This window comes from Amblyomma maculatum, chromosome 6 (assembly GCF_055883805.1).
Source record: "Amblyomma maculatum isolate TAMU_Amacu chromosome 6, ASM5588380v1, whole genome shotgun sequence".
Classification (NCBI taxonomy): Eukaryota; Metazoa; Arthropoda; class Arachnida; order Ixodida; family Ixodidae; genus Amblyomma; species Amblyomma maculatum.
In genome coordinates, this window is record NC_139349.1 from 32,854,436 (window position 1) to 32,911,046 (window position 56,611).

The 56,611-nt window shown below is 46.6% G+C and overlaps 1 protein-coding gene across 1 annotated transcript; it reads left to right on the top strand.

Annotated features, from left to right (window-relative positions):
• The first annotated feature begins 8,481 nt into the window (after positions 1–8,481).
• On the top strand, positions 8,482–42,807 carry LOC146185426 (uncharacterized). Its single transcript, XM_084607819.1, has 9 exons — positions 8,482–8,661; positions 19,182–19,394; positions 29,783–29,918; positions 31,952–32,085; positions 33,263–33,464; positions 33,790–33,923; positions 34,640–34,910; positions 37,356–37,573; positions 42,538–42,807. Exons 1-9 carry the CDS (start codon positions 8,482–8,484, stop codon positions 42,805–42,807), a joined length of 1,758 nt encoding a protein of 585 aa, XP_084463945.1.
• The last annotated feature ends 13,804 nt before the right edge of the window (positions 42,808–56,611 follow it).

Sequence of the window (56,611 nt, forward strand, 5' to 3'; positions counted from 1 at the left end):
GGTAATCTTTGGTATAAGGATGCACTTTCTGTGCAGTGTACAGATACGGGAATCGTAGTGCATGCTATACTCAAAGACAATCCTTTTTTTTTTTTTTTTTTTTTTTTTTTTAACTAGCTATTGACAAAAGGGAGCAGAAGCGAAAGGAAAAGCAAGGAGGGTTTTTAGGGAGAACAGAGTTGTTCGCTACCCTGTATTTGGGGGATAAAGGAGTATAAAAATGTAGGGAAAAAAGAGTAAGAGCACGACTGAGGATATTGAGTATTGAAAACCAAACACAAAGAACCCCCCCCCCCCCCCCCCCCCACCGCCCCCCACCTCCCCAAGAAAAAAAATTAAAGGCTATCTCTCTGGCACATTTCAGTATTGGTTATTTAGCTCCTAAATAATCAATCAATGCCCAGAAAGACGCCTCTCTCGTTCACAAGGTGCTGGAATAGTGTTGCGGTCAACCTGTCGTTACTGAAACCGAAGAAAAACCCTAGTGATTGCGAAAGAAAACCCTAATGATGTGAGATTCTTAAGTTACAGGCGCGCACGCCGATCTTCAGACGGGAAGGGCAAAGCAGCTAACTGTTTAATGCAGGCATGCCATCCGTTTTTGTTTCTCCTAAGGGAACTTTCGCTGACTACTGCAGTGCATGCTCCTATGTTTGCCATCCCGAATTTCCTGTGCTGCCTAGCGCAATAAAAATGACCAGATTGTTTATCCTCAATAACATCTTCAGACATCACGCAGGCCTCCTATTATTATTTTCTCATGTTTTTCGCGTATCCAATTCTTTCGCTGTTCTTGCATACACCGTTTACTTGTCACTAAAAACAATAATGTTAGCACACTTGGCTAAGTGATACTGCTAAATACAAATGTATGGCGTTTGCCAGAGAGGTGGGTCTATTACTGTTTCGAAGCATCGGACTTGCTATTATAAAATGCCGAGCAAAGTTCCCAGATGGAATCTCGTGTCTCTTGTGTTTGCATTTTCGAGGTTATCTTGGCCTTGACCCTTTCGACAACTTTTGAACTGTGTAACCTTGTCAGTAGTTTTCGTTGTTTTTCTTTTACGCTTTATAGTTACCACAGAAATCATAAAAAAAAACCCAAGATTTATAAACCAATCGGAACAAGAATGGCCAGCCTACAGACGCTGGTGCGGTTAGGTTTTCGTATCTTCGCCAAACTTAGAGTTGTTGTGGCACTTCATCTAGTAGCCTTCGCAGTTTTGTTTATAATGCTTTAGGAGTACACAGAAAATCGCTAAAAAGCATTCTAAGCTTCAAAAACAAAGAAACAAGAGTGGCAAATGGCCAGCCTTAGGCGCTGTTAGCAGTTACTCGTGGTGCGCCTAAGTTTTCGTTACTCATTTTAATCACGTTATCGCTAAACGCTTCTGTAGGTGAATATTTTCCACAAATGCTACTCTGTCTGCAGTATTTTTCACCGGATTATTTTGTCAGCAGAGCGCTAAATTCGCATGGTGCACGTCCAGCTTCAGTTCAACGAGGGAAGCGCCCTGAACTCTCCAGACAGTCGGTGCTTTTGCGCAAACCACTCCTGCACACGAAGAGCGCCGCGCCTTTTACTAACAACGTTTGAATATTCCACGCTTATTTTGTTTCGCTGCGCTTCGAGCTTCTACAGCTGGGCCAAGCTTTTGCAGTACGCATCTCCCCTTACCGACAGCCGTGCCTTCAGGCACTTTTTTCTTTATCCGATCTTTTTCTTCACCCCCACCGCCTTGTTACGGTGCTTCGCCAGCGCAGAGCGCCTGACCTGTGATGAAAGAGCACTGATTTCTGACAACAGCGCTTGCGCTGTCGCTTTCGTTTCGAGTCCGCCTTTTTTTTTTATTTTTTATGTTGATTTTACTGAGGTTAACGATAACCAGTTCACCTAGCTTTCTCTTATTCCAGCTGATATTGACTCTTTGGTGCCTTCTGCTTCGGCGAATTCCCTTGTGTACTTCGCCCTCTGGCAGGCGGCGCAAAACCACTGAACGAAAGGAATATTCAGCACAGCCGAAGCAATCCTCATGTCTCGAGGGCAACTGAGGAGAATTGATTGTATTCAAGAGAGCCGCATTGAGCAAACAACATGGATGTGTGCGGGAGGCCGCCTTGGTCTCGGCTCCACATCAGTCGGCAGGATACGGTGCTATCCACTTTTTAAGATGACTTGCTCGTACTGCCGTGCACGAAATTTTAGAAAGTACACTGGAGGACTCGGTGGCTTACACACTATGAGATTAAATCTTGTCGCACTGGTTGGTAGAACATTAACAGGAACTTCGCACCAAATGTTCCTCATCTTAAATACACTTGAAATCTGTTTTAGTGAGTATTATTGCGCGGAAAAAGTACAATCAACTTCACTTCAGAAATCACATGGACATTTAAGAAACGTGAAAGAAACAATAATATGGCTTTATAACGAATATTTTGCTATAATCTGGAGCACAATAAGAGAATGTGAAAGGCAGGGAAACAGCTGTCGCTTCTTATGATCTTGTCGTTAGACCAAGAGGATAAGAATACGAGGAACATATGTGCCCGAGCCGACGACTGAGCCGTGGCCTCCGGCAGGTACGTACCTTAATGGACTAACAGCGTACTCGCAAAGTCAAACACTAGCAGCGGCGCCGCCTAGAGAATAGCCTTTTACTTTACCGACGTAGTTGTCCAGCGCCGATTTTAGGAGGCCGTTTCTGTACTGCGTGTCGTCGGCGTCGCCGCCCTCATAGCCGGCCACTTCCAGCCATGGCATGTTGTATCAGAGCGAAACGCCACCTGCCAGATGTAGCAGGTTGCGAGCGGAGATGTGGAATATCCCCTACGCGCACTTAGAAGCGAGGGAAGACGGAGAAAGGCAAAGGTGTGGCATAGCGGCTGAAGGGGTGTAATAAAACCATCGCATTCACACTCTGGTGTAATGCACCGGCTCAAGGCTGCTTGTTTTCGAAAAAAATTTATGCGAAACTGGCGATTGTTTTGTGCCATTTATGACAATGCTAGCAAAAGTTTGCCCACTAATAAATTTTTCTCATTTGAACATTCGTTAACTTATGAGACGCCACATTAAAAAAATGCAAACAAATGAGAGCCATGCAGAGGCATCAAGAAAGCGTACGTGTTTGAATTTCTGGAAGCAATCACATAGTTGTGATGCACTTTATTTTACTGCGGAGACTGTAATGTATACGTTTCACTTTGCAGTGTCTGCTTCCGCGTATTCGCGCTCTTCTGCGTCCGCTGTTCCCTTGACCGCATATTTTTGCCTAAGCGTCCGTTAGCGGACATTCTACCTTTACATAAAATAAACTTTAGTGAGATTCACTTTTTCTTCGCTGCTTTTTGTTTCTTTTCGACCCGACATTCTCCATTTCGTGGGGTAGAATAGTAGAATGGTGGGGGGAGGGGGGACAACGACAGCAAGTCCGCGTCGTGCATCGCAATTTGTAAAAGTGGAGCACATTACAGGATGAAACAGCAGCGACGCTCGATCCGTGTTTCCCTCGAAAGGGAGGGATAAAAAAAAAAGGGGAACCTCTCTTTTACAAATACTCCCCTTCCTCGATCGCCCAGTTCGCACTCCCCGCCGCCACCGACCGCAGCGTTTCAGCTGCGTAGGGACGACGTGCTGCGAATGACATCGAGACTTTTTCGGGCGCCATCTGACTGCGGTCAGCTTCATTCTTGCTGACCCCCGCGACACTGCTCCCGCTGCCAATCCTTCACTTCCCTTTGTTTTCCGCCGGTGTTTTTTTTCCTTTGCTTTATTTCCCTCTCGGGCTCTAGCATTCCTGAATCGCCGTTGGAATGACTGAAATGCGATTTTAGTTTGGCGATTTTGTAACGTTTTGCGACATGGTGGAGATCGGCCTTAGTTACCATTCGACAAAAGACGCTGCGTGGAGCGCATGCTGATATTTTTCACTGCGAGGCTTAGAGACCTTCACGCATGCCAAACTCGCATATATCCTGCATCTTTTTTGCGAGCGGTAACAGCTGCGCGACGGCATAGTCCGGTGACAAATCGAAGAATGGGTCTGTATGCCGGCGGAACTCCCTTTTACTTTATCCCTCTTTTTTTTTCTTTTTTTTTTGCGAGAAATGCGCCATTTTTTTTTATTAGACATACGTAAGAATAGTATCTAATTCGAACCCCCCCCCCCCCCCCCCCCCCCCCCCCCTCATAGCTGTCCCATTTGCCCTTCTACATACGCAAATGCGGTGCCCGTGCTTTTCTCCTACCACTCATTTTAACTGTCTTCCACTTCAGGGACGGGTGGGGCTGGTGTTAGCAGACTTCGGGAATCAGCTGGCCATTGCACTCATGGTCGAAGAATATTTAAACATCTTGTCCCTGTCACGAACGCATCTAACCCTTCCAGATACGCATTATCTTTTAGTAAAGAGAGAGAGCGAGAGAGAGATGAAAATATGTGCCTATATTTGGAACACCCTCTTACCTAAATATACGATGATTGACACAAATTCCTTAGGCATGCACGCATTTCGCGCACTTATAAATGGAATTGCAGCACTATCTTGCAGCAATTTTCTTTATTGTCCGAAGCTATTTCCGCAACAAAGCTCAACTACAGTGTCTTAAATAACAGATTCCATTGAATGGTACAAGATTTACAGCCCCAGACACTACTTCACAGGCACGTCATAAAAATTCATGAGTTCTATCTTTATTTCATTTTTTAAGACTTAGCCTGCACTTCTAGCCAAGAAATGACTTTACTATTTTGTCCAACAGGAATTTTATTAGCAGCTGGTATATTTACATCGTGAAAACATCTCCAGCCGCTTTGATACAAAGGTTGATTAATCAATCGCAGACGCCGCGCACTTCGGGGGAGTGCGCTTTGACATGTGTCACTTGTAGCAAAATACGCGACCGACAACAAGCGAAATTTTTGAAAAAGGTAGGCAAGAAAGCTAAAATTTCCTGAAATTTCGTATTTGACACAACTGCAAGACTGAAATAAATTAGAATTATTTTAATAACAGTGATAGTGAAAAATAGAAGAAACGCCGTGACTAACCACGATGAGTTCCTAGCCACTGCCGAAATGTAAAAATAAACATGTAGATGTGTTTGAAGATTTTCATCTGGCATATAACAGAGAAATATTTCTGTAAAACAGTATCACAACAAGCAAAATAAACTTACGCGTTCGTTTTTTATTTTTTGCGCATTACATTTCGTGCATTTAAAGTCGCTGTTGGCGAGGCAGCACACACGGCCAACGAAGCTGTGCTCCGTGAACGCGTTCCAACCGGTTTACATTCTTCGGCGAGTGACTCCATGTACTTGTGAAGTTTCTCTTTAGTAAATTGCCCTTAAAGTAATCTTCCACTTAAGAGCACCTAACTTCACCGTCTGGGCCGTTTGAGGGGTATCAGCCTGACTGTAAAATACGTCTTGCTCTAAGCGAAGCATAATTTTAACAAAATTATTAAACAAACTGTGCTTGCCAACAAGAATTTTCTAATCTGCCGGGACGGGGAGCGCACGAGGCTCTATTTCAGGTGCAGGTTATTCAGAAGGCTCCGGAGCCTTCTGAATAACCTGCACCTGAAATACTGTTCTCAAGACCTTTCTATTCCGCCATTTTTGCTTACTAAAATGCATCTAGACATTGTTTCCAGTGCTCTAGATTTCTCAGTCGGTATGCAAGGTTTCGTCACGAGATTGTTTTAGCGGCTCTTTCGCTAATTCAGGTAGCTCTGTAAGCTTCAAGGTTGCTTCTTGTTAGTGAGAACTATCCTGCGTCATTTAGTTCCCGTAGTTGCACTTTGCTTCAGGTGAACTCATAGGTTTTCTCACTTAGTGATTTTTTAAATGAGGGTTGTTCAAGTGGAAAGGTTCAATATTAAATTATTCGACAAATAAACCACACATATAGGAACGGACTGTTCACGTGCACTGAAAAGGACAACACTGCCATATCACGTATTTAAGGAGGAAATAACACCAAAATTAGATTTTAGATAGTTAACGGGACTGTATGCTATTAAGAATGGGAGAAATTAGCTGAGAAAAACTACGTGGGCTGGAGCGCGGCTGTCGCCTCGGCTGAGAAAAACTATTTCAGGGGATAACATAGTCAGAACAGCTTAACACGAAAACCAATTAGTTCATCATCATCATCATCATCATCATCATCTTCTTCTTCTTCTTCTTCTTCTTCTTCTTCTTCTTCATCTCCTCCTCCTTCTTCTTCATCGTCATCATCATCATCTTCTTGACTAACTGACCTAACAAGTCCGGCATGTGGGATCTGACTGAACAGATGCACACCGAATAATCGCCAAGCTCACGTTCATACATGGAAGCGAAGTCAGTTCTTTGTAAGCAGCGCAGATTTAATTTGTACCACTATATTGAAAGCAGCAGCTTTAGTGGAAGAGCAGTGTCCTCATTAAGCCGGCAAATGGTTATTAACCGCATATATTACTACACCTTTTTTTTTTTGTTTCAAAAGCAGAGAGTAAGCAATAACAACGTCGATACACTTCAGTAGAACTTTCCATTTAAGCGCACGTTCCTAACGCACGCAGTATCCTCTACGCGGTGTATTAGATTCGAGGAAGGCAAACAAAACCGCCCTTACAGAACGCGTGGACGTGCAGACAGAGACCGATGCAGTGCTTGAGCTGAGGGTACACTAAAGCAGCTGAAATTGCACGGAGCTCGCCGCTCCAATCAACGGGAGGAAATAGAATATGCATGGAGAGCAGGCGCACGTGATCGGCAGGCACGTGACTTGCATTTTGTTCTTGCCCAAGATTGTCAGAAATAAAGAAAGCCGGGCAGAAACGTTAAGACGGCGAGCGAAGGGAGAAGGGATAACGCGGACAGGAAGAATTGCACGGTCCGATCAATAACGCCTGTCGAGTTAAGGCCAAAGATATAAATTAGTTTGAACAACTGTCACGGATTATTCCGGAAAAGCACGCCTTTCGCAGTTGCAGTCGTGCAAATGGCTACCTACAGTTTATCACACGGGTTCTTAGAATTGAACACGAACACGGAAGGATGAAAACAAAAAAAGAAAAAGAACACTCTAGCTCAAACACCTCCATATATGGTGAGCCTTGCTTAATTTTCTAATAATACTTCGCTACAAATCTGATAGTGGCATTCTACAGCGTGCGTTATAATTCATCCTTTTTATTTCAGTGCTTTATCTCCTTGTTTAGCTTTCCCTTCTCCGCCAATCATTTCATTTTTGACAAAACAAATTTACATCTTCAAGACGTTTTCTGCACCACAATTTTTGTGGTGGCTATAACTCTTATGTCACCTTATCAGATAAACAACGATAACATATCTGCGGGCTTGCAAGGATGTCGCGATCTTCGAGCGTTATCTCGAGGGGAATCCATGCCTGAAGGTTGCTGAACCGGGTTTCTTGTGAAGTAATGTTCGCCAGCCAGAAACCTCCTTCGGTTTAGTTTGGTTTGCAGGGTTTAACGTATCAAAGCAACTAAGGCTATGAGGGACGCCGTAGGGGAGGACTCCGGAAATTTCGGGCACCTGGGGTTCTTTAACGTGCACTGAAAATGCACAGCATACGGGTGCCTTGCTTTTCGCCTCCATGGAAAAATGGCCACCGTGGTCGGGATTCAATATTGCATCTTTGGGCACACCAGTCGAGGGCCTTAACCACTGCACCACCACGACGAGGTCCTCCTTCGGTTTGTAAAAACGATACTTATAATGTTGCCCCAGCCTTGAACACATGTGATAGATGGACAGCGTAGGCGTCGACGACGGGTGCATGGGACATCGGAGACCCGGAATCTTCATGGGGCGTTACTTTATGTTTCAGTGTTCACAGCAAACGATGAGATTTCCACGACAGCTGCACGGAAACTGCTTTTTTCGTGACGCTGTGAGCGTCTCTGACGAGTTTACTGATTTATCGCGCGTGCGCATCACTGACGCACCACGACACACTCTTGAAAAGGAAATGTCCTGGGGGAAGGAGGTGCGCTATGAAGTTAAGATTTCGAAGCTGAGACATTGCAATACCTTAAGTGAAAACAATATATGTATACGTATAGAGGTAACGCCAATTCCCTCGCAAAATTAGAATGTATGGCGATTGAAGGGTACTGTCACACTCAGTCAGAGCTACGCACTGCGAGCTCCTGGGTAGGCACTTGCGTGGTCTAGCTTATACCGAGAGTGATAGTACATGTATTTAATATGTTAAATAACACTCCGCATGCCCTACTGGAAATATTTCGTAATATGATTTAAATGTGTTCAGTTATAACGTAGTGTCACCCGTGCCACCTATACTTACTGCTGCCTTCACGAGGCAGATCAGCGACAAAGATCGCGAGAGTGCACGTGAACACGACCTCCTCGTCGAATAGATCGCTGCCGGGACTTGGAAGCGGACTCAGAGCAGCGGGCGTCGAGGAGTTGCGTCGCATGTACCTCGAACCTCCGCCATAATGTCGAGGGTTATTGGGGCAACCCTAGATGGCAGCTGGGAGGTGCAAGACCAGGGCGTTTTGAACCAGCAACTCTGCTGGAGGCAGACGCAAGAGCGGGAGCAGGCGAAGCGGCGGTGGCGTAATTCACGTGCACTCTCGCGACCTTCTTCGCCGCCGATCGGCCCCGTGCAGGTAGCAGTAAGTATAGTTGGCAAGGGTGACACCATGCTCCCCGCCGAAAAGCGCGTCGCCCCGATTCGTTTCAGGCTATTACAGTGATATTACAGCGTAAGCGGAGCGCACAGTCAGAATATGTGGTCCTATTGTTCTCAGTAAGTGTAAGGCGAAAAACGCACAGTTTCAGAATGAGGGAGCCAACAGGTTATGCTCGGTCAAGCGGGAGAACCTCGTAATTTTCATAGCCGGCGAACCACCTCATTTGGTCCAAAGTAACGTTGGAGGAGCTTCTTGCTAAGGCCGCGACGGCGAACTGGAAGCCACACCCACACTTCATCGTCAGGTTGGAAATGAACGTCACGATGTCGGGTGTTGTACAGGCGTGCATCGACGCGCTGGCGGTTTTTGATGAGCAGTCTGGCCAGCTGTCGGTCTTATTCCGCGTGCTGGATGAAGCGTTGAATGTCGTCGTAAGTGTAGGCCTCTAGTTCTCGGGGCAGCATATCGTCAAGCGTGGCAATCACTTCTCTGCCATACACCAGGTGAAACGGCGAAACTCCATTGCTTTCTTGCATTGCGGTGTTGTAAGCGAATATTACATATGAGGAATGTCGTCCATGTTCTGTGCACGACGTCCACATACATAGATATAGCATGTCATAATCTTCTTAAGGCGCTCAGTGAGTCTCTTCACTTGTGGATGATATGCAGTATTTCTGCGATGGTGAGTGTTACTTAAAAGCAAGATCTCTGCCGTGAGTAAGGACATTAATGCGGCACCGCGATTAGTGATCAGGACCTCGAGTCCTCTGGAGCACCCGGGATTTGCGCCAAAGTGAGACTGTATACCCTCAAATGTCCGGATGCTGGGTCACCATGACAGGCCTCTATAATTTCATCACGTAAGTCACCCACAACAACGAGCAACAAAGACCTCGTACTCGCTGCGAAGTTCTTGTATAGAACATTGGTGCGGAGGAATAAAGCGGCCGGAAAGCACGCGCAAGAAGGCGCGTGGGACGGTGCCTTCTTGGGCTTCCAGATTAGCGATTAATTTGCAAGGTTCTGTGTCGAGTATCTGTCGCGCTGCCATATCGACCGTGCTCATGCTCTTAAAAATGCGTCTGCATACTTGTCGTCTTGACCTGCCTGGTGCTAATTATAATCAGCGCCATGCAGATCAAGGGGCTCTCGAAAGACAGCCGGAATCGGTGTGCGTGTGACTGGACATAAACTATCGTGGCGTCGAATTCTTGTGACAAAGGGCTCATCGAGACAAAGGGCTCATCTCGGAGACCCTACGGGACGTAGGGTCTCCGAGAGTGTTGAGCCAACGTACAGAGGGGTGGTCGATAAGCACCCAGAATGGAAGCCCGTAAAAGTACGGTCTCAACTTAGTAAGAGCCAAACTACAGCGAGACACTCTTTTTCAGTTATTGAGTACTTAGTCTCGCCGTTTGATAATTCCCGACTCTCATACGCTATGACACGCCATTCTGTTTCTGAAGAAGCACAGCTCCAAGGCCTTTTTACTAGCGTTAGTGTGGACTTCAATATCGGCGTCCTAGTCAAAGTGCCTAAGTACTGGGGAAGATCTGCAGGCCACGTTTAAGACGGTCGAATGCACGCTGCTATTCACCAAACCACTGGAAGGCAACATTCTCCTTCCTGAGAAGAGTAATGTGAGTCATCAACGTGAGAGAAATGATGAACAAAGATTAAACTTCGATATTTGGCACGAAAGCTCAAGAATCTCCGCACGGCGCTTGTCCGATGGCGATGCACTAAAATGTCTGATATTTTCAAGCCTGGTTAGCTGTGCGTATTCAATGTCATGATTGATCAATATAGCTTTGAACGTACGCTACCCTGACCTAGAGAGAAGCACGGGCCACGTTATGAGTTATAGGTTGGAGGGCTCCGACCTTGCGGCATAAAGGAGCTTGCTTGCGATAGTTCGAGTATCGGCTTCAACCAACGCAGTGCCGGACTGAGGACCCGGCCAACCCCGTCTATAACCCATAACCCATTTTCCCAAATAAATGTTTTATACTAGCACTACTCCACGTATACAGCAGGCATTGTACAATCTTCTATAATGAAGCAACTGAGGAACATCGCTACAGATATAGCAGATACTTGCATTACGCCAACCTTAAACGCAACCAGCGTCTTCTCGAGACTATCTGCAACATATCATACTTTTACTCTTATTTTGAGCCAGCCAGAGTACTTGCAGTATATTTTCGAAACTGTACTGTACGCAGTGTATATGAACATGATGCTCATGGTATCTGATGATCGCCACGTCATTATCAACAGTTTGCGCGGCTTAGAGTATTCCTGAGGATCCAACTTCGTACTGTTAGATATTTCTTCATCATCTCCGGCGTTCATATGGCACTGATGAGATGAATATATGTCTATACAACGCACCCACAAGCACCGCTAGGCTGTGGACCTCAGCTTTCTGGCAAGGATCAAGACCTTAACCTTTAGGAGCCCGCTTACAGCGTTTGCATGGTCAAAAGAAGTGCTTGAGAACGAGAATATGATTCTTCACATCATTAAAATGCGTTTTTATTCAGTTTAAGTTATGCCCAAAATACAAAGCGAGAACAACTATATAAACTTGTAGCGACTGCTCCTGAAACGATTAAAAGACGTTGTTTCATTCAGTTTAAATTATGCACAAAATAAAAAGCGAGAATAACTATATAAACCTGTAGCGACTGCTCATGAAACGACCGCACAATTGCGCGACACAACTCGCTCTTCAGCAGTAAGGTCCTGCCTCGCACAGGCACAAGCTCCTGCGTTTTCTGGTCCTTTCAGAAAGGTGGGTTACATTCCCTCCAGTGGCCGCTGTCGTAAGATATTCGCCGTCCAAGTACTGAAAGGCAATGTCTCATCCATTCGTTCACTCACTCACGCGCCTGTTTATTTTGTCGCCTAGATTGTGTTTGTTCGCTCACTATATCTCGAACATAGTATCGCTCGCTCATGCAATGTCTCAATGGCTGTCTTTTCACGTGTGCACTCCCTCGGAACTAATGCGATCGCGAACAAAGGTCCCCTCAAGCGGTTGTTATTATTTATTAAATGTCGGTATACTGTCCGCAGTGTGAGTGATGTTGCTGGCACACTGGGGCTGCCCTTCCCAAGGAAAAATAGACTGAAGAAGAAAAGACAGATTAACCGGGATCAAAAGGGAACGGTGGGAGAACAGAGAAATAGAGGGAGGCAGAACAGATCTATTCAAGGCTTGCACAGAAGCATGTAGCCCGGACTTATTAAAGGCAATGTAAAGAGAAATAAAAAAAAACTTGCTTCCCTTTTATTCCTTTCTTAAAGGGGCGATGACAGGGTCGTTCGATGTATTGCCGTTTTATACTTCTGTGAATATATAAGAATAATAAACAAGTCTGTGGTTCTACTCGGAAAGTTTAGTAGCTAGCGCACTGCGCATAAAAAAAAAGCGCGATAGAAATCGGAATCGGGAAATTCCTCCCGCCAATAGCGACCGCAATGTTGAAAGTTTTTATGTGACGTCACAAGAGAATAGACGGAGGAGCGTCATCTGTAATGCAGGCTGCAATATCAAAGGAAATGACTCTTTTTTTTTTTTCGTGGACGATTGATACAGTGGTCTTCTCTCACGCAGAAGTGCATGATGAAGATATCATCGCGCGAAAGCGATGTAGAGTAAGGCTTGTTTTCTTCAGCATAAGGCACGGTCACACTCAGTGGGCTGGACGGTTAGGTTCCTTAGCTTATCGATGCACTGATCTGTCGCATTAGAGCGGGGAAGACGCCAGCACGATCAACGGTAGGCTATCGTCGTAGTGTGAGGTTTTCGACCCCGTGATGCCAACAGAACTGATCAGCGGGCGGTCGCCCAATCTGTTTTGGTCAGATCGGAGGCCGAACGAGAACTTGACGCCCGATGAGTTAACGGCCTGAACAGCTGCGCTTGTCCGTAGTTTAACCGTATTAGAAAAAGGAAAACAAGCAACTACAGTTTATACATTCTCCCTTCTCATCAGAAATGACCTTGGCCAGAAATGTCAGTCGGCGCCGAACTGACGGCCCATTCCGGAACGAGTAGGCCTAACGCGAGTACGCGTACTGCGGGTGTGCAATTTCGGCGATTACGGAACCTGAATTCAGAAGCTTTGGCGGTTGCATGTGGCCATCGAGTGTAGTTCTGGCAATATTAGCCCAAAATCGACGACTGCTTACATCACAAAGCGCGTGCATATTGAGCGAGAAGCGTCGGAGTGACGCTGTCTGGCGAGCAACACTGATTGACTGATTGACTGATTGACTGACTGACTGAAAACCTTTATTGAGCAGAGATAAGGGAGAGGGATGTGTAGGTGGGGTCCTTAGTCCGGGACTCCAGCGGCTGCCGCTGCTATCCGCGCGCTTCTCACGAGGTCCCATTGGGCCTCTAGTCCAGAGCTGGATCGGGCAGCCTCCCACCCCTCAATTGTTGGCACTGCATTTGGGTCATCCGGAGGATAGTGTGGGCATGGTCCACACCATGTGGTGCAGGCCTGCCTTCTCCCCGCAATATTTACATTTGGGGTCGCGGCATCCGTGGTGTATTGTGTTTAAGCGGGCTGGTGTGTTATGTACATACCTGTCTGTAGGCGTCGCCATCTGACTTCCTCCGCTTTGGAGAGCCCCTTTGCTGAGGGTGGATATTTTCTGCGAGACAGTCTGCACTGCTGTAACCTCTCCGCGTATGTCGCCGGAGGGCGGGGATAGGGGGGTCTGGGGGATGGAGGGGTCGAGTCCCGGGAGAGGAGAGCTCGGGCAGCGGCATGGGCGCACTCGTTCCCTTCCACGCCTTGATGTCCCAGTATCCAGACGAGGCATTTGTCTTATTCGGGGTGTCCACGATTTTTTAACATTCTTGAAGCCTTGGGACATATTCGTCCTTTGATGTAGCTGTGGTAGGCAGCCATAGAATCTGTGATTATATAGGCGCAGGTGGTATGCGTGGTGGCTAAAGCAATGATCACTTCCTCCGCCGTTTCTATGTCGTCATCGCAAACGGTGAGGGCATCAGGGCATCAACCAGTTGTTGTTGGTGAATCACAACTGCTACTGTGTACCCCTCTTCTGACTTTTCTGTGTCTACGTAGTAGGATTCAGTGTCTGTCACGTAATTTTCATGGATGTATTTGGCCGTGCCTTCCCGCGCCCTCGGTGGAACAGAGGATGCATATTGCGGGGTGAGGGATTGGCTATGAAAGAGTTCGACCACTCGGGTGGTATAGCCTGTTTTTGTACGATGTCTTGTGGGCTAGTCAGGTTAAGGTCCATAAGAACGGTCTGGCCCGTGCGTGTTCTGGGTGAAGAACGCACCACGCAGATTAATCGACTAGTAGCAACACTGATGGCAGCCGGCAGCTGTCGGCGCCGCTTGTGGGTACCCGGCGCAGGCAGGGGACGTAGCATCCTCGGCGCTTCTTGCAGCTCTATTGTAGTTTGTAAACAAATAAAGGTGCAACTGGTGTAAAAAGAAGAAAATTTTTTTTTTTTGCTAGCTCAGCTTGCATTTCATGCCGTGCGAACGAGCACAACACGTTCTGGGGGCGCAGTCGTAATCCGCGAATCGGCGTATTCCTGCGCGAATTTATAGGGATCACAGACTAAATACTAAATGGTGTATGCTTGCGTTGAAGCACTCACGACGCATTTGCTGGACAGACACCAGGAAAACGCAACGTTAGGATCTGGAGTCGGTCAGAGTCGCGCTCGCGCTGTTAAGAGGGAGGAGAGACGAACACGGCGGTGGCTGGGAGGCTCGTGTTCGGTGCGGGCAGTCAAGCCCATTTGAATCGCGTTGGGTTTCGCGATGACTGGACTGAAGCGGCGGCAGTGACGGCGCATGCTTTCATGCTCTGGCCGTGGCCAGACTAAACATAGTTTTGCAAAAATGCTACCAACCGAAAATAATTAAGTTTGACTAACACACGCATATAACAGCAAGTCAAGAGGTACCGCTTCATTCAAAAGTTTCCTCTGCTCCTCTAATGTCGCAAGGTGTGCTCTCGCGTCAACATATGCTTGTTTGGGTTTTCCTTTTAGTTTTTGGACCCTAAGAGCGGTGGGCGATAGCTCAACAATCAGCAACACAAACGCTAACCCGGCCCTGTCCCCTTTTGCGGCGCACACGGCGGAATGAAAAATGTTGCTTTTTATATGCGGGAGCGGTTGTTGCTAAAACAAGCTAACCCTATAACATACAAATAATATGCTTCTGATTGTATTTAAATAATGCAGATGAGAACATCTATTTAGAACTCCTCGACATTATTTAGTCGAAAGCCCAAAACAAGTTCTGTTCTCTGGGGATCACTAAGGTCGCATACTATAGTGAAGGCTTCTCAAAGAAAGAAGAATATTCAAATAAACTATTTTTGCTGAAGAAAAAAACTCTCAGCGGACACAGTCCACGGCGTGCAGGACTGAGTGCAGCCGACATCGCGAACAGCAGAACACATGGGGTGATATATGCCGTTGTGACGTCAGCGGTCAATGGTTGCCAGACCAGCAAGCTGCCTTCGAAATAATAAAAAAATCAATCTGAAGATATCTACTGCACCAAATCAGCTCAAATTTCGAGGACTAATAATTTCACGTGTGTGAAGTGAAATGCAATAATCAGTTTGTGCTCAAATGTTAGCTGTCATGACCCCTTTGTCAAGATAACTTTCTTCTTGCGATCTTTTTTCGTCACGTCATTCCGGGACTGGAATGATCTACCACAGGACGCCGTGCATCATATCAACGCCATCCATTTTAAGAATGCTATCAAGACCATTGTTGTTTAACTCTCATGCCCATCCCTCATGTAATGCCCCATACCAGGGGCCTTTGAAATATCAAAGTAATAAATAAATAAATAAATAAATAAATAAATAAATAAATAAATAAATAAATAAATAAATAAATAAATAAAAAAATAAATAAATAAATAAATAAATAAATAAATAAATAAATAAATAAATAAATATAAGAGCAGGGGCCATTGGGAATATTTGGGAATACGTGGAAATAGATGGGAATACAATCTCACAATTCTCACAATCAATTCTCACAAGCACTTCATGCTTAAATTGACCCGCATACCTTTATGTGTATTTTTGTTTGGAAATCAAAGTTGATTGATTGATTGATTGATTGATTGATTGATTGATTGATTGATTGATTAATTGATTGATCAGAGTCTTGTGGCGTCTTCTAACTGCTTTTTTTTTCAAGGATATCCTCGTACGTCGTCTTCTTCATACGATAACAAAGGTAATCAAAGTTCCACTTAATAAAGCCAAGGACTCATTATATGACCACGGCACCAACCTAACACCTCAGCTCAATTAACAGTTTCTGTTTGTGTTTTAGTCCCAGTTCTGGGCCGCTGGCAAGTCCAATCGGCTGCAAGCTAATGCGAAATGTAGGGCTGCCGGGTCTGTAACAATTGGACTGCACAATGGTTCGTACATAATACAAGCGCTGCCATTTTTTGATGTTGACGCTTAGGCAAATAAATGCTTGGTCGCTTCTTTGAATAAACTGATTTGGATTGTAAAGACTAAAACGCGTGCTGGTGAGGACTTAAGATAAATACGATCAATGACAGAGGTTCGGGACTTCCTGCCTCTCACCCTATCCCAGTGCATGCATCCCAGTGCAGGTGCCATGTTACCTTCCCTCACTATAGCACCGCTGCCCTCTCTGGCCGTCACCCTCAAATATTTCTCTGTGCCAATCCCTCCTAATCCACCCCCTACGGTGTACACTTCCATCCAGGTTTTCGTAGGCTAGATTCGCTGTCCTCCCACATGTACAATTTCACACCTTCTTTAATTTTTTTACACAAGTCTAACTTATGCTGCCGCAAAAGTATACCTAGAACCGCGTACGCTCCACGAAAGCTAGTATGGCGGCTCGACTGCAGTGAATCCCCAATGGGCACAACGAAATTCTTGGAAAACGGAGGAAGATGTGGACAGCAAATGATGTGTGCCTTTCATCCACAGAAAAAAAATACTTTGCCAGTAACCTATGCTCAAGGTTGCGTCACATGTGCTTGTTTTGACTAGCTTCCTTTGTGGAAGGCGCTACTAACACCATTCTCCTACTTCAGTCCCTTCATCGTGCTTTGAGATCACTTCATCGTTGTTCCACTTCTCCCCTTGCCTTTTCAATTAGATACGAATGCTTCTGGAGATCTTCATACATGACCAAGTCTCCCGGGCGGATGGAGACGAGGCGGTGTATGGCCTGGGATCGAAGTCGTCTTCTCCGCTTTCGCGGTGACACTACGGAGAAGCACCGCAGCCCTGTTAACGACCGCCGCGGTCTAACAACAAGCCCAGTTTTGCTCTGCAGGCAGCTTCTCTTTCTCTGCTGGTGTCTCTAGCCTGCTAAAACTTCCGAATATATTGATTCTTTACTTTCAGGGTACGCAATAAGGTAATTTAAAATATATCGAACCAGATCTCACTGTTAAGAGCGGAAGTACAGAATGTAAAGCTCTTTTCCACCCCTGCAATACTGTATTTTGCATCCCGGATGTGTGATAATTCAGTACCAGCCACTTCCATTCTCGGCGGGAGAAACCGCATGAACTGTTAAAGTATCAACGAAGTTCTCCTGTACTTGGTACACAGTGGAGGCTCTTTCTCGCTCTCACCCATCGTACGCACTAAATGCGTTAGTCGATTTGCCACTGGTCGTGGTAATCAAATTACCATCGACGTGGTTCCCGAGGAACGTGGAAAAACACTTCGACGCCTCTTACTAGGAGGAGTTCGCGTGCTGCTTGTCATCACAAGCAAGGCATCGAGCTCACAGGCGTAGAATACGGTTCTTGCAGCGCCTTCTACGACATACCGGTTGCACACGCCCTGTACGCAATTTTTGCAGATGCTCCTTATGTGTCCTTGTTGCTCCTTCAATTGTGTGACGCCATCGTCTTCACAAAAAAGAAAAGAATCACATATCCAGCTCCCGCACAGGCTCGGTCTTATCATCATCATAGTTTTCGTCCTCGTCGTTGTCCTCGTCGGAGTTTTGCTCTAACCAGATGGTCCATTTTGAGCGTCGTTTCTTTCCCATCTTCCTCGAACTCAGGGCCGTGCTTCCTCTGATGCGTTCTTGTATATACGTCCAGGAAGATAAGCTACCGCAGACCATCTGACAGGAATCCTGTATGCAGCACGCACGGATGAATAATCGCTGACCGTTGTGCGGGGTCCGCTGTTTCGCGAAGAAATGGATCAGTAGTATGGGTTGTGTGCCGTATAGCCCTTGATCTATAATTCTGGGCAGAGAATGATAGTAGCGGAAGAAAATGATGAGGGGGGGGGGGGGGGGGGGCAAAAGAATGGTCTTTTCTGGGGCAGTGCCGTACAGTAGTAATGAAAGCAGCTTTGCGTAACTAGACATATAAAATGTCCCAAGTGGAACAAATGTGGGGAGGCATTCGTCTCGACCTCGTTGTAGCCGCTACATTACGTAGCGTTACGTATTGTGTTCCTTAGTCTATACCAGGGCCTTTGAGGTATCAAATAAACAAATAAATATGGCGTTGCACAAGTACGCAAAAAATGGCCCAAGGGGGAGAGAAACCTTCTTGACCTTCGCAGGCCGAGATACCCAAGTAAAGGGTATTCTGTAGCCAGGATTGATTTCTCCTGTTGTTCGCTGCTTAGCGGTAGCAAATGAATGTTGTTCTATGAACGGTTATGCGCGTTGTCAGCGGAGACAGAAAGAATGACATGTGCGGGGCCACACACACCGTCCGTGATGAATTGGAAGCTAACACCGTTTCTATTTTTGTAGCAATATACGCGCTATCGCTCTGTTGGTTTATGCTACAATCCTGATTTGGCAGCACCTAGAAGCTTCGCGCATTCATGATAGCAAGGAAAAGACGAAAGAATCACAACAATGTTTTTGCGCTCTTTGTTCTTTCTTTTTTTTTTCTTTCAGTGCCAGAAAGAAGACCAGCCTATATTTCTCGCGAGATTTCACTGCCTCGCTTGGTAGGAAAGACAAAGGGCACAGTGTCGTGACCAATTATACTATTAGTAGCTGATACTGCGGGTTTCCAACAGTACTGTAACTCGGCCTTCTTGGAACGATACGATCTGGCAAGACAGTAATGTATTCAAATATCATTTTAAGTGGAAAATTATTTGCAGTGTATATTTTATATACGGCACTGTTTATTTACCATTTATTTAGATAACTTGTGATAAATCAATGGCGAGTTATCGGCGTGAGTAATAACACGGCTAGAGTATTAAATTGAAACGAGCAAAAGCTTTATCGTTGGATACTGCGATAAGGCTAATGTCGCTGAGCTTCCTGGTCATGAAGTATACTGTTTCATGACCTGACCTGTACTCTTCACTGAAACAATATTCTTTACTACGAACGTTCTTAATTTATATTTACCTTCCGTTGTTATAATATGGCTGCTGCGTATAAACTCGCCTGTTCTGCCTTTTTTATTTTTCGCAGCTGTAAGTGAGGGCCTGCGGCTGGTGCGGCTCGACATGCCTGGCGCGGTCATCAGGGGCGACCCGGTCTGGCTCAATTGTTCTTTCGACCTCGAGTCGGATGATCTGTACTCCGTCAAGTGGTACAAGAACAACCGGGAATTTTTCCGTTACCTGCCCAATGAGGAGCCGCCAGGGCAGGCATATAAGCTATCGGGCGTCTACGTAGACGTGAGTTGCTCACCCCTTCTTCTTTTTCTTTTCCTCTCTCTTGAACAGCCCCAAGAAAGCCTGGCACACTGTAACTATCCTGTTTTTTTTTCTTTTTTTTTTTTTACCTATTACTTCCTAGATATATGCTGGGGAAACCGTCGCGCGCGTATTGAAATTAATATGACGGAGCTGCGACTACCCTAATAAAAAAGAACGTAGTACTCTGTAGGTGGTGCCACTGACATACTATGACATCACTACTAATAAGAACAGGAACAACATTCCCCGCATTCTGTATTCGAAAGTTGGTTGGTTGGTTTTTGGGGGTTTAACGTCCCAAAGCGACTCAGGCTATGAGAGACGCCGTAGTAGAGGACTCCGGAAATTTCGACCACCTGGGGTTCTTTAACGTGCACTGACATCGCACAGCACACGGACGCCTTGCTTTTCGCCTCCATCGAAAAGCGGCCGCCGAGGCCGGGATTCGATCCCGCGTCCTTGGGAACAGTAGTCAAGCGCCGTAACCACTGCGCCACCCCGGCGGGGTGTATTCGAAAGTAACACCACATTACTTGCAGCTCACGAAATGAGATTTACGATCACCGCAGTCTGATACGCGCGCATTTGCGATCACTGCAATACTTCGATGTTCTGGAAAACGTGCCGCACAGGACCAACGGCATTCGCTCCAGTGAGCACGTGCTGATGCCAGTGCGCTTACGGAGTAATAGCGTATTCTTTAATTTGCTAACATCAGAGCACTCATTAGTGGAAACTATTATCACGTTGTGTTGGCATATGAAGCTTACACCTTTCGCACACCTTCAGGCTCAGGAAGGCTGCACCCACCAACTGTTCAGACCGTTCCAGAAACTTCGCGATACTAGAAATATATGGTGAAGGCATATCAACGACGCAACTGTGTCGTCTAGCAATTGCAGTTGCGTACAAGAGATAGAAATGGCGGGATTACTATAACCTTAACGCACACACATTCGCATAAATCGCATCGCCCTGCTGGACTACCTTCGTAATATAATGTCAGTCCCACTGTACTGTACTGTGCCGTGCCAAACATATTTTATACTACACTAAACTACGCAGCACTATACCATACTGCATTCGACTGCACTACTCTACAATATATTACACCTCATTAGACTACACTACACTAACCAAGCAGCGGTTGTGCAGTGGGTTAGGGCGCTCTTCTGCTGTGCTCAAGGATGCGGGATCGAATCCCGGCCGCGGCGGCCACTTTTCGATGGAGGTGGAAAGCAAGGCGCCCCTCTGTTGCACGGTTTCACTGCACGTTAAAGAACCCCAGGTGGTCAAAGTTTCCGGAGCCTTCCACTAAGGTATCTCTCATAGACTGAATCGTTTGGGGACGTTAAACCCAATTAAGCCAAGCCAAACTACTCTACACTGTAATATCCTGTACCATACTAATATCATGCTATGATATACTATACTATACTATACTATACTATACTATACTATACTATACTATACTATACTATACTATACTATACTATACTATACTATACTATACTATACTATACTATACTATACTATACTATACTATACCATACTATACTATAGTATGATCTACTATACTATACTATACTATACTATACTATACTATACTATACTATACTATACTATACTATACTATACTATACTATACTATACTATACTATACTATACTATACTATACTATACTATACTATACTATACTATACTATAGTATAGTATAGTATGATACAGAGCACTATAGGTAGTCGCGGAGGCTATATTCTATCATGCATATTTCGGACCTATTCATTGCCTTCCTCTATTTTGGCCTTAGGCCGAACTTCCTTGAGAATTCTCGTCCCAAACTGTTTGGTATTTCGAACTAAGAAAGTGATCAGTGTTCTGGTTCTCAGTGCACTTGGTTTCCGGCTTAAGGAAGACGTTGCTGTTGTTTATTGCATGGCGGCCGATAACTGACCTTTTTCTATACGACATTTTGCAGGGGCAGCATTATAACTGTGTTGTCGTTTTGCAATGTATGCATTCAATTGTACAAATCTCTCAGACGTATGTTTTACGCAAAGTTTAATTTATGGACGAGGTATCCTTGGAGCAACAGAAGATGGGCTTTATGCTTCGATCTGAGCCGTTCTGATATCTTTGTTCGCGCTAAGGTGAGAATCGACTATAGAGACGGGTACATCGCGATAACTTCCCGTCTACACAGCTATAGGTGGCTGACACGATTAATATATTTCTAAGCTAACTTTCTGCCTGAAAAGATAAACACAAATATAGCTATAGATTTACGTCCGGACGTCACACGTACGTTAGGTTGGGGTCATATACTTACTTTGGAAGGACAGATGATAAGAGCGCCCTCTTTGTAAGTAGGTGGCGCCTGAGGCCACCACGTTCCATATTTTTCGCTACATTTGTCTTAACAATCTATCTTACTTACGAAATTGTTCATAATATTTCCATTTGTATTTACATATAAATGCTCTTGAAAGTTACGTTTGAACTTTAGGACTTTTTATTAGCTGATATTTTTATGACATTTTATAAGCTGAAAGCTTTCGAACAAATGCCCTTTTTCCTTCAATTGAGAGGGTAATTGATTCTATGTAATCATGAGTACCTTATTCTGAGCTGTGCAGTATTAAATGCCCTCAGAATATTGAGTTAGCGTGTGCGTACATCGCACTTGTAAGCGAGATATGTAAATTTTCACTCTTGACTCGCTCAACACGCGGTCAGACTACACAGTATACCGGAGCGCCGGAACCAGGCGAGGCTCACTTGTCGCCGAGGCAGCAGCGAGGGAGAGGCCATGGCGCGGGGATACAACGGGGAGAAGATGAGGATTACTAAACACACCATTGCAAGCGTCAGTAAAACTGCGCGTAGTCAAGTCATGTGCTTCGTATGACGTCACACAACCGCAGAAGCGACTTGCAGCTGGTACAACCGCTCCGGCGGCCTGCTGGTTTACCGTGTTGTAGCTGTCGATACGCAGCGTTTAGCAACGAGTTTGGCATGTATTATTTTGTATAAGATAGTGGTAGTAAGACGTCACAGCGAATGGAGTCCGTTAAATGCACCGTCAGAAGGCCGCAAAACAAGGCTGAGTATGAACGTGAGCTTTAAGATAGTAAAGCGACCCTGTGAGGCGCCAGAACATCACTGCTACTCCAGATCACTTCGCCGCTAATACCAATCAGCTCTCGCTGGTCAATGGAGTAAGCCGGTAAGCCTAGCCCTACTATTTTTTTCCTTGAACTGGTCAACTGGCAAGCTGGAGTCGGATCACATCAGCCCGTCATTTCCGAACAATGTCCGATCTTGAGTGTCCCGAAACGAAAGCCCACTAAAAGATGGAACTCCGCAGTAGGTCCGGACTCCGTGCTGCATAATGTGTTCCTAAAACAGTTCCAAGATGCGAAACTTCAGTTTTCCGTATTCCAACCATGTCACCATTTGCGTATTCCCGACGAAACAAGGGAAACGTAACTTAACGCTAGAAGACGGTGCAACTACTGCGGAAGCTGTAAGCTGTTTCCATGCTTGCATTGTCGCCATGTCGTAGCCTTGCCATTTCCTGGAGAGCAGAGACCCAGCACCACCACAAGACAGTGAGGCCACTTCGCACGAGCCATGGCCTTGGAACTACCGCACCCAGCGTTGTAGATCACGCGAGAGGAAACGGGGGAACAGAACGAAAGTAACCGCTAGAAACTTTTTCCGCAAGTGCAACGTTCGCGAATTCTGGCGTGGCGCGATGCCAAAAAGCGGCCTCCGAGGCGTCGTTTTCGGCGAGACGGGACCTAACGGTCGTCGTCGCGAAGTTTTCCGACTCAGTTTTGTTCTTTCGGGGATGAATGCGAACAAAATGTGAAATACTCCAAGTGCACCAAATACGGGAGAAAGTAGTTTGTGTACATCACCGGAGCATGCGACCAGAGCAGTCAAGAACGGCCACTGAGCCTACGTCAGCGTCCGCATCGTCATTTAACGTTTTCGGTGTCAAAAGAACACTTCCGAAACATTGCGCTCTTCAAAAGCACCCCATTAGGCCGCTGGCAGAGGGCTGGGTTGTGCCCCGAAATTACTCCGCTTCGCATTGCGTAGTCACAACGTTTTGTTTTCGGCCTCTACGCAATTTTTTTTTTTTTTTGTGGCAGGCTTTACGCTAAGAGTTCCGGCTTTGTAGCATCGCTTCTCTATATAGTCAGCTTTTGTTTTCGGTACGGCGCGCGTATATATAATAAAGTAAATTTTGAGGCACGTGATTATCACTCCGCCTTATATACTATGCAGAACAATGCTAGTTTAGGTACTAATGACACGTTATGTTTTTGCGGCACGCAAAAATGCATCCTAAATGACCTATCACCGTCATTTCATTTTAATTTTATTTTGTTGGTCCTTAGAGGTTGGAATGAGCGGTATATGGTAACTGATACGGACACCCTTTGCAAGAATAACGATGGCTGCTTTGAGAGTGGTCTGAACAATATACATACATTGCTGTCAAGCTGCTATAACGCCGTTGCAGTTCCGAAATGTAGGAATGGGGGAAATATTTTCTGACAGTGAAGCCAGCGAATTCTTGTGGTGCGGCCGTCAGCTACTCAAGTCAGGAAGTGCCCTGAACAATTTAATAGGATTTTTTGATCAGCTAAAGTAATAATAACACTGGGAGACATGTAATGCTATAGTAAGAAAACGCAGAGAGCATTACACTGCTCGCGCAGACACGAAAAAAAAAAAAGCGTCCTCATACTTAGTTAAGGCAGTTCTCGCTTCCGCCTCAATTTTTTTAGCCATCGGCTCGAAAGGCAAAGTAGAACTGATAAAAATATTCCCACTATCCAGCTAGTGAGCGTAGTATGTATATTGTTACGAATGGGATGCGTTTATTGACAGATGAATGCAGATGATGCGGGATGGGCTCGAGGCTTGAAAAGGCAGCCAGGCCAACGTGCCTCGCACTCCCTCAGCCTCCTCTTCAAACCACGCAGTCACTTTCACTTCTTTCACATCAATCGCTACGTAGCGCGTGACAATTTCCCCCTTTGCAGACAAAGGTCGTCCTCGAGCAAGTCAGGTTGGACGACGCACGCAGCGCTTAAGAACAGCAACATGGGCTACTTGGGTGTTGCGGGAGCGACGAATGTGGGCGGTAACTTTGGCGATCACATATGGTACGACATGCAACTATAGCACAACTAAAACACTATACCGTGCTCGGTATCGTTGTATGTTCTGTTGTTTTATACAAATGTAATAACGAAAATTACATAGTGTCTTCCAAATATATCTTAACGGTGGTAAAGGAATATTCTTGCACACATGCAGCCCTCTTCGTTCTATCACATGGCACTCGCCTTAATGTATAACGTTCTACTTCAGCCGGAGCTGGTGAATACACTCATGGCTAGGCTGCATGCAAAACATAAATACTCCCGAATGTAGAAGAGTTAAGTGTTTACTCTGTACTTCTCCACTGATCAGTACTAAAGATATGGATATAATATACCGAAGCATCCCCTATACTTTAGTTAGCTACGATGACTGTCGGCTTCTTAGTAGCAATGTCATACCGAATCCTTCATTTGCCGCCTTTAACTGCTCAGTATCCAGGAGGGGGTCTGATGCTTAAACTAATCGCTATTCAACGTGAATTGCTAGACTACGCTTTTTTCTTGGGGGTTGCGACTTGCTAATAACCATACGAAGCTGTGGCAGAGCCAAAACTAACTTGTCTGTCATATCAGTTGCTGTTTCATTTTCCGTCGTTCGGCAAACGATTTTCAGAGTCAGATGCGACAGTCCTCGCCAGGTTTCTTCGAAACATCGTTAGGACAGCGGCACTTCGATTGACAGGCGGGATTGTGTCTCTTGTACGTACACGTCTTCAGCAGCTTGACGGCACAGTACCGTCTCTGAATTTGCTTATTTCACCTTGGTTGGACGCTCAGTATGCGGAGACGTCACACGTCAACGCCTTACAAATTATAGGAAATAAGAGGAGACAAGAAACTGCTGTATACATATAACATTTCGTTTTATGAAGGAATTTAAAGCCTGGGCCCGCTGTAGCGCTCCCATCGAGCGGCTACAACATGTAAACCACTCGTGCGCAGCGAGTCTCTAGTGACGTGGTGCATCTAAATTCTATCGGCTAGCAGATATTAGATATTTCGTAGAAACTGTATCGCATGATAGGATGATATGCGTACTATGCGTCCAGCCTTGGTCTACAGCCCGTTAGCCATAACGGACGCTGCTATTATAGAAGACCGCGAAACGGGGTGCGCACACTTTGAAGTCATATGTGTCAGCCTGAATTTGCCAAGAAAGCTGCACTTCCACATTGCATTGGGGCCACCGATGTTTAGCCTAACGCTTCTGTGAGAGCTCCGAACACGCGTGTGAGGGAGAAAACAGAGAAATCGGTGTTCACTGAGCGTAATACGGCCATTGTGAACGCGCGCATGCGCGCACGCACGCACGCACGCACACGCTCACTCACTAACTCATCATCATCGTCATTATCATCATCATCATCAGCCTGACTATACCCAATGCAGGGCGAAGGCTTCTCCCGTATTTCTCCAGTTAAACCGGTTCTGTGCTAGCTGCATCCACTTGACCCCTGCGAACTTCTTAACCTCATCCGTTGACCTAACTTTCCGTCGCCCCCTGCTACGATTTCCTTCCCTTGGAATCCAATTCGTTACCCTAAGCGACCATCGGTTGTCCCCTATTCGCACTACATGCCCTGCCCATGTCCATTTCTTCTTCTTGATTTCCACTAGAATGTCAATAACTGGAGTTATTTCTCTGACCCACTCTGCACACTTCCTATTTCTTAACGTTACACCTACGACTTTGCACTTCATAGCAATCTGCGTTGTCCTTAAGTAGAACCCTTTTCGTTATTCTCCACATTTCAGCCCCATAGGTGAGCACAGGTAAGCAGCTCCTTTCTGTACCAAACAAGCGCCGGGCGCAACGCTCCACATGTGATAGCCACTAATGACATACGCTAGTGAATGAATACGACATATGTTCAAAGAATAGCCAAAAAATTTCATCAGTACAGTCACAGGACAAACTAATTAACGGATCGGAATGCACTGTTCCGCAAACGAGAGGGTCAGAATTAAAGTGAAAAAGCTCAAACGTGAAGACTAACAATAAAATACACTTAATGAAATGTCGTGGCTATATGAAAATGAGGTTAATGACGTTATTTTGATTCATGTGTCCTTAACAACGCAGTGCAGCCTGCCTGCAGGAAGGAGTTTCCTGTGATCGCACCACTTTAATGCATGCCGTTGGGATGTTTTGATACGACGGCAAGTTCAGTGACTTCTACAGAGCTACCTGTTTAACAGAGGGCGGATTTGACTGTCCCGGTCGGTCAGATTTCCATCTCACAAGGGCTTTCTGAGTTCAGAACACCTAAGAGTTCGTTGTCACCTGGTCCTGTGACGCTACATAAACCGCCAATCAATCAGTGTCCGTCCATGGCCTACCAGAGAAGTCATAATTAGCTCAGAACGTCTACACTGCCGCACTTTCTGGTGAACGGGGCCTTCAATTTTATCGCGTTATAGAACTGAGGGGACACTTAGCTTCCGCCTATAAGGGTATGAATATACAGCGTAAGTCGGTCCCGAGTCCCGGCTGCTGCTCGTTTGTGGATATTATTTAAAGTACATTCTCTTTCCTATACACACTCAACGCCTAATTCCTTAACTCGTGCTTCACATATTTATGCTCATCAGCATGTAGTCGGCAGCTGCTTCATTTTGTAAAATATCACTTATACCCAAGTGCGCTTTAATCAAGCTGACGGACGTTCTTACGTAACCGGTAGAAACGTGTTGCCTGGATTATTTTGGAGAGAACGGACTTTAACGTTATCGTCTCATTGCAATGTTAACACTTTCATTCGTTAAAACCATAAACAAATGTGACGTAGTGCAGCATCATACCTTCTCTAACAACCCTGGTCATTCTGTCATCTCCTAATTTTTACTATAAGGGTTTCCCTGCCACTGGCATTCATAGTACTTTGAAGAACAGAGTTATTAGACGGGACTCCCAGCCGATTCCGCGATTGGATTTTGAATCACGGGGTTGCAAAGTGAACATTATACCACCAGCTGCAACAATATATACAGGAAGGTATGTTAGCAGAAAGTGTTCGCTCATTACGCTATTGTACCTCCGAGAGCAAAGATTTCTGGGAAACAATTTTGTTCCGCGTCAGTAGCGCAAATAGCAAATACCAACGCTTCTTGTCCGAACTCCGGCGTCCGGACAGTATATTCACGAATGTCCCACTCCTGATGTCTACGTAAAGATTCGCACATAACGTTCACAACTTAGTACCGCTGCTGCGAAGCACGAACTAGTCGTCCAACATATGGAAACGTCGGCAGCCATCAAAGGAAGAATGGACCGGCATACCATTACTACGATGCCGTGAGCGTGAATTAGGCACATGCATTATTTGTAGTTTCCCCACTGACCATAGGAGACGCGTGATGGGTGCACGAAGTGAGTGACTGTGGGAGATGCTGCACGGGGATTCTGGTCTCGCCTCGGTGCGCTAGGCTTTCCAGCGCAGCGATCGTTCGCGCAGCGCTCCTTTTGTCACCGATGGCACGGGTCCAAGGCTCGCAACGCACTCCCGCCACTCCCTGTCTCTGCGGAAGACCATCAAGGGCAGTGAAAAGCAGGAATCCCAAGCATTGTTCGCCGCGAGGGAAGGGAAAGCGTACAGATCGTCAGTACGCCTCTATGGACGGTCTTTTGTGGTCGCAGTACCCTGTGTTTCGGAACTCTGCTCTTCACTTCTGCATCGTTCTATTTGCCGCGAGGTGTGTAGGCTAGGATAGTGATGGTCACTAGCGGAACATTCTGATTGTGAGACTCTTATATACTAATGTAGCGATATGTTATGACATCGAAAAAAAAAATTAAAGCATCCCGGAAGCTCAAGCAGCAGCTATAGCTATAATTGATGCTGTCGGCCCGTGGATGTGAGGTCCTTATGATTGCAGTATTTGTTTCTTTTTGCGCGGAAGGCCATAGAGTCTTCTGCACGGTTATGGATTAGTTCATGTCCGTAGCCTATGTCAACGTCACGGTGGAGCTTTTTGATGCTCGTTTTAGGCGGCTTCTACGGTATGTACAAATAATTCATTGCACAGACTTCATACCATCTCTAGACGATTTGAATTCATTTAATACCGCAGTTCATTTGCAATGAAACAGGTGCGATCTGAATACCGCCTATCCAATTGGCCATACACGGTTCGCCGTGTCCTTACTTCTTGGCCGAGCAGCACATCTGTATTCAGGCTCTAGACTTCGCCCTTCGCCGCTCAAGTTCGCAGCGAGCTTACAAGAAAGGGGTACCCACGAGAACTACTGCACAACCCCGCTCTCTGAAACAGCGTAAACGCGCAAGTTTGCGCCACGTCTGAGGTACAAGCGAGGATATGACGCAAATTTCATCGCAATACGACGTGCAGCTCTGCGCACATACAACACGGCAACCTGAAACAACATGCTCACGTTATTCGTGGGTAGTAATGAAGGTGGCTTAATTGTGAAACCTGCTATGGCGCATATTTCAGAAACATAAGTAAACATCACTGTATTGTAACCACAAGCCGCCCATCGAAGAACGCGCTGGCAGGATATACTGAAATGATGGGGCACGTCATTATCCACAATAACGCCGATGTGTTAGATACCTAGATACTGTTTTCATCATGTTGGCTCATGGAATCGTTTTCATATAGCGAATATAAACAATGTTCGCAGTATAAAAAGCAACCTCCCGGATACATGCGCCCACTCGCTGTGTTATCTATCACGTGAGCAGAAATTGGCACTACATGCCATCCATCATTGTAAACATCTGTGTTTCCAAACGGAAAAAACGAAAACAAATGCGGAAACAGTGTGGAAGTCGAGGGAAGTGTAAGAATGTATAATGGAGGCTGAGTATCTGGGATCACTTAGCATCCCTACTGTGTTTGTCTTCCTTGAACAATGAATATCCGCTCTCCCTTTCTTTTTAGGTTCGGTTCGCTGATCGTGCGGAAATCTTTACGTGTGTGTGCTGTCTTTTACGTTGTCCGCATTGTAATTTTTTGTTTTGTTGGGTGTGAAATACTTGCGTGTACTTCAGTGAGTTATTTCATAAATAAACGTAAATGCGCAGTATTATGCCTATTTCATTTCCATTGTGTTGTTACGTTGTTTCGCTGTCGTTTAGAATCGGAGAAACTATGACGGGTTCTACTGGCGCTTACTATCCTCCCATCGTTGCATTGGCCCCGTCCCTCACCTGCATACAGGCCAGCCGGAGCTCGGTGGGAAACCTGTACCTGAAGAAAACGGACCTGAGGTCGGAGGGCCAGTACGCATGCGAGGTGTCCGCCGACGCCCCCTCCTTCCAGACAGTGCGATCCGAGAAGGAGCTTAAAGTGTACGGTGAGTACCCAACACACGCAGGGGTGAATGAGGCGCTTAAACGGAGGAGCGAAAAGGACGTTTTGTCTGTCTGTTCTTCACGTGTGGCAGGAGCTTGTAATACGCGTGTGCAACGAATGTAGAGGCTTGGAATAGGCAGCCTGTGTGTAATCCCTAAGTATGTCAATACTCGTCGGCATCACTTCTGGGTCGCGCAGTGACGCTAGTCTTCAGTCGCCAGCGTACCTAACTTCTTCAATGTTTACCAACAACCACCCCAATGTAATGTGGCTGTACATCGAGAGCGGGAGTTTGCGGGATTCGCGCGTGCGAGAAAAAAACTGTTGTGGTAGAGTCACGTGACTGAGCCGCCTGAAGGGTGATAGGTTATGATGGAACATACTGTCGGGATCAAAAATATTGGAACCACGCCACTTGACAATGCAATATCCCTGTCGAGACCTGTACAGTGCGCCGGCTTGACATCGGCCGTACATCATGGCGTGCTGCCCGCATGCGATGCTTCGCGGTTCGCAACTACGAGGGAGGGTGAAGACCTTTGATCCGACAGTAAATGTTCCGTCCACTGGCAAAAATACAACGCGACTCATTCGCGAGGCAGAGCTAGGGTGAATTTCTTTCTCTGAATACGCGTCCCCTAAACGCCTGCGGACGGTGAATAAAACTGTACATGCTAGAGAATCTTTCGGTGTGGAATCCCATATTATTTGGCAACAGGCGTGTATGTTTATTTAGGTTAGTTCGCCTTTCTTTGTAAGCAGCAAGCTGGCGGTCACAAGCAATGAGAAATGCCCGACTCCTAGGTGAAAGCCAGGGGCTAGTCGAGCAGTGTCTGGTGCGAAGGTAAATTACATTACGCTTAATTTTGATGAACTCTACAATCCACATTTCTCGTTAAGCTATCAAGGATACATTTGATGAGCCCACTTAAGCTCATCACGTTTTCGGGAATGACGCTGGTCATATGAGCGAGGGTGTGTAAAACGGGCACATCAGCGTTCGTGTCGTCCGACAAGACCATGGCTCTGCAACTGCAGGAAATGTGAGGTGCAATATAGTGCTCGTGTGAGGATAATTGTGTTCGGCCGTGCCGAGCAACTATGGATGAAAGTCCGAAGTCACAAGCTATCTCCAACTTTGGTACCTCGTGTTTCCATATGGTTTCATAGAGGGTGTCCGCTCTGTACATGTCAGCAGAAGCGGCAAGTTGTTGTTGTGGCTGTAGGAAGAAGGAAAAGAAAATGCACGGGCTTGCTACTGGCTCTGCAGCTGAGCCACCGCTGCCTCGTGTGGACAGAAGAGAAAATAGCGAAGTAAAAAAATGAGGGAGAGAAAGACGCGCACCGCAAATGCCGTCGTCCACCACCGAAGCGGTGGCGGGTGCAATTACAGTCTACAACAGATAAAAAGTCGGTGGCAGGCTAGCTACCGCCGCAAGCGGCGGTGACCTACCTGTGTTAGCCCCATCAGGGCCAGGAAGCGGCAAGTACAGGTACGCGACCGTTTAGTGTGTCATGGTTGGTACGTTATATTCCGAAGTATAGATGCCGGAAGATGAAGATGCCAGAAGAAATATGAAGAAGTAAGTAAGTTGCTGTCCTCTTTCCTGTTGTGAATTTGGTGCAAGGGGTGAAGTGGCGCTTCGGTTCTTCTACGGAGGCGGAGGATCGAATCGTAAGGGTGGCTGAATTTTTTTTTTTTTTTTGGGGGGGGGGGGGGGGGATGAAATAAGGACCAGAATTCATTGTGATCTTTACATTGTCGCCGTTTAAGATAACGATACAGATGAAGTGTTCTGTTTAAAACCGCTCTTTTCGGCGTAACAGCATGATAATGATGTAATGTCTTAGACTATGCAAGTTCATTGTTTCGACATGCTTGGCTGCATGGAGAATCGCTTTCATTTGAATGAATTTTTTTGCGCTGGAGGTGCCTGATCTTTCTCGCCTGTACACAGTAAAACCGATGATGTCCATTGTCTTGCCCGGAATCGGGCATCTATTCATTGCTCCTCACGCTTCCGTTCATCTCAGTGCTGCCGAAAGAAGGACCGGAGATACGAGGAACGAAGCCGCACTACAGAATCGGAGATTTAGTGAATGTCACCTGCTACGCTGGAGCAACAAAGCCACCAGCAGTGCTTACATGGTCCATCAACAGCGAGCAGGTCGGTGCAGTGTTTTGATACTAGCTTCATCTCTGTTATGGTAACTATGAAAACTGATCTTCCCTGGAAACAATCATGCGTGTGAAGGTGTGACATCACTGGCGAGTCCAGCATCACTGCAGTGCACATGGTGCGTCAGTGCAAAAAGGAGGCTTCAGAAGGAAATGTAGTAACAGTGCGTGCCAGACGTGTCGAGTTCTGCGCACATATTATGCTGCCCGAACGTTCTGGCCACCGAAAGGTCATGCGCGAGCCTACTATCCGCAGTATTCTAAGCGGTATTCGCACCTCGTAAGCAAATCGCGGACAGTATAGCCTATGCGAAAAAACGTCTACATGAAAAGTATGTTGTCCGCTATGTATAGGATGCGATTCACGCATTTGGCTGCATTAAATCAGCTGTGCATATTTCAAATGTTCGGATGGAAGTGCTAAACAGAGCTATTTATTACTGCTGACGTGGCTGAGTCTGCAACGACATTATCACCTGGCAATCCACATCGAATCAATAGCGCACGTGTGTGATCAACGCCAGCTGCGGACGATGTACCGTGTGTACAGTACCTGGCGACATGAAATTTTTTTTCTTGAAAATCAGAATTCCGCCCTGCAGACAGCACACTAGGTGCGAACTACTGTCTTTCGATTACGGTGTTGACTGTCCGTGTGCAAGTATTCCTCTTCCTCCAATGATGATTGAAGATAGCTGTTAATGTCAAAGCCCATTAACACTTCGGAATTGCAATTCTGAATCGTATAATTTGTCCAAATGTTTAATCCGACAGTCAGAAGACTATGATATGCAGCTCTACTTCGGAATCTTGCCACGTGCAATATATAAAAGTGCAACGAAACAGATATACGTCGTAATAAGTAAGAAAAAAACATCTACGACATCCAGCTCTTCGTCGCTGGTAAAGTAAACGCCAGGATGGCCGAAACCAACAATTCACATTCCGAGTAGAGATCATCCGGGAAAACTAGCCACATATCGCGCAGTGAAAATCATCGCGCACCCACTCCTTCGTCCAAACTCGCAGTTCCTCGCGTGTTCTTCGTGACTACATTGTGAAGGAGCATTTACAGAGGCCTTGCTGTTCTACACCACGAACACGCGCACGTATATACATGCGATTTCCTTATATTTCTCTTTTGTTTTCTTCAACCCGATTTCAAGGTCCCTCCAGACTACGAGAGAATGTATCCGGTCTTCAGTGATGAAGTTCTGCTGTACCACTCGTCCTTGGGATTGACATTCAAAGCCGAGCCGCACCACTTCGCTTACGGTATCATGAAGCTGAAATGCACCGCCACGGTGTCCGGAGCATACTCGCTATCCAGCGAGGAAATCGTAGCAGCGCAAGATGCAAAGAACGCTGGTAAGGACTCGGGAAGCTCACACCACTCCACCGGTTTCTTTCGGTTATAACGTTTATGTCAGTAAACGACATCGGCTATGATGTAAGCCGAAACTTCAACTATCTGGGGTTCTTTAACGTGAGTTAACATAGTGTACGTACACCAGCATTGACGCGATGGGAGGGTATGACGCATCCAGGCTTCTTTAAAAGTGCACACCACATTCGCTGTTTGATGAGCTTCTGAGTAGCTGTCCCCAGTTATATGAAGTACGCATTCTTTAACGCATAATGTTACAGCGCGTATGACTGCCTCACATATGCGCTCACTGAAGTATGTTTGCAGGTGCTGACGACGACCGACCATCGATCACAGGTGGTCAGACAAGCTACCACGTGGGGGACTTGGTGAACGTGACCTGCAGCTACGCGCGCCACAGACGCCCGATCGATCTGCAGTGGCATTTAAATGACAAAGAGGTATTAATTTTTATGTACTCGACAAGACAACGCGGGGAAGTCAGTTGAGAGTACTGCTTGACCGCTGTGAGATCAGCGTTTGCAGCTTCTGATGAACATGTATAAAACTGCGCCCTTCGCGAAAGGCACAACAATGAGGTAACGGCACTATACGGGCATTGTAAAACGGTCGCGATCGCATGAACCACGCTGGAGTTCCTGCAGCTTGCGCTGGCCACAAATTCAGAGAACCGAAGGAATGCTGTCATGAAGTTATCTATCTGAAGCTACCTATCTAAGGTATACACTTTGGAAGAGTGGATTTCTGTAAGTGGTTCGCCTTAGGAGTGTCTGTCGTACAGGAAATAACGGTCCCAGGCTGCGGCAGCGCAACATGACTAGATGTGGTATTCCGAGGAAATGACCCCATTTCTGTTCTGTTCAATGCTCTATATACCTCTATAGAGCACTGTTGGTCATACCGTACTGCCTCGAAGCCATATGAGAGGTCCGAATATAGTCTGCAGTGAGCGTCATAGTTGTAGTTTCGAAATCAAGAAGGATATACGAGTGTCCTTTTTCTATTATACGCATTTGTGAAGGTAGGTGGCACATCACCCAAAATGTAAAAACACCTCAGAATTGCCTCATAAGCATTATTTGCGAAGACGCCAGCATTTAATTGAACAAAGTTTCCCATTACTGCTCGATAATAAGGTACAAATGCAACGACGCAGGTGTCCAACCGGTACCTCGTGCACTACCCGCCGCAGCGGCTGGAGTCCGGCCGCCAGGTGACGTCACTGGGCCTCCGCTTCACGGTGCGGCCGAGCCACTTCGTGAACGACGAGATGCGTATTAAGTGCACGGCCACTCTCCAGGATGCCACAAGGAGCTCCCCTGTCACGTCTTCTTCAGCAACCGTGGGTGGTGACTCCCGGAAAGGATTAGTGCTGGGCAGTAGTCACCGCTCGTCTGGGCTCCACGTCTCCGAACAGTACGGTGCAGGTACTCCCATAATGACTAGTATAAACAGCATATGTATATAACGTACTCGACGTTCGAGTGAACCGTAAGCAAATGACGAATAGCTGATCAACAGCGCACGTCTTCGCAACACTTGTTTTGTACGAGGACCAGCGCTGATACGAAGTGAGGGGCAAGTCTGGACACAAGTAATTGCATTACTTTATTTCGTTGCATTGTTCATCCATACATAACAGAGCTGCCAGGTCTCAATTAGGCAACAACGCCCTGCGTTTACAGTTGTCCTAGTGCTAGTCGTTGGGCCATACCGGCACAACGCGGTGCTTGAGAAAATTTCAAAGGCCTAATCATGGTCCGTACTATCTCACCTATACATCGGGCGTCGCTATAGAGAGTCACAATTCAAATTATGCGACGTCGCTACCCAACCTTTCGAAAGATGTGACAGTAGTTTAGCCATAGCTGATCGGACTTTTTACGTGTAAGACTTGGAAGTGTTCCACGGTAAATTTGTGCTCTGATGGCGCCGTACTGCTATAACGTGGCCTTGCGGGCCTTGCGGGCCTTCAAACTGAATAGACAGCATGCTCAGTTAGTCTAATGTTCTTGGGGCCTAACTCGTCCATTTCATATAAAAGGTGGCACTGCGTGAATGAGACAGAACAAGACATGGGGACAAAAAACGACATCATGAGTGCAGACTTTCAAACCATTTATACATTATTGAAAGCACATGCTATTTTATATGCGAGGAACCGAGGTTTGTAGCTGCCGGTATCATTCACATACGGCATGATAAAATGTACAAAAAATGTATCGTATTTTTCTTCCACTTTTTAAGTACATGTATCGTCACTCTGGAACCTAAAGACGTTCACCCAAAAAAAGTAAAAGAAAAATACGATATGTTTTAATACATTTTATGATATCTTGTGTGAATGACAGAAATGCTTACGCGCCCCAGTACGCATGCTTTCGGTCATGAGTAAACAGCTAGAAGTCTGCGCCTGTGTTGTCGTCTGAGGTTCCTGTGTCTATTTTCCTGTCTCACTTGCGCAGTCGTACCTTTTATCTACGATCAGTTAAGCTTAGGAATGCGTAATTACGCCCATGTGTATTCATTGTTATACAAATTTAACGCTGCAAAAAACTAACAAACACATAGAGAGACAACGGTACGAAGCGCCAACTTCCAACTGGTTTTATTACATGCATGAAACATACCGTCTTTGCGAAAAGTAACCAGGCTGCATGTTTTGCTTCTCGCGTGAATTCTAAAGCCAATATGGATTCCCTGAGCATCCCAACTTGTTAAGAAGTGAGGACAGGAGCTCACCTTTAAAGTGGAATGATCTATACGCACTTATTATATTCCTCGTTGAACAGCTCATCGAATCATTGTTCTCTGCCCCTGCTTCGAATCTGAATCAAAAGACCTCGTTCTCTTTGCAGTGCCGGACAAAAGTGGGTCACATCGAGTAGTCTCTGCAGCAGGGCTGGTGCAAAGTTGGACGATAGCGTTCGTCGTGGCGTGCGTTCGATGATGCCTGTGAGCCAGCTGCAACTGGAAAGTGAACAGTGCCGTCGACACATCATGTACCCTGCCATCAACCAAGAGCACGGTCCGTGACTGCCTATGACTTCACGTGGCGGTAGCGAAGGAATTTGCGATTTGAGAAAGAGCTTTGAGCTACAGCACAGATAGCGTGTACATAACTGAGTGCCTTCGATGCATGTCCAGCGAAACGTCGTTCACAGCAGAACATATGGACAGTGCTCCATCGGTGCTTGTGTGTACAGAATTGTGCATAGAAGCCCCTTCTGTAAGAAGGGTATATAGCTTCTGTGCACCCCTTGTTTAGACATTCGCTGTGTGTCTCTTGTAAATAGGAAGTCCTTTCTGAATTTTAAATTACGGTAACAATGTCCAGAAACCGTTCTGCAGCCCATCCACTATTCCATCCACGATTTTCTCGAGGGTCTGCCGGTGTTCGAAACGACTGTAAAGTACGGGATTTGCGACGAAGGCACGCAACTGACAAAGCGACCCACAGCAATGCGCCCTTCTTGCATGCAATATAAAATATAGTATAACATGAATGTAGACAGGTGCTGCTGTCTCATATCTTTTCAATTCCGTAGTTTCAGATCTTATAGGCGATTAATGATGAAGCTCGAAATTTTACAGGGCTTTTTCACTCGCGAGAGAAGTTCCAAGTTTCTCCTATCTGTTGCTGCACATAGATATGTTGCCCTGCATTCTGAGCAACGTGCTGCGGCCATTTCGAGTCATGTTCATGTATTCTTATGCATACTCTGGCGATGTTAAATTACTGACGGAACTGTTTTTTTTTACGAGCGTACAATTATTTACGATAGAGTTTATTTACCTCGAAATATCAACATGGCCGAGCGTGAAAGCCTTCAGTGCTTGACGAGCACTGACTGCTGCATTCTTTTATGCAGCGCCAAAACTGAGTGACGCCCTACACATGGATGTCCCATTTCGTGCAATCCAAATGGTAAACCTCCACTTCCACTCATATTCAACCTTTGGCTGGCTGTACTTGTCGGAGCTACTACAGCGACGTCTTCGGTCACAATGGCCAATGCACTTCCATCCCAGCAGAGTTCCTTCAGCGGTGCGCTCCAGTGAAGCCAGCTACGACAGTGCACCGAATGAGGTGGCTATAAATGCGCACAAAATCTTGAACATCATTCGTATTTTCATGAGACGGTACTCTTCTCTTATGCGTTCTTCGAAACACTCTCATCAATGTGCCGATATACGTGTTTGCTACATGTTTGTATAAACGTAGTGAAACGCATATAGCAGCAGTCACGGCAAGCATGACAGCTACCAGCACATATGACCAGAAGAAATGACAGAGTATTATGAAACGTCTTTACGACTCGTCTCAATAACTTTACAAGCACTGTTTTCCAGTAAGTACAAACAGTGCGTTCTCCAAGCCACCGTTTAGTTTCAAAGCCTATGCGTTTGAAATCTACGAGCACCTCCCGCTATACGCACGTAGCGAAGTGAAGTGCTGAAACCATTTTCATATTGTTGTTTTTTCTCACTGGCGTACTGCAAATTCGTCCACATGCTGGGACATGAGTGTTCATGTGCACGTGGTCGGCATTATTCTCGAGTTCCTCTCTACTACGCCCTACTACTACTTCTTGCCCGCACAGCTCGTTCTTATACTTGCGTATTTACGCGCTCAGCAATTCACCCAGAAAAGGTCAGTTCTCACTGAAGGAGCACATCACACTCACATTAGCCCTAAATGAGTATAAAACTACCAACAATGTCATTTGTAATATGACCCTTCTATTGTTCCACAATACAAATGCGACATCAGACTGATACCGTGGCGACAGCTAATGCGGAGGCCCGCCCGATGTGCCCAGTGTTTCAGGGACCTAAACCAGTTGCGGGTGGGCCTCAAACAACCTCCTGTGGTTCGTACCATAGTGTATATACCTTCATTTATATTTTTATCCTACTCCTTCATATCTTCCTGTCGCTCTCCTCTTTGATTTCCTCTACCGCTTCCTTACTATCCCTTGATTTCCACCGCCCCAGTTCAGGTGTTTCAGATATTAGATAGCAGATATGAAAAACATATTTTCCTGCTGTTTCTGATATTTATTTAATAAATAACCTTCTATTGTACAGCTAACTGGAGGCAATGTGACTGTCCATTTCTGCACTGTAAGGAAAGTATGATTCCGCGAATGTGTGCACCCTATACTCGGAACTTCATGGCAGTTCTCATATATTGCACTGTCACAGATCTGGTCATAGGATCTGTGAAAACGTGCGTGGACATTGACAACCGTATTTACATACGCATGTACTGCTGCAAAATTGTCTGGCAGAATAAAAATATTCTATAAGCTGGCCGAGCGTTTTGTGTCATATCTCTGAACACAATTGTAAGAGTTATGCCGAACTGTAGAAATGAGGTTCCCGGCTTCGATCATTTGTCTTTTCCCGAGTGTCAGTGTTTCTGTACCGTAGTTTTCGATTGGTTTCAGTGAGTACCACGCTTCCTATTCAGGGAGATGCCCAGCAGACGGCGGTAGCCACGGCATGCAGCCGGCAGCTTGTCGTGCGTCACGGACTACGTGTCCAATTACCGGCGCCAACTATTTAGTCTAGCCCTTGCTAATCTCGACCAGCTCTTCTCGAGACACAGCAGTCGTAACTGCAATGCACGTGAGCTCACGGAGCTATGTAGCGTAATGCAGGATAACTTTTTTCGGTTAACCGCGAACATAAGCTCATATCGCTGATTGGAGTAATGTCAAAGTTCCGGAAGTACTTACACAAAATGTCACCGGTCGCAGCAAAGCGTACATATAAACCCATATTTGTAGAGCAGATTTTTTCTGCAACATTCAGGCAGTGTGTCATTCGAACATCCGCAGACTGTTCACGGCGTTCTACTCAGGAAGAACACGCTGCCTTCCGCTCGCTATCCTCCCGTGCAATGTGTATTCCGACACCAAAATGCCGAATGATGCCCGTAACTTCCACTGTAATGGAAAAGTTTCTCTTCGAAGCCTTGTGCAAAAGTCCAGCCAATTGGAACAGACGAAATCCCTACCCGCTGCGTCCACTGCCCAGTTACGGGAGAGCAACCCACGCTCATCTCGGTCGGCTTCTCGTCATACCACAATGTCCTGGCAGCCACCAGTACAGTATTATGCTGTGTTTTTACGATAACAATAAGAGGTAATTTTTTATTTCAGACGCCGCATGGCCGCCACAGTGCACAATATGACCTTGAACGGTCTCTTTGAAATCATGAAATATTTGTGATTCAGGGCTGTCCTAGTTCACGAACGAATTTGGCGGCAATACTATGAGCAGCGAGTTGCATGCGCAACTCACTGCATTTCCCTTTTCCACGCCTGCCTTGGCGCTGGCGCTAACGTCGGTGGCGTGTGGAAAGTGATTTGGAGTCGTGCCCTCGTAATATCGTTATTAGAAGTAGTAAATTAAAAGGACTCCTCACAGTGGGTAGTTCTTTACCTGACGTTATTTCTAAGTAATGTTTGCTACAACATACAAGAATTTCTCAAACTGCTGATAGTCACCACACCACTTTGGGATGTCCACCTGCCTTGGTGGACGGAACCATGACGGATAATAGAAACTGAAAATGTAGCCGTTAAATTCCTTCCTGCATTAAAAGCTATACCGCCTCTGACACTCAGCCGTCCTTCGTACGAGCACTTGCCAATACACTGCAGGCACCCGAGCACTAAAATGTTCAAACATGCTGTACTACATGCAGTGCATGAAGTATTAAAAACATCTTGTCACGTAATACTTTCAACAGACCCAGCATTGTTGATGTGAACGTTGTGAATATTTCGAGCAAATCGCTTTGAGAGCTGATCGCCCTCCTATAACTACATTGAAACTGCTGAACCATTGATTTTGTTTATTTATTTATTTGTGTGTGTGTGTGTGTGTGCGTGCGTGCGTGCGTGTGTGTGTGTGTGTGTGTGTGTGTGTGTGTGTGTGTGTGTGTGTGTGTGTGTGTGTGTGTGTGTGTGTGTGTGTGTGTGTGTGTGTGTGTGTGTGTGTGTGTGTGTGTGTGTGTGTGTGTGTGTGTGTGTGTGTGTGTGTGTGTGTGTGTGTGTGTGTGTGTGTGTGTGTGTGTGTGTGTGTGTGTGTGTGTGTGTGTGTGTGTGTGTGTGTGTGTGTGTGTGTGTGTGTGTGTGTTTCCCGCGCGATTTCATTTCTTTTCTTCGCTATCATTTTCTGTCCCACGGTGTGTGCGACTTGTTTTGATGTTTGTATTTTTTGTATCAGATAATTTATTTCCTTGCATTGGCTGCCACGCACTGTAGGGGTCAGTCACTTGTCCATATCCTCCGTTCTCCAGAAGAGGCACTGAAAAAATAAATTCATTTCAATATTAGCTGTTCTTGGTATTCTACATGACTCCTCCACTCTCTTATTTCACACCTAGAAATGTTGGACATTCTCTGGGAAAGAGATGTTTACGTTAAGTTTTTCACGTACAGTAAAATATCATAAAAATAAATTGATCCTCAAATCATCACCCGACAAGCTACTGATCTTTTTGTTACCATCTTCCAAAAATTCGCCCGATTAGTCTTCTACGGCAGTTTGACGTACTATTTTGAGCACCGGACAAACTTGACAAGCAAAGGTTTGCTATGCATCGCATGTTTAGACCATTTCTACCAAAATGCTTAAAAAATATCTTGCCATACACCAAAGTTCCGTCAAATTATTTTAGAAGCCGTAGCCCATTGGGTTCCTATAGAAATTTTAACTGCTCGGATTAAGCAAACGAAAACTTTTAGAGCCAACTTTGCGACTAACGTGACCCTACATCATTCCCATCAACACTCGCATAACAGTATCTTGCAATTACTCATACTTCCCGAATAATTAAAAGATGTCTTGAATCCTTCACATGAAGACACCGTTAAATGAGCAGGTGAAATATTCAGAGCGAAATGTGGTTAGTTTTCATTCTCGGTAAACTCAAGGCACCTTCGCCTGGATATGATGTGAAGCCAGTCTTTTTCCTAACGGGCTGACTTTTTTTTTTTCTGAACAGACGGAACCCACTTGCCGATTCTCTTTTTATGAACAAATGGAATCCACCAGAAGAAAAAAAAATATCTTTACGATTTTATAGAAACAAGCCAAACTCAAATAGGCGGCAGCGTAATAGAGTAGCTTCGTTTCACGATGACTTGGACCACTTGGCTGTTACGACTTTCTCTCGTGCGACCTGTTTTAAATCGTGCCGGCAGTAACGGCCGCGGTATAGACCTACAGGTCATCATTTGGTGCGGACCTTAGACTATTGCATTCCCAATGCCATGCCCGAACGCTACACCAGCCATACCAGCGTGACTACTTTGCAACTTTTAAACTAAGCCACTTCCCGGACACATGAACTCCAAACATCACGCGGGCCACCGTCAAGCACGAGCCGCATTACTTACCATACTATACAACAGAGTGACTTTCCATGCGCGCATGGTGTTCTACATACACACGCGGGAGCGGCGACGACCGCGTTCGCGCCCGACGACCTAATCTAATCTAATGAGGATCTAGCCACGGCCGGTCTCGAGGGAGAGCACACTTCTCCCTCGAGAGCGCGCTTCTCCCTCGAGAGCGCGTGCTCTCCCTCGAGACCGGCCGTGAACTAGCCTAACGAGGACCGATGCATGCGACGTGGATTGCAAGCAATGGCGCTAGCAAAAGACTACGCTTGCAAAGCGCAGTCTGGCCAAACGCCAACCATCAGTGCCGATTGGCAAACAGCGTACGTTTTCTCTGTGACAAGCTATCGAAATCCACTGTCCGCGTTCTAAACGGTGCTCCCGAACTCCTACATCTCCTAGTCACTTTGGAACCTGGGCACGTGGCTTTTCCCGGTAATGAACGGTGTCATGGGTGCAGCCACCAAGAAATTTACTTCAAGTTATCGGCAGCACCCTTTCTCAAATACCGGGATTCACGCTATAATAGCACGTCAGTCGGACCACAAGGAGGGTACGTGAACTGGGTGCAAAGTATGGGGTACCACTGCCAACCGTGACAAACACTAAATACACCTTCTGGACTACTGCGAAGGTGCGTGAGCACGTGGCAACGGTGGAGATCAGGCGGTGGAGAAATGGTGCAGCGGCCAAGCCGACTCTCGGTATGTACTCCACGCACAAGAGCGACATCACTCAGGAGAGGTTCTACGACAACTCCGTGAGGAGCACCCTGCTTTTTGAGGTCAGTGTGGAGGTGCTACGCACGAAGAAATGGCACGCGCGGATCGAGGGCAAGGACATTGTGTGCGTGTGCGGGCGGGAGACTGAGATGATCGAACATATAGTGATGTTCGCCAAGTGATCTTGTCATGTCAGCCTCGTGGGTCGACTTTGCCGCAGGTGCTAGGTAACGTTGGGTGCTAGGGTTCGCGTCTGGACAGCCGCAAGGAGACGCTGCGGTGGACAGTGATGCGGCAAAGCGGGATGAGAGGGCTGTGGCTGGGGAGACAACCAAACGATGCCTTGAGAACTGCATATCGCTGACTAGATAAATGGTATTGGTGGCATTGTGCCACGGCGGGACAGACTCCGTCACAGTAGGGAATTGACCTGGCTAGGACCTTTATGGTCCACCTGGTAAAAAAAGGGTAGCCTCAGTACCAATCCAATCCAATACCACTCATTTGACAAGAGCCAAGGTGTCGCCTGGAGAAAACTACAAACCCACTCATTTCCATCGCCGCATATCGCACTCAAAAAGTTCTCCCCCTCCGTCTTTCAACCACACTGTACCACATACCAAGCATCACAGGCCGCCGACTTATTTCACTGTCTATGGGCATGTCCAGTGCTGTCTATCCCCAGCCTTTCGCACACTTCCCGGGGAAACGCTCCGCTGTCAGCGCGGGCGGATGGCCAGCTGGGCTTGGCGGAAATGTCCCGGCGCGAGACGAAAGCCGGAGGACTCGTAGGCTGAGGAGACTTACCAGGCAGCCGCGGTCAACTTTAACGTAATAAAGTTCATACTTCATCCTCTTCCTAAATCACTGCATTCGCCGGCGCGCAACCTCCTATTCTCAGCACGAGCGAAAATACGAGAATAAAGGACTAGTAAGAACGGATTTAAAAGATGACATATATGCTGCTTTTTTTTTTTTTTTTGTCACGCTTGTAGCAATGAGGATTTGCCACTATGTCACAGGCATTATGCCCTTATGTCCTGTTGCTTTCACCTAATAGAAACGACCTTCCTCGGAATGACCGACTAAACAACGGTAGTATATACATTTTGGATACGGGGCCAAAATATTTTGGACGTGTTTGGGCAGTCTAATCAACCCGGTTGCACATCCTTGGTGTGGAGCCGGTATGCAAATTAGAACGAATTGTAGTGCATACAGGAAACCATACAGTTTTGCGACGGAAGCTGCAAATTCAAATAAGTCAAAATTGCCGTTGTCTTACGTATTCATCGCTGTATTCAAAATGATAGTAGCATTTTGCAGTCCTCAGCTTCCTTCTCTTCTGAGACATTTTCAGCACAAAGTGATTTTGAGAACACCCGGGTATGGATAATACATCCTAACACAATTTGAAGGTTATATGCAATCCAGGGTTTTCGGAAAACTTGTAGCGCAAGTGGCAGCCCTGGAAATGGGCTGCAGTTTTTATCAGCGTAATTCAGCTTTTGTAAGATAGCGGTGAAAATATTTGGCTCTAGTATGAAACGGCATTAAAATAAATGCGTTAAAGGATTGAATATCGCCTGCGTGCGCTGAAAATTAAGGCAGCGAGAACACAGGGGATATAAACATACATTAACGTGGAGGAGTGAGACGGTGGAGATACGATGAGGAGGAAGATGAGGAGGAAAAGCAGGGAGGTTAACCGGTAAAGGAACTGGTTTGCTACCCTGCACTGGGGAGAGGGGTAGGTGGGTATAAAAATTGTGGGTGAGAGAGGGATGGGTGAAGAGAGTACAGTCACATCACAGACATGTCACATCACATCACGTCACAGTCATAGCACGTAACATAAAGCGGAGCAGTGCCTGGGAGGCCTTCACCGCAAACGATCGCTGTGGCCAGGGACCTAGGATCTTAATTTCAGTCAATGGGTGTCCATCTAGACGCTCCAGCGCACGGCATAGACACTGTCTTTCCTCGCTGTATATTGGGCACTCACAAAGAATGTGGCCTATAGTGCAGGGCAGGGCTATTTGCCATACCTATCACAAAACAATAATAGTTTGTGAATGCTACACCAACCCACAGGTGGCACAGCAAAGTTTCTTCACGTCGAGGTAGGCCAGGTGGAAGCCGGAGCTTCAGGTCAGGGTCCAGGGATTTTTAAGTGGAGATATCACGCTCGATAAACTTGCAGCCATGTATACACAATATCTCACGACTTCAAGCACGGCCGAATCATAGAAATGTGGTAACGTTGCGATGTTATAGCTACACGTTAAATTATTAACAATAAACGCTAAATTGCTGCCGAAATCTTCCTTGGGCCTTAGAAAATGCAGTCCATGTTCAAGAATGCAAATATAAACTTCACGCCGCTTAAATACATGTAGCTTCTATGCATTATGTCATTCGTATCCCAAAGTGTAACATCAACAACTTGAGGCCATGTTACGGCGAACAAGAACTCGAATATCAAGCGATAGATATACTGAACTGCCATGCTTGTACTTCTTATTTCAGTTTAACTCCAAAAGATTTATAAGGAGAACACAGGTTACCTTCGTTTGTAGCCGATTATGCGATATAAGGCCACCAATTATATAAATTTACTACTCGTTCTCCGACTGAACGCTTATGGAATAATGTATACAAGTTCCTTAATTGAAGAAATCAATGAAGATTACATAAGAACAAAAACGCGTTCGCACTGATCATCTGTGGTAGAATAGAAAAAATTGTTGAGCAGAGCATGCTTGCGAGCTTCTTTGTTTTGTTAACATGCATTATTTTGTCGTACCTCGGCAGAACGGCAAGAAGGCCTATAATAGGCGACAGTAAACAGTTCTGCTTCGAAGCTTTCTTCTCTTGAAGCCACCATCATCATCGTCACCGTCTTCGGTGTCTTATTTTATACAGCAATACCAATTGCAGATTTTGTTCTATTACGCAGCATGGGGTTCTATTACCGAGGGATCAAAAACCTCGTTAGGCAAAACAAAAAAGCACTTCGTACCCGCTGCTCACAGGTGCTTAACTTTCCTAGGAAATTAACTGCTACAGACAGAAAGAGCTGTCCCTTTCACCTCTTGAGCAAGCGACACCAACCAGTGTAAAAGTTGAAGAAAAATGCGCTGAGCGCACGTGAAACGCGCTGCTCTGAAGCCTGCTTCCATTCTTTGCCACGGACGCTTGCAGGTGTCTGTCCAAGTGTTGCTGCCCTTGATCCGTTCCAAGCAGCGACTCCAACATGAGCGGAGAGTCAACTCTTGTTTTCTTGCGGAAGATTTACGCTCCGCCCGCTTTCTTGACCAGAAACCTGAGCAATGGAGCAGTTACCGCCATCTTCTCTGTGCTGTTCCTTCTGGGAGTGAGTGGCATCGCTGCGCTGCTCACGGTCATCGTGCGCGACTCGATGGAGGTGTCGGTAAGCGATATCACGTTCACCGCGGTTAACAGAAGCACGCTGCCCGTGAGTCCGCATCGAGACGGCGCCGCGCATCAGCAACCGGCGCAGGGGCGTCCTCTGAACTTACCCGCAAAAAACTCGGCTTCGCTGCATTTACCCGTCAAAAACTCGAATTCGTTGTCGGCGGGCAAACTTCAAGTCGCCACCCGGAAGCACGTGCATAGGCTGAACGCCGGAAAGGATGTAAGTACCATGCGCAGTTTCTTTATGAATGACTACAAGTTTCATATGACGGAAGCCAACAGCACATCAGACAGTGCCAGTGCGGATGAAACTACGCTGTTGGGCCGCAACGGAACCAGCGAGTTGGACAAGGACGCATTGGTTTTCGCCGGAGGCGAAGATTACTACGGAGATGCTTCAAAATGGTTCAACATTACTAGGGAAGTCGGTGACGAGGAAGCGCCGGAAGAATTGAGAGATGAGCCTCGTCAGTTGTTCAGGAAGTCAAGCACTTTCCATTTGAACTCTTCACACTCGTCTTCATCTGAAGTGCTGGAGATGGGTACTTCGTCTCCTATGGAGCGCTCAGCTATAGTCGCTTCCACCGCATCGCATTTCGTTTCATCTTCGACTACCGGAAATGAAACTACAGCAGCGAAAATGACCAATGCTACAGCGGCAAGCACCACAACCAACAACGCAAAAGGCTCGTTTAAGGAATTCGACGTCCGCCCCCTCGTCACAGATGAAGAGGTAGAAAGTGGCCCCGAAGCAGCAAGACGCAAGACACGCTCATTGCCTTGGCTCCTGTTCTGCTTCTACGACGACAGGAGCAGCATCCGGTCTCCGGGATTCTCGATGAACGATTTCCCCTGGCAGCTCTGCACAGACATGGCCTACTGCTGCGTAGATGTGAACTCCAGGGGCCAGGTGCTGGTGAACAAGCAGCTAAGGCTTTTTCTCAAGGTCGCGGGCCAGCAGTTCCTGCAGGGAAGCCACCTGTTCGTCACCCTTGGAGGCCATCGCGTGTTGATGCACCACTTGGACGCGGCCCTGGCCAACACCGCGCGCTTTGCCACGGACCTTTCGGGAGAAGTGCAGGAGCTGGGAGCCGGCGGCCTGGCGGTCTACCTGGAGGACGTGGAGATGCTCAAGCACGCGTTCCGCGTCCACGACCTCATCATGGCCTTGCGGGGCGTGTCTGTGGCTGTGGTGCTGCCGCGGGACCTGCGCCAGCAGATGCGTTACTACCGCACCGAGATCTACGCCAACATCAAGAATATGTTGGTCATCTCACCTCCATCGCAAGGCTACAGCAGGGACTCGCGGCTGCAGTTCGCCACCTGCCCACACCCTCGCCGCAGCGTCCGCGAGGGCTCATCGCTGGAGTTCATATACCAGCTCTCGAGGACGCTCCTGTCTTCCATGGCGGACAGCGCAGATTACCCCCCAGGCTCTACTGAAGTGGAAGACGAGCAGCCTACGCGACGTTATCTCATCGGGGTCTCGTTTGGCGGCCTCAAATTTCAGCTTAAGAACAGCAGCCGCCACGAAGTTGGCTCACCGGCTACGTTACTTCGCCGGGTGCCTTACCGCGAAATCTGCAAGCAGCCATGGCGTCACTGGTACGACAATGTGAGTGAATGCTTCGTCGCTTGGGACGGCGATCGAAGCTGGATGTCTTCGCTTGGCCCTCGTAGCGTCGGCTTCGCGACGGAGCTAGCGAACGGCCTTGCTGTATTTGACCTGGACTTCGACGACCACAGCGGCGAGTGCGGGAAAAGATTCCCAATCTTGAGGGCACTTCGCGCAGCTTTGCTCGCATAGCCGAAGAGGAAGATGACGTAGTGCGGCTGCGCGAGCAAAGCTTCCGTGTTTCACTGATTTCTTGCCGAGGCGACTTATGATCTTTGTGGATCAAGAACATTTGAATCGTTACTACAATGCTGTAGTTTAGAGCCACATTTATAAAAAGCTTGATAGAATCGAAATCTTCGTGATTCTTATTTCTGCGCTGTATTCGCCGTCGTCTCAAAAGTAAAACTAATTGCTGGGCTATTTGGTGCATTTATAATAAAAGGTAAGATTCACAGCGCTAACAAATAGACATTTGTGAGTGTCTTTGTTAGCGCTGTGATTCTTTCCTTTTATGAGTCTCAAAGGTATCGCGGCGTTTATTTGCACATCATAGACAAGAGTCAAACTGCTTCGCCATTAGCATAAACTGCAGCCTCTTTGCATTTTATGGAGCTTCTACGCCTGGAGAGTGACATCAAGAATGAAGTAATTGCTTAGATGCTGTTCTCTCAGCAGTGAGGAGAAGCCGTTGCTTTGTGTGCTGCGAGGTCAACTATTTTTCAGGGCACCCGATGTAGATGGAGCCTGTATTGTGGACGAGGCTGCTAATAAAACTTATATAAAATGCAGATAGAGGGGCTACCTTAATTTCACTTATATTTCCTCCACTCCAGCCGGTCATTTAATGACCTTTAGCCCGATAACCTGTCAAGAAAAGCGTACAATTGATTAGAGGATTCGTATCATTTGGTATCGATAGAAGGTTTCGATTGATGTTTAGCGTTCTGAATTTGAATTCGTGTTCACAGCTGAAACATCGCAGAAAGGCGAAAAAGAGAGACATCGCTTTTCTAGATTTAAAATACAAATCGATACTGCGCGCAACATGCTCAGGAGAAAACTGACGACAACGCTCATCTTTTCTTGCGCTGGGCTCGACGCTACGGACGCTGAGCCAACATTCTTATAAACGCTGATATTATACTCGTCGTCAGTATATATGTCCACTACCACCTCCACTGACAGGGCAACTGTTTTAGCCCATCAGTAAACCGAAGGTGGTGCCAACGTACTAGAGCACAACCAGCACACAAGCGCGACAGTATGCACTGAAAAGTTCAGTGCCGAGCAGCACATTTAAGAGAGCCATGAGCAGTGCTGCATTACCGCGGTGCTTTCTTGCAAATTTTAAGCGGCACCGCTAAAGACAATGCTTCGTACAGACGTTTCACATAGTTATACGTAGTGTCCATCAGTGACTTGAGGTGTACATGGGCAGAAAATCATGAAGCAGAACCCCTCCAGCTGCCTTTTGAAATGCCCAATTCCCAATTTGTTTAAGGAAATGTACACGACCTTGCCCGAACCTCACCTGTGAATGAACGCGAAATAGGCACAAATATTTTGCAGAGTTCATTTTCCTCGCCACGTTAATGCTCTGCAACTTCAGATGGCGACAAACAGCTCATCCCAACTGTCCAGGTATACCGGCAGATGCAGAGCCCATCCTCGCTCTTTTTCAATGCTTCTTATTTTGGCCTTGATTGAGTTTGTTTTTCATCGTTACACCAACAGTTTCTTTGTCTTCATGTCGTTGTTCCTCTGCAACAGCGGCGAAACCGGTTGCTAGGCAACCTGCTGCCGGTGCCTGAAAAAGCGTCCCGCTCTTTCAGGCACTGGCGAAATGCTCAAACGTAGCGTAGTGTACCTTTCACTACAAAATTATCGTTCACATTTAACGGCGTGATGCATAGGCTGTACCAGCCCACATATCAGTTCAGTTGAGTCATTAATCAGCAGCGCATCGAGGATGCCATCTAACCACCGCGTTCGCTGCCTACCCCTTCTCCAGTGACCCTCAACCTTTCCCAACATCAAATCTTTCTCCAGCGACTCCTCTCTTCTCATCAGATGACCAAAGTAGCTGAGCTTTAACTTTAGAATTTGACGCTCCAATGAGCAGTCAGGGTTTATGGTAGACAATATCGACTGATTTGATCTTCTGGCAGTCCAAGGAACTCTCAAGAGTCTCCACCAGCACCACAATTCAAACACGTCAATTCTTCGGCGGTCAGCCTTCTTCACAGTCCCACTCATGCATTCATACATCACAACTGGAAAGACCATAGTACTAGTTTGGCAGACTAATATCTCTGCTCTTTACTAGGCGGTCAAGGCTAACCATGGCTCTCTTTCCCAGAAGCAGGCGTCTCCTAATTTCACGGCTGCAGTCTCCTTCCGGGGTAATCTTTGAGCCCAAGAAGAGAAAATCTGTCACAGCTTCCACTTCTTGTCCCTTGATGCTCCAGGACTTGATAGGGCAAGACATCGTGATCTTTGTCTTTTTTAATGTTCAGTTTAAGCCCAAACTTCTCACTCTCTTCTTGTACGCGCATCAGAGGTCTCTAGCCCACATACCAAGCCCCGCTATAACTAAGTCGTATGAACGTGCCTGCGTCGCATAGACGTAACGTGATTTAAACTGTCATGGCAGGCTGATTCTAATGTCACCCTTCCACATGAAGGAGAGGCACGAGTTGGCGCTCTTTCAGGCACCGGCGAAATACCGGAAAAATGCTTATGAGTAACGTAGTGTAGCTTTCGCTATAATATTGTATCATCAATAAAAAAAAAAAATTGAGCATGATTGGAATGCGCAGTACACAACAGTGTGTGATACCATTCATTCGACTAGTAGCCATCATCCTGAACGAAGATCGAGGTTGGCCTTAAGGAATATACACATGCTATAGGCGCATTGTGTTCATTATCTTCCAAGCTCTGCAGTGCATCTAATGTTTACTTTCCGCGCTCGCAGGTCCTCTCATTTCGAGTATAATATAGAGGAAATGCGTCGGCTACCGATACACGCTGATGGTACCGCTCGTCCGCATGCGTTTCTTACCAAACAGAAGAAAAAAATCAGCAGGTAAAACAAAAAGAACAAACAAATAGTGAGGTACAAGAACAAACATGAAGGCGCATTTCGCTTGGCTTTCAGCCAGTGTCTGCATAGTGCGGAAGTACTACGCCAGCTCAGGAAATATTCTCTGAAAACTCCTTTCCGTTATTTTATTTTTACCATTCTGAGTGTCTTGCATGCGCAGTCGTGACACTCTCCGGCTTCTTCAAGGTCGAGGTTCGCTCGAATAATGGTTCCATTGCACCGAAATCTGACTGCGGCAAACGAAGTTGCGGCCGCATGCACTTACACTTGACGAGATGTGAACAGAGGGGAGCCATTTGGAACGAGTGACGCGTGTTTCAAAGCGAGCATTTGTGCCAAAATGAAAAAAAAAAATTGTCCGTTTCTTCCTCCGTGCTTTACTCTTTTCATTCAAAGAATAGCAATGGTTGCATCTTCAAAACGTTCAGCATGCGTCTCCACCACGAATTAATTCTGATGGGGCGACGAACGCGAGGAAATGCGGCGGAACGTTTTTCCGCAGTGCCCAAATCAGCGAAATGCAGTCATCTCAGAGGCTCAATAGATTGAATACATCGGGCATCTCCAAGATGTTTTTGTAGAGAGAACTACATTGGCCACAGTCTCACCATTTCTCCGTGCCTGTCCGTGCCTGTCCAAAGAGCGAAGAAACAACGACAAAAAGAAGCCGTGGGAGGCGATAGCTGGCAGCTGACATGGGCAAGTACTAACCGGACATAGGGCTTCCCGGCATTACATTTGGCAGGAGCTGCCAACTCGGGTCTTTCCTTCCTTATGGGACGGTGATGTCACAATCAGCCTGCCAAAACCCTTGCATTCACGTTATCCCTAGGCCACGCAGGCACGTTCATGCGGCTCGGTTAAAGCGGGGCTTTGGTAGCTTACGCTATCGCGTCATCGCGAAGGTGAGAGTGAAAACAGAAAGAGGTGCCATAGTGGAGGGCTTTGGACCACCGCGCGATAGAGGATTTCGCCTCATCGCACTTCAGTGGTCAAAAGTGGGCCCTATGGCATAAGTAAAGCTGAAACCATAGAGTAAACTACCATGTGCAAAGCCATGTGTTTACTTTCAAGCCGAACCTAAGCGTAGCCATACAGATAGCTCTCGCTTAACTCCAGGTTTACCAACAAGCTAAACCACAGCAAATTTTTTTAAGTAAACAATGCAAAGTAGAAGTCGAAGAAGTTACTATACTACAACCTCACCCATGTGCGAATTTATAAAAGCGGTTCTCTTATGGCGCGCCATGTAGCTTTTGAGCGCAGTAAACTTTCCAGTGCTTGACGTAGTTGGAACCGGCGTAGTTTTTCAATTGAAGCCTAGTTGTTGACTCGGTGCCGACCATAATTTTTCGCTTTTGCTTAACAATAGCATTTCAGTTTACCGATGACCGCTTAAAGAGACAAATTGAGGGCAGCCCCAAGCAAATTATATTTTCATCGAAAATGTATTACAAAGCCCTTTTTCCGATATTTTGACGCTTTTCTGGTAACCAAATTCTCATTTTTTTACTAATAAAACTTTGCTTAATAATGTTTCGTGTTAAACTCTCGACGCCAGCACAAAGGGAAAAACTGCGTGATCATCACTTTCAAGTGAATTACGGTGTAGCACAACCTTTGAGATCCGGCCGCGCCCAATAACTGCATCAACGCACCACTTTTTGCTCGCGAAATCAACCGATATTGCAGACACCCATATTTATGGCATTTTTTCTTTTCGTTGCCATTTCCAAGTTATGAAAGCTGCATTTTTTTTTAGGTGGTCTCTTTGTGGTTCTAACGCGGTAATATATCCATACATATAACATGGCTTGCATTAGTTGCTATTTGTCCTCAGTTTGTCCCTAGTATTGAATAGCCAGTCGGTACAATGCCCAGTCATCCCCATCCATCTTTATCTTTGCATAATGTACTATACTTCACTGGTAGGCTTTGTTAAGAACGGCGGCAGCGAATTGAGCAGGAAAGCAGCCGCCTCGGACCACGCAGGCAGGAGCCATTAAGCTGAAAGGTATGGAGGACGGCGACAGCGAGACGCGACTTGAGGCAGCAACACAGACGAGCCGAAGAAAAACGCGGTGTTGTTTAGCCGAACATCCACTTCGATCATGGAGGAAGGAAAGCTTAGGAGAGGCCCTGACGACATTTTTTTTTTTTTTTTTTTTAAGCCGACCGGACGCTGCAACGTCTCTCCTCCTCCTTTACCCTTTCTCCGCGACGCTCACGTACCTAGGGCCCTTAGCAACGCTGTTGCTAGTGGCCCGAATTTTCATAGCAACAGCGTCGCCGTTGCTAATGGCCCGACTTGGCTAACCCTAAATTTTGACGTCACTTCCGCTACACTTTCTTCACTGCATTGGGAATGGCAAGTGCCTCTCCTAAGTTGTTTTCTTCCTCCATGACTTCGATCAACGAGCGGACCGGCGGGGGCAAAAGGGCTCATATGGCTCTTAAGCGCGTTGGGCCTTAGTAGCGTTGCACAGTCTCTATTAGTAGACACCATAAACTAAATGCGGCTCGACGATTCCGTGAACGAGAGTGGAAATCTTCTTGGTAATCTCTATACGAAAACTAGGAAGCCCTACAACGGACCTTGCTAACATATGACCAATTTCCTTAACACCAATGCTGTGCAAGCTTGCATAAGAAATTCAAGCATATGCGCGACTGTGGCGGCGGCTTGAGCAACGCGGTATCTATAGCCCCACTTAAATTTGCTTCCGTCCGTATATAGGCACAGATGACGAGTTGGCTGGCTGTCTTTGCATAAGCAGTTCTGTCATCTAACCGTAGCCGCAATGTGCGTACCATTTTAACAATGGACATTGAAAAGGCATACGACTGCATGCCACAATGCCATCCTGAACTCGATTTACTTGCTTCATCTTCCTCTGAGATGATGATGATGATGATGATGATGATGATGATGATGATGATGATGATGATGATGCTAAACTCTTTATTTACTCCCAAAGAAGGAGAACCAGCCGAAAGACTGGTTGCACTGCTTAGAGAAGGTCAGCGGGGATCCTTTGGGACTCTGCGGCCTCCAATGCGCGCAAAATGAGCTGGCGCTGTTGGGCGAGCTCGGTGGTACGCAGGAGGGACTCCCACGCATCCACTGTAGCTGTATTGTCTACGTTGTGTCGTATACATGTCCACACCATGTGAATGAACGTGTCCGGTTGTGAGCAGTGTTTGCAGCTAGGTGCAGTAATATTTGGGAAAATTTTGCTATATAGCCATGGGTTTGGAAAGGTTCCTGTTTGTATTTTGCGCCGATGGACGGCCTCGCACCGGGATAGTTCCAGGTGTGCAGGGGGGTATAGACACCGTTCGAGCCGATAATGCTGGAGGATGTCCGTGTATGTAGCAAGGCGTGAATGAGTGCCTTGGGGAGTGTCAGAGGAAGCGGCAGGCTGAGGAGGGTGCTCCGCCCGGTAGCTGAGTTCTCGGGCTAGAGCATGCGCCTGTGCGTTCCCGCTGAGCGCCTCATGAGCTGGGACCCATATGAGTCTCCCCTTATCGTCTACACCTCGTCTTCCTCTGAGAGTGCGGAGTTTAGTTGCATCGTTTGTTTGGAAGGGAGAACATTTGTAATGCACCTCAGTGGAGAAGCGATAGGATCATATTTTTCGCTACGCGGCGTGCCCTAAGGTTCAGCATCGTCACCGACGTTGTTCAACATAGCTTTCGTCCCGCTGTCATTGCGTTCACATGACATCTTTGAAACTAAATTTTTTATAATGCGCCTATGATATAACGGTGTGCAGCACTCACCAAGGCCTCCTCACTCAAGAGGATGTTCGTCAACCTGCCTAGGATATTACCTCTAATTATTCTTCATCAATTGGCATTCAGCTTTCCGCGAACAAAACTGCATATACGTCGGTCGCCAATCACTGTAGGGATGCCATAAAGTTGCAAAAAGTCAAACTCGTCTCTCTCAGACACCCCACTATAAGAAAGTCCAAGCTTAAAAACTCTGAGCTTGACGATTCACCAGTCAGAGTAAGCGACTGCTAGGCTTTTCCAGGCGAAAAAGCAAGCTATGAAGATTTTGGGTTTAAGTAAAAAAATTGCTCCTAAGACGGGTGGTGCTGGGTCGTTTGTTGCACGCCAATCGATGACGGCGGTTCTGCAGGCACGTATTGTTTATCAAGCCCAGTTTTAGCATCTGACAAGGGCACAATGGGATCCCCTTGAAGCCGTGAACCGAGAAGCTACAAGGACCATTACATGCCTTCCACGAATCACACTGGCCGTGGCTCTGCGTACAAGGGATTGCGCAGTTCAACACCACCGATCAACTGGCACAGCAGCGCCGTGATGCTTTCAGTCTTCTGGCCAGTCTATCGCACTCTGCGCAAGCACTAATGGCTTATGCAAGTAAGCACTCCATTCATCAGCCGCCAGCTCTTCCTCCCCTATAATTTTGTGCACCTAAGTGACAACAACCCAACAAATAATTGTAGACCAATTTCTGCCAACTCGGCATGGTACATCGCATCGGCTGAGATTTCACAAGCAAGGGGCTCTGATGCCTCCATTGTTGTCTGCGTGGATGTAACTATATAAAGTTGTGAAGCAAAACAGCGGACTACAGCCTTACGTTCGTGCAGAACTTGCCTTAATAAGACCTCAAGCTTTCACTTACAGAATCGCCTACATCTTTTTGTGCCGAGCTCGTTGTAGTTCAAGAGGCAGCCTGCTCCGCGGCCGCCAGGACTATGCCTGCTGCGGCCTACATTCTTATCCGCACTGACCGTTCAGGAAGTAAGATTACTCCGACGTACCAGCCGCTACCCAACACAATACACCAGAATATCCATCAGCTCGCGGCACGCATCCCACGAGATCTGCGGGTTTCTCACAGCTATGCAGATTTAGCGACCCGCATCGTGACTCCAAGTATTTCGAACAACACCACCATCCTATTAGCAAGAAAGGGACACCTCTGGGGCCGCACACATGCTCTTATTCCTCCTTGTGCGGTAGGGAAGATCTTGGGACCATGGCCACAAACGTCATCTGCGCTCAAAACCTACAAGGCACTTCTTCGCTTTTTAAGAGAGACTAGCCTGATTGACAGACTGTGACTTTCTTACCTCCTCTCCTCTTCTACCCTCTCCCTTTAATCCCCCATTCCCCTTCCCCAGTGAAGGGTAGCCAACCGGAATGCATTCTTCCTGGTTAACATCCCTGCCTTCCGTCCTCCTTTTCTCCTCCTCCTCCTCCTCCTCCGAAGTCCTTCAATAACTTCGTTAAACGTTTCTGCATATCGGGAGATTCCACCTTGTAGGAAAATGTCGACTGCTAGCGTAGCGCCGGTTACCGTTATCAGCAGCTTATGGTAGTTACTTGGTTGCGCACGTGTGTCCATTTATGTGCGTGTAAGGACGTTCGAAACCAGTCATTGTGGCTACTCCGTCGGTTAAGGGCAAGTTCCTTCATTGTCGTCAATACCAAGACCACGTGACTCCCCACTTTTTGTATGCACCCGGTGCTGTGCCTGGCCAAAGCTGCCCAGAAATTCAGCCGGAAGCCAAACTTCTCCGGCGAACGCCTCCTTCACAAAATCCGAAATACTGCTCTGCAAGACACCGGTGTACCGGAGGCGAGCCGTGCCAAGGGGAGAGAAGCAACGTGTTTGAACATGAGCTGAGCATACAGACAACTCGGCGCCGTGGCCCAGGCGGTGGACCCTTTCTCGCCCCGCGGCATATTTGAAGCGAGAGCGCAGTAAGCTCTCCCATTGGCCCTGCGAAAGTGCTGCCGTCGGATTGGACCATTTGAGCGTCAATGGTTTCTCGGTTTACGG

Coding starts and splice junctions, on each gene's coding strand:
- LOC146185426 (XM_084607819.1), top strand. CDS start 8,482: ATGTCGAGGGTTATTGGGGCAACCCTAGATGGCAGCTGGGAGGTGCAA. Junction 32,086..33,262: donor GGTCCATCAACAGCGAGCAG/GTCGGTGCAGTG, acceptor CCCGATTTCAAG/GTCCCTCCAGACTACGAGAG. Junction 37,574..42,537: donor ACGACAGTGCACCGAATGAG/GTGGCTATAAAT, acceptor ACTACTGCGAAG/GTGCGTGAGCACGTGGCAAC.